General features: G+C 32.6%; 1 protein-coding gene and 1 pseudogene across 1 annotated transcript; one reads left to right on the top strand and one right to left on the bottom strand.

The window, feature by feature from the left end:
* Positions 1 to 14,784: 14,784 nt before the first annotated feature.
* Positions 14,785 to 20,837, top strand: LOC142619214 (LRR receptor-like serine/threonine-protein kinase EFR). Its single transcript, XM_075792284.1, has 3 exons — positions 14,785 to 17,476; positions 19,556 to 20,030; positions 20,437 to 20,837. The coding sequence occupies exons 1-2, from the start codon at positions 14,785 to 14,787 to the stop codon at positions 20,014 to 20,016; spliced, it is 3,153 nt and encodes a 1,050-aa protein (XP_075648399.1). The 3' UTR covers positions 20,017 to 20,030; positions 20,437 to 20,837.
* Positions 20,838 to 42,907: 22,070 nt separating this feature from the next.
* LOC142620041 (SART-1 family protein DOT2-like) lies at positions 42,908 to 51,036 on the bottom strand (annotated as a pseudogene).
* Positions 51,037 to 55,930: the final 4,894 nt, after the last annotated feature.

Genomic DNA, 55,930 nt, shown 5'->3' with positions numbered 1-55,930 from the left:
CCTGCTGTGTTTGGAGCTTGTGGCGTACTTCAAAGGATGGCATTTCAGGCCGCCGGTTGGGTCGGACGAGGTGTTGGGAATGTTGGGTTTTGTGTATTTGAGTTGGATCTCGATTCGGGCGAACTACTTGGCTCCGCCGTTGCAGGCGTTGACGAATGTGTGTATTGTGTTGTTCTTGATTCAGTCGGTTGATCGCGTGGCTTTGATGATTGGGTGTTTTTGGATCAAGTTCCGGAAGCTTAAGCCGGTCGTGACGGTGCGGTACGCGGCGGCAGATGAGGAGAAGGGGAATGTGGGGGCGGTGGAGGAGTATTATCCCATGGTGTTGGTGCAAATCCCAATGTGCAATGAGAGGGAGGTAAGATCATGTAGGTTTCATATCCCCCCTTTTTTTTTTTCTATTGTAATTTTGTGTTGTGATTTTCATTTGGTTAGTATATGTTTAGAGGAGAAAGAAGTAATGTTGCATCAGTAAGGTAAGAGAGAGTGAGTTGATTCAGGTTGAGGGAATGGAAAAAGGTAGAGGAAGATTGAAAGTACTAACATTAATAGAAGTAGTGAAAAATGAGATGTTGATTAAGGAAGTAATAGTGTATGAGTTAGAATAGAATTGAATGATGGATAAGATTACATGTGGCCACCCGACCCAATTTTTATATTTGTGATTCTGATTCTCTGAACTCTTGGAGGGTCAAGGTTGGACTTTTTTTTTTTTTATATAAATAAGAAAGATGTATATTCAAAAAACTAATGCAAAGAAGTACAAAGCATATCAAAGATTACAAAGGAAAAGAAAATGCAACAAATAGAGAGAAAAGAAGCTAATTACAAAGAAATAGAAAGCTTTATGTAAAGAAGCACAAAGCATATCAAAGATTACAGAAGAAAAGAAAAAGCAACAAACAGAGAGAAACGAAACTAATTACAAAGAAATAGAGAGTTAAGAAATAAAGGGAGAGATTCACTAGATGTGAGTCCTCAAGCCTTAGACCAATCAAAAAGGGAATTAGTAAAAAAAGCAGGCAACTGGTCATCGGATCTATCTAAGTCCTCAAAAGTCCGCTAGTTGTGTTTCCTTCAAATACACCACATCAAACACAACATAGCTAAATTCCAAATGCTAGATGAATGCTTCCCCAACTAATTCCACCAACTAAACAAGAAATCTGCAACTGATCTTGAGAGAACTCACGGAATTCCAAAAGTACTAAAGACAAAGTTCCACAAATGATGAGCCTTCCCACAATGTAGCAACAAATAATCCACTGTCTTCCCACAACAACAACACATGTTGCACCGCGGTACCTTAATCTTCCAAATACGTTTCTAGGGAAAAACAATGGAAGAAGAACCACGCAACCTATGATAAAATGAGCGGATATTAAAATCCCCATTCTTTGTCAACTTCCATCTCATATGGTCACCATCATCATTTGAAGGTATATTGGTTGCCAAAAACCAAAAGAAATCATCCACCAACTCTGCCTACCAATCATTAGGACCCCTAATAAAATGAAACTCCCAATCTCTCATGTCCCCTGCCCCTTGCCTTATTAGCAAAGAGTCAAGAGAGACCGCTCTGTTAGTAGCAATATTATCTTAGACCAGAAAAGCCAAATGAAGAGGAAGATCTCCACATTACCGATCTGTCCAAAATTTCACTCTATTCCCCACCCCAACCTTAAACTGGATGTTTTTGCTAAAAGCTTCCCAACCCATCCGAATACTTCTCCACAAACCACACCCGTGAACTTGCCTTCCCAGCTTAGAAGTCCACCCCCCCCCCCTTCCTAATTCTTCCCCAAATTTAGTAGCTACAACCCTCCTCGAAAGTTGAGTCTCCTCCACCCCAAAGCACAAAAGCCATTTTCCTAGTAAGACTTTATTGAAAGTGGTCAGTTTCCTAATTCCTAAATCACCATTTGCAATACGCATACACACCTTATCACAACCCAATAAGTGTGTCTTGGAATCACCCCCCAAAAAATAACTTTGCAACTTCTAATTTGGTTAGCCACATGAGTAGGGATGGTGAAAAGAGATAAAAATAAATAAATAAATAGGAAGGCTAGATAATGTATTCTTAAGCAAAGTCAGCCTATCACTTGTCAACAAATACAGTTTTTTTCACCCTACTAACTTTCGTTCTATTTTTTCCAATATAGGATTCCTAATAGAGGGGGCCTTATGAGATGCCCCCAATGGCATACCAAGATAAGTCATTGGCAAAGACCCAACCCTACAACCCAAAATCTCTGCCAAAGCATGCACATTATTCACTTCACCTATAGTAATCATTTCACTCTAAGACACATTGAGCTTCATCCTGCCATGGCCTAAAAACAAAGAAGTAACAAACGAACATGAAGGAGTTGCTCCACATCTGCATCACAACATAGAATAGTATCATCCGCAAACAGTAGGTGCGAAACACATTCCCCTCCACCCCTCCTACCATCTGCTCTATAGCCACGAAGTAAACCTGCCCCTCCATTCTCTTTAACATCGTACTAAACACCTCCATTATGACCAAAAATAACATTGGAGATAGCGGATCCACATGTCTCAAACCCCTTGAACTACCAAAAAATTCAGCTAGAGACCCATTGACGAACACATAAAACTAAACTGTGGAGATGCAGGTATGAAACCATCTACACCATTTCTCCCCAAAGCCCATTCTCTTCAACAAATATAAAAGAGCCTCCCAATTCACATGGTCATAAGCTTTCTCAATATCTAGCTTACAAATCACTCCCGGAATCTTATTCTTCACCTGACTTTCAACACACTCATTGGCTATAAGGACTGAATCAAGGATTTGTCTGCCTCCCACAAAACTATTCTGAGATTTAGATATCAACTGATCTAACACTACTTTCAAACGATTTGCCAGAACCTTAGCCAAGATCTTAAAAATACTCCCTACCAAGCTAATAGGTTTGAAATCACGAAAATTAGAGACATCATTCTTCTTAGGGATTAAAGCAATAAAAGTAGCATTGAGAGATTTTTCAAACTTACAATGCTAATAGAACTCTTCAAAGACCGCTAAGCTAAAGCATAAGTGAAATGATGGTTTTGGCTTGAAATATATCCCAAACAAGTTTGTAGCCATAATTTGCGGAGGCATCTAGTAGTTGTGATTGACTAGTGTTGGATGTGTAAGAGGGATGAGGAGACTATTGATCATCTACTTATACATGGCCTATGGCTCGAGAGTTGTGGAATATGTTTAAAGGAGAGGGATTAAATGTAGAGCTTTTAAATGTAGCACTAGTGAGAAAGCAGAAGTTGTTTTAGGTTGAGGGAACAAAAAATATTAATAGAAGTAGTAAAAAACAACATATCAATTAAGGAAGTAATACAATGTATGAGTTTGAACAAAATACGATGTTGGAAAATATTACATGTGGCTGACCTTGATCAATTAATTTGAGGATCCATAGCTGAACCAGTTGTTGGTTTTTCGATTCTAAACTCTTGGATGACCAATTGTGGACCTTGTTGCACTAGTAAGCTAAAACATAAGTTAAATATGATTCTGGCTTAAAATTTATCAAAATTCAATGGTTACGAAAAAATTCTTGTATTTGTTAGTGTTAGAATAGATTAGGATACATATATTAGGATATTCCCATGAGGTTGGTGAAGAATGGAGAACCTCGCTTTGATACCATGTTAAATTTGAGAATGTAATTTTCTATATGATTGAATTGTATACAACTGTACTGAGGAGGTCTGCATACATAGGGAGGCCATTTAATAGTAATAATATTCAAGTACAATACGTTGTACTCCACAATAGTACAACTTAGATGGTATACAGTAGGGTAGTAAAGTAGTACAGTTTTGGGCCCACTGATGAGCTTGGGCCTCGTGTACACTAACAGCTACTATTTGCGACTGAGTAGGATGAGCAGCATTCCAGTTTCACGTCCTGGGGCTGAACTAAGATAATGGAACTAAAAGTTCTCCACTTATAAATTGTGACCAACAACAAAAGGTGATTTTAATTAATTTCATCACTGCGAATAAGCTATAATGCTGGCACATCTATGGGAGTCATGTATGATGAAAAGTATTGTGATTCTACCTAAGTCTTATGGAGACCACATGTGAGTTCTACAATAGTTTCCTCTTTGGTGTATTGCATTCCATTTCTCTGTTGAAGCATGTGGCCAAGAGAAATAGAGAAGAAAGACAATGGATTTATACATTTGACTTCTTGTCTCCTTTAGTTTGTACCATGTCTTGCATAGTGCAACATTTTTGTATCCTTGTTAACTATAAGTATACTGCGTCAACTGCCAAGTTTGTCTACCATCTCAAATTATGTTGCACATTCTTTTTTAAAGCGACTCAAGATTAGCATGCATAATTAAGAGATCTTTTGTCTAGGACTGTTGGATGCTACTCAATTTATGTCCATACGACTTGGTTTTGGCTCTTATGTCTTCTTTTTCCATCCTGGTCTACTTAAGGTATAGGCCAGGCCTTTTGCCAAGTCATAAGTCCTCATGTCTTCACTCACTGCTCTCTACCAGTCTGTTATTTGGTCTTTCTCTTGTCCTTTGTGCCTCCAAAGTGAACCAAATACTCGTATTGTGTTTAGAGGTCTTCATCATGTATAACCAAACTGTCTTAGATAGCTTTCTCTTGTCTTATCATGTATAACCGTGGGAAATTGAAAAATCTATGCTCGGGGAATTAGTCCACCATGATTTAATGTAGTTTTTATTTTTATTTTTTTATATTTCCAATTATTCTTGAAACTTCTATGGGCATATACCAAAAATTATGATACTAAACTAAAAAAAAAAGCCTCATCGTACGCACGAAGCACGTGTGATGAGGCTACTTTATTTAAAACATGTTATACCTCTCTCTCTCTCTCTCTCTCTCTCTCTCTCTCTCTGAGAATTGGATTCCATGACATGAATTGAGAAAAAGTTATTTACACTCTATGATATGTTGTCAATACTATACTCAAAACTCCATTCTTTTACAACGCCTTATTAGGTTATTATTATTATTTTCCTAAGTTGGTCAAAAGACGAGAGTAAATTACTGCTCTGTTTGTTTTTCTAGAAAGTGAGTTATTTTCTAAAAAATATTTTTCTATAAAACTATCTAATTTTCTTATGTTTGGTAGTAACTTTAAATGAGTTTAAAAAAAAAAGTTTCTTAATTTCGCTTATTTAGCTTATTGTGGGATAAAATTGTTTTTCAAAAAAATTTAGTGGAAAACAATTTCTAAAAATAAGCCATACTTTTTATGTTGACCAAAGATAGTTTTCTTTTGACTCATTTTTCTAATACTATCATATACTGAAAAACACGAAAAACTATCTTTATACAAGATTTTCCATCGAAACAAACAGAGTGTACGTATATTGAGATACTATACTCCCCATGATAGGAGGGTATCGTTACACTTATGACTTATCTTTAGAGGCAAACTAGTCTAAAGTATCCAACAAGGTTAACTAATCTACATTTTCTCCTATTTTATGGGAGTTTTTTGTCAGGTCAGAGGGGCAATTGGCCCCCTCGCTCCCCCTCAGCTTGACCTCTGTCTAATGGAACTATTAGTTGGTCTTAATTACTAATAAATTGCTATTTTCTTTTAAAAAAATATTAAAAATAATAATAGAGGGGAAGAAAATAAATATTAGGCAAAGAACAAAGTTTGGAAACAAACTTAGTTGTTGCCTAAGACTACAACTTCATTCAATATATTTTTATTGAATGTAAATTTTGATAAATCTATCATTGAATTGAATTTTCTTCTTAGATCCTCCATGTTTGCAAAATTTTCAGAAAATCAAAGATTAATAGTTATATCATCAATCAAAATTTTAAATTTAAGCTTTTGTAAACTAAAATTATGCATAAAAAAAATGAATTTCTAGATTGAATGGTAAATTACATCCGATTGATATAAAATTTGTGTTGGTGCAAACACAATAATAATGGAAATAATACAAAGAGAAAGTGAATAATACTTCTGAATATTATTAATTTAAAGAAAAAAATTACACAACACTATTTAGATTGAGGCGCGACACTCGCTCTCTTTAAGAAGATTTAAGCTCTTGGTTGGCTAAACTTTGTAAGTGGTGCAAACTTTTTCTGACCTTTCACCTCCTCTTTGCGCACGTATCTAGTCCAATATCTGAGTCAATTCATATTAGCTCATTAATCACCACAATTAAAAAAATAAAATAGTATCTCTCCTTTTCAATGTGGGATTAAACATTTTTGCTAATTCCTCATCTTCCATATTCACTTCCACATCTTTACATTTATATTATAATATTTATTCATTTTAATTAATTAATATTAAAATGCTCCAACAATTTGATATGTGTATCAGGAATATAAAGAACTTGCAATACAATGCTTTGATTTTAAAAATATTTATTCATTTTAAGTTTTTTAGTGAGAGTTGTAGCATTAGACTACAACTTGTTCTACAACTTGTTCTTAGGCAAATACTCTCTCTCTCTCTCTCTCTCTCTCTCTCTCTCTCTCTCTCTCTCTCTCTCTCTCTCTCTCTCTCTCTCATATATTAATCTAATGCAAGACTACAACTAGGGGTCCTATCTTTTCCTACATATCTTATTAGTTGTAATAGTATTACTATTAACCAGGCAAGCATCTTTATACGAATTGCGAAAAGTAAAAAAGAGAAAAGAAAAAAGAAAAAAGAAAAAGAAAGAGACGCCAACTGCATTGGTAATTTGGTATGCTTCTCAGTTTTCAAACACCTTGGCATCTTCCTTCAATGTTATCGTGTGAGGTGTGACACTGTCTCTACTCTTGCAATTGCCTGATCAAATCCAGTCTTTCACACTCGCACTAAGCTGAGCATACTAAAGTTGATTATCATTTTATTCGCGAGCTTGACCTTCAAATTCAGCTTGTTACTAGTGCTGATCAACCCACAAATATTTTTACAAAACCTACCATCCCCTCGAATTTTGGAGCTTCAATCCAAACTCATGGGGCTGCTCCCTATTACTTTGTGAGAGAGAAGGGTGGGGGGGCGTTTATAGTGGAGAACAAGATTCAGCCAAGCCAAAAGCATTGTCTGCAACAAGTTATTTGAGCTCAACAGCGAAAGAACCTGTTGCTAAATGACACACCGTTTTGGAAATGATTTTCTCAATTGAATGTCGTTTTTATGTTGAGGCAATAATGATTGTGTCGTTTACAACTTGCTATGTATTGGTTTAATTTTCCTTATAAAATAACCCAAGTTTGAGATAGAAAAAAAAAAAAAAAAAAAATCAAATACCATGATTAGTGAAGTATAAACTAGAATACAAAAGTGAGACATATGATTTGTATTTCTTAGGGACGTGGCAATCTAAGATTCAGCACTAGAGACTGCATTTTCTACCTCTTACTCTATTCCTAATCTACCCAAAACCTTGCTATCCAAATGCCCTAATTGCTTTCATCACAACAACGGCATGACTACCACCATCCACAACTCCAAACCACCATATATAGCTATTGAGGCAACCCAAAAAATAAAACAAAAAACACTGAAGCAAGAGCAAAAACAATGAAAGGAAAGGCAAAAGAAGGGGAAAAAGACAAAATCAGAGAGCCAAAGGGTAAGATCCAAATCATTTTCCTTTCTTTAAGTAATGTACCTTGAACACAAATGACACACTCCCATGTGCGAAGATAGAAACACTACACACAGGTGAGACGACCCAAAAACCAAAAACCAAATACCAAAACCAGCATTGGCAAACCCCATCTCTAGGACCAGGTGAGGCCGTGAGGGGTTGAATGAACAAAAATATATAGGGAAAATATCTTAAAAATTAGAACATTATCTTAAAAATTAGAACATTATCTTAATCTCACTTTTAAACATTATTTCACTAAACTCAAAATAAAAAATAAAAAAAGCCTCATTACACGTGCAAAACGCATGTGATGAGTTTAGTATATTTATATTATATATAAGAGGATTCTCTTCCTTCAATTGGACTATTATGTGGTTCAAAAATACCCTTATTAATGAAGAGTAATTTCATTTAAAAATAGGAACATAAATGTTATATAACAAATTTCATTTTGAATTCAAAAAAAAAAAATCATGAAATTTAGGATTTTTTTCCCTTCACGTTCAAAAAAGAAATTACAATTGCTTCTTATATCTAAAGTTTATCTTTTTTATTTGTTTGAAAAATAAAAAATATTTCTAAATTATAATATATGCAAATTATTAATCTTTAGTCAAAAAAATAGAAGAACCTTTGAATACGTGCTTATATATATAATTCTTTGTTTAAAGTATAATAATAATAATAATAATAATAATAATAACAACAACTAGCCGCTAACCCATGCTATGCATAGGAACCTACTTATTTGTGAGGTAGATTAAAATAATTTTATAAAATCTTAAATTGATTAAGAAAAAATTACACCATTGCATGATTTGCTTTTGTATGATTTCAATTTGTGTGACAATTTGATGAATAAGCTATTCCTTGAACATGCAATAGCTTACAAAAAATTTGTTAGACAATTTATCAGATGATTCATTACTTAGAAATTATTGAAAAAAACAAAATACATATGACTAAACAATAGAGAAATATAAAATAAAGATGAGTTACATTCAAAATTAAAGAATACTTTTAATTTTTGCAAGCTTTTTATCTTGTAAAAAACGGCTAAAGAAAAATAATTTTATTTTAAAAAAATGATAATGATGAGTTTGAGTTTAAGTTGGACTTGTTAGAGAGATAAAGTTTCACTCCTTATTAAGTTTGGACTAAACAAAAATAATTTTATTTAAATAAAATGATAATTTTAATTAAATATTGTGCTGATGTGGAAAATTGTGAGAGTTTCAGAAATTTCGGTTTATAATAATAATAATAATAATAATAATAATAATAATAATAATAATAATAATAATAATAATAATATTATTATTATCATTATTATTATTATTAATGACTTCTCAATAGTAAATGATTCCTTTAATTTTTGTTAAAATGGAATACACTATCATTATATTAAAACTTAATAATTTTAGTTGTATAAATCCTTGCAATAAGTTTTTGTTGAGACTTATATTTTTCTTTTTGTAATTATTATACTCATTAATTATTAACAGTAATGACTCTTTTCAAATTATTTTTTTCTTATTATATATATATATATATATATATATATATATATATATATATATATTAATAGCCAAAAGTCAAAGAAAATCTAATTAGATTTCAATTGGTTTTTCAATTTTGTGTCACGTGTCCCATTTAATTTTTAATTTTTAATTTTGTGTCAAGTAAATTATTGAGTGTAAAAATCGAAGAGTCCAAATTCAATTAGATTCTAAATTGAATCTCAATTGGAGTCAAATTTTCTGCCACATGTCCATTTATTTTTTTTTAATTTTTGTAGCAAATTAATTATTGGGTGAAAAAACTAAAGAGTCTAAATCCAATTAAATTTTATATATATATATATATATATATATATATATATATATATATATATATATATATAATGAGAAACCATTACATATTGTAGAAATGTATGGTTTAAAAAAAAAATGTAAGCTAATACTATGTATAATGTGAATCTCTTCCAAAAAAAAAATTATAATTGTGATTGTTTTTAATTGTAATTGTGCATATGCACAAGGCTACACATTAATATATATTAATAGCCAAAGCTGAAAGAAAATCCAATTAGATTTCAAATTTGAATTGAATTAGAGTTTAATTTTGTGTCATATGTCCCATCTAATCTAAGCTTTTAAATTTTTGTACCAAGTGAGTTAATTTAGTGTAAAAATTGGATTTCAATTAAAGTTTAATTTTGTGTCATGTGTCTCATCTAATCTAAATTTTTGTGTTAAGTGAGTTAATTCAGTGTAAAAAACGAGGAATACAATATAAATAAACCTAGGTAATATATATTCAATATTACACTACTCAATATTTTGTAATTGAATGCGAATTTTAACAAATTAACCATTGGATTATATTATCTTCATGGATTCTCTGTGCTTGTAAAATTTTAAGATGATTAAATATCAATAGTCATGTCATCAATCAATTATTTAAATTTAAATTTTCATAATTTAAAATAACGCATAAAAAATAAACTTATGAATGGTAAATAAAAACTGATTAGCATGAATATTAGAATATTGGTATGCATGTAAAAACATATTGAACATGTAATCCAATGGTAGAATTTTTTAAATATGAATTCAACAAAAAGTTATTGGATGGTGTATATATATATATACACACACTTAAACTTAGAGAAAATTTGATTAGAATCAAAATTATATTTTACCTATGTTAGCTTTTCGTACAAATCAAATTGTTTAGATTTTTTTTTGTTTTTTTTTTAATTTAGATTTTTTTTGTTATTTTTTTTTAAACTAATGAGTATATATTTTTTATACTGTTTCTACTTAGATATTTTGCATATGAAGATCTTAAATGTAACAAACTGTGATTGAACAAAAAAATTCCATGCATTTATTCCCATCATATTTAGGAAATACTATTGAATTAATTTATTCTTTTATTTTGTGTTCTATTTAGTAGAATTTCACGGACAATGATAGTGAATTGATATAGTATATGTAATGTCTAATAGTAATTTTCAAAATTATATATATAACAGCAGTGTAATGAGAAATTTGGCAATAGCATTAAAATTACAAGGAAAAATCATTTTAGTACCTCAAAATTTCCTAGTCAAACTAATGTTCTATATATTTAATAACCCAAATTAACATCAATAGTATAACTACAATTTATTATTCCTGTGCATAAGCACGGGTTACATAATAGTGAAAATTATGGACACAATAGTTTCACAAAAATCACAATAAAGTCTATCTGACAAGTTTTTAAGAGTAATACTACAGCCACAAACTATGTTATAACATTTTTACAAATTATTGATGTAGTCAACTTCTTATTGGTTTTCGTTTAGACATACCATTAATATCACTTTTTCATTTGTCCTATTTTGACTGCCATGACTTAAGGGATATCTTGCTCATTTTAGCACGCAAAACAAGACAGTCAAAATAGGGTATGAACATATGAATTAAGGATAGAGAATGCTGGTGACACATAAAGTGGCATAATTTTGTCACAACTTGTTTACATGGCGAGGTGTGAATAGTAGAGAGGTGATGATGGGTCCATGTGAGAACACTCGTCTACCGGTTACAACTCACCATGTGGACAAGTTGTGTTACTTTATGTAGTACCAGCCACTAGCATTACTCTTAAGGATATGGCATGTACATTCAATGTGGATAGGTAAAAAGCAAAGTAACAAACAGAGCGGAAAAATAGAAAAATCTTTCAATGTCAAACACGATGGAAATTTATCATGCTCCAAAGTTCATCCAATGTGGAAAACCAAGAAAGTGGAAAACTGGGCAGGAAAATTCTAATATAATGTGAAGTGCCAAACACGGTGGAAAAAATTATCTGGTCCAATGTGGAAGTGGAAGTACCATCAATCACAGTCCAAGCATCCAAGTTGGAATGTGAAATGATTAATATCATCAACTAAGAGCCCACTCATTTTCTTCTAATTGATAATCATAAATTGAGTAGTTAATAGACTACTATATTAAAACACTATCTTTTTTTTTTTTTTGGCATTTATTTTTTAAACACTAGAGGCATGTCATTGTGACGATAGCTTGTAATCACCTCACCTGTATCAAATATGGTATAAATGGCCTTAAAACAAAGCTGTGCTGTAAGTTTCAGTTAGATTAATTGTCAGTCTTTTGTCAATCAAATAATGAATTATAAAAAAATAATTAGCATGTAGTAGATAATATGGGTTTTAAATCCTGTTATATTTATCCAAATTTGAAAATTAAAAAAAAAAAAAAAAAAACTGTGGTATAATTTTGTATTTTTCAGGCGTCTGATACTAAATAAGTTACAGTACATAATACTTATAAAACCCTCCAAATCTAGTAGTATTTATGTACTCAAGCCCTCCAAATTTCTGCTTGCAACGTACTCCACTAGTTCTTTCTCTAATCTAACGTCCAGGTCTACAATTGTGCTCTGATTGCAACTTCAAGCCACTATGGAAAATTATCATGCTCCAAAGTCCAAAGTTCATCCAATGTGGAAAACCAAGAAAAGGCAAAGTGCGAAACCGGGCTGGGAAAAAAAAATATTATGCGAAGTGTCAAACACGGTGGAAAGAATTATCTGGTCCAAACAGCCAATGTGGAAGTGGAATTATTAACTGTAAGAGACCAAGAGCCCTCCCGTGAAAGAGCGATACACAGACACCCATTTTCTTCTAATTGACTAATTCAAAGCAAACTGAACCATTTAACACGATTGAAGCCCAAACTAATCATAAATTGAGTAGCTGATAGACTAATGTATTGAAACACTTTATCTTTCTTTTTTTTCGGCATTTATTTTCTAAATACTGGAGCCTGGAGGCATGTTTGTGATGATAGCTTGTAATAACTTGTATCAAATATGGTAAAGGTGGCCTTAAAACAAAGTTGTGTTGTAGTTTCTAGTTAGATTAATTGGTGAAGTTTTTTGTCTATCAAATAATGAATGATAAAAAATAAACATTGTTGTAGTACGTAGTAGATAATATAGGTTTTAAATCCTATTATATTTATCCAAATTTAAAAGAAGAAAAACACAGTGGTTTAATTTTGTATTTTTCATGTGTCCTATAATTAATAGGTTGCAATACACAATACTTACAAAACCCACCAAATCTAGTAGTATTTATGTACTCAAGCCTCCAAACTTCTGGTTGCAACCAACTCCACTAGTATCCAGATTTGCAATTGTGCTCTAGTTGCAACTTCAAGCCACCACGGCTGATTTTGGGTTGCTCCAATTGTTCCCCAAACACCAATCAACACTCACAAGAGTCACAACTCCTGAGAGTGAAGAATGTGATGGTATCAATCCACTCTCATTGTATGTGGCTACGTAGAGACAGAGAAGGTAAAGAGAAATGGGTTTTTGATCTAGGGTTTATCTCAGCTATCTAGCACTTCAAATTGGGAATTTCAATGTGTAAAAATTAGTGGCAAATGATTCTTAAATAGGTGGGCAAGGGTTTGGCAATGTAGAGAAATTTGAAACCAATTTCTCCTGTGACGGTTTTGTTTAAGCAAGGGCGACTCCAAAAAAATTTTCTAGGGGGTTCAACAATAATAGGGCAAGAAATTTCTCATGGGAGTAAATAAAAAATAAAATGATACTTTGTTTTTCTGTACATACAACTTCCATATTATATACAATAATCTAAAATAGTATTCTAAATTTTCAACTGCTTAAACGTCGGATCATTGATGTTCACTCCTTGTACTGATTGCAACATGCTATGGACTCCGATTTTGATGATGGCAATTTCATGAATTTAAAGTTTGCTTCCGTGGATAATATGAGTGTACCAATTAGGACGGTATAAAAAATCGATCAGACTGCACCTAAAGGTCCTAAACTGATCAGTTTATCAAAAAAAAAGGTCCTAAACTGATCAGGTGCAAGTGCAGCAGTTCGGTTTGCAGTTTTGTATTTTAGAAAATCGCCAAAAACTGCACTTATTAAGATATAAATTTTATTTTATGTATTATATATATATATATATATATATATATATATATATATATATATATATATATAAAAGCTTGATTCTTTTTTCTGAACTAGACTTTTATTTGGTTCAGAGATACCCCTAGACCATAATTTAACATGGACAAAACTTAGGGATAACTTCGTAAAAATATACCTTTAACTCCACTTAAAATACCTACAAAATATGATACTTTTTTATTAATTCATGTATTCAAAACAAATTTTTCCAAAATTTAAAAAGAAAAAGAACTTCTCAGCCCACTTGGTATATTTCCTTCAAGACCACGTTCCAAATTTTTTAATTTTTTTACTTTATCAAGACCCACCGATTTCTTTTATTTAATTTTTGGGTTATGTCATAATCTAAAAATTGAGATGACTGAAAAATTATAACACTGGATAAAAAAAAAAAAGTTTTATCTCACACGCAAAACATGTGTGATGAGACTTGTGTGTGTGTGTGTATATATATATGAAAGCGGACCAAACCACAGCGCATCACATGGTCTAAAGCAATGAAGGTTTTGGGCCAACCGCAACGTGTGGTATAGTGCTACAGATGACCCAAAACCACTCTGTGTACCCCCCTTCGTACCAACTAATAGATTTTGTCATCCGGAAAGTGTTTTTATCAAATCGTAGCTAGCAGTCCTATTTCTTTCCTTGTTACGAATAAAAATGGAATAGAACCACTCCACCATCCAAATTATCGAATAAAAATTAAAAATAAAAGAAAAGAAAAGAACCGACCTAGTTATCCAAATTGTCATGCTGATATATGAATAGGGATATATTGGTGATTGCCATTTGTTCTGGTTATCCAAATTGTCACGTTGATATGATTAGCCATTGAAAATGGAAACTAAGCTACTCCACCATCCAACTTGTCATGCTGATATATGAATAGGGATATATTGGTGATTGCCATTTGTTGATGTGTGTGTGTATATATATCCCCTATTATGTTTGCTTGTGTAGCAAATACGTCATGTTTGATCACTTGTTGTGAACTCATCAACCAATATAAATGCACATGCCGTAACTCCAAGGGTGAGTGAGCCAACATTCCACACACAACACCTAATATTTCACCAGCTTCCTATTCCAAATTAACCAAATGCCGCCTCACCAAACGAATTTGTTTACATCATCTTGTTCTATATACCGTCATGCGATTCTTCTCTTTTCCATATGGCTACTTTGCTTGCAACCCACCATTACCACCACTGCTCCAACAAACGAGACTGATCGTTTGGCTTTGCTCAAATTCAAAGAATCAGTAACTCATGATCCATATAAAATATTGAGCTCATGGAATAATTCTATGCACTTCTGTAATTGGCTTGGAATCACATGTGGCCGCAGGCATCAAAGAGTCACTCGCTTGGAGCTACCAAGCTACAAGTTACACGGATCCATATCACCTTATGTTGGAAACCTCACCTTTTTAATGGTCATCGACCTCTATAATAACAGCTTTGATGGTGTAATTCCACAAAAAATTGGTCATTTGTTCCGATTGAAACAACTAAATCTTAGCAGAAACATGTTGGAAGGGGAACTACCATCTAGCTTGTCCAACTGCTCCAACCTTATGGTCATAAAAATTTCTTGGAATAAGCTTAAAGGGAGGATTCCGTCGGAGCTAGGCTATTTGATGAAGCTGGAAGACCTTGTGATTCACGAAAACAATTTGACAGGAGGGATCCCACCATCTCTAGGAAATCTTTCTTCGGTCGCCTATATTGATATTGGGCTCAATAATTTGGGGGGAAATATTCCAGATGCCATAGGCCAATTAAAAAGCTTAATAGGGCTCGGTATTTCGAGCTGTAAATTGTCAGGTACGATCCCTTCCTCTTTTTATAATCTTTCATTTCTCCAAATCGCTTCAATTTCAGGAAACCAACTTAGTGGCACACTACCAGCCAACATGGGCATCAATCTTCCTAACCTCCAACGTCTTCTATTTGGTGGAAATGAGTTCTCCGGGCCAATCCCTACTTCATTATGCAATGCAACTCAACTTCAAATGGTTGATTTCTCTGAGAACAATATTTTGGGATCAGTTCCAACCACTTTGGGTAATCTGTTGGATCTTTACGTTCTAGGTTTGAGTTACAATAATTTAGGAAGGAGCTTGAAATTCTTAACATATTTGACAAACTGTAGCAAACTGGGCATCATGTACTTAAATAGCAACCGATTTGGAGGCGTTTTGCCCAATTCTATAGCCAACTTGTCAAACCAACTCACTCAATTAGATTTGGGAGAAAATGAAATATCTGGAACTATTCCTGCATCATTAGCGAACCTCGACAAATTAATTTTCTTGCGCTTAGAATATAATCACTTCACAGGAATCATTCCAGCTAGTTTCGGGAGATTTCAGAAGCTGCAAGCATTGTTTTTAAGAGGAAACAGTCTTTCTGGAGAAATACCGACCTCTATAGGCAACCTTACTGAGTTGTTCCAACTCTTTTTAAATGAAAACCTATTTGAAGGAACCATACCTCCAAGTATTGTAAATTGCCAACTTTTGCAGTTCTTAGACATTTCATTAAACAAACTTAATGGATCCATATCTCAACATACTGGTCTTTCTTCCCTTCCACTAGTATTCCTCAATTTGTCACATAACTTGCTTACTGGCAAACTTCCATTTGAAGCTGCTAATCTGAAAAATATTAATGAACTGGATGTCTCTAACAATCATTTGTCTGGTGAAATTCCAACATCTATAGGAAATTGTTTGATCTTGGAACATCTTTACTTGCAAGGGAACTCCTTCAAAGGAGCCATACCATCATCTTTGGCTTCTTTGAGAGGTCTTCGACGTCTAGATGTTTCACAAAATAACCTATCAGGACCCATCCCAGAGGGTTTGGAGATGCTTCACTTTTTAGAATTTTTGAATCTTTCATTCAATAATTTTGAGGGTGAGGTACCAACTGAAGGGATTTTCAAAAACACAAGTGTTATATCATTGATTGGAAATACTAATCTTTGTGGTGGTATACCACAATTGCAGTTGCCAAAATGCCCTGTAAAAGTCACTAAACCTAGAAGTTCCATTCGATTCAAACTAGCAATTATAATTATTTCCCTTGTACTATTCTTCATTTTGTTTTCATTCCTTTTTGTTCTTTATTGGATGAAAAAATCAAAAAAGAAATCATGTTCTATGGTTCCAACAATAGACCTCCTTCTAAATGTGTCATACAAAGAACTCTATCAAGCAACTAATGAATTTTCTCCAAATAATTTAATTGGGTCGGGCAGTTTTGGCTCTGTATATAAAGGAGTTCTTGATCAAGAAGAAAGACTAGTTGCTATAAAGGTCCTTAACCTTCAACACAAGGAAGCTTCCAAAAGTTTCATGGCTGAATGCAATGCATTACGAAATATTAGGCATCGAAATCTTGTTAAGATATTAACATGTTGCTCTAGCATGGATTATGGTGGAAATCAATTCAAAGCACTAGTCTTTGAATTCATGACAAATGGGAGCTTAGATATTTGGCTGCATCCCGGGATACCCAACGAAGATCAATCGAGGAACTTAAGCCTTCTTCAAAGACTAAATGTTGCAATTGATGTGGCTTCTGCAATAGATTATCTTCACAACCATTCTGCACAACCTATCATTCATTGTGATTTAAAGCCAAGCAATGTTCTTCTTGACCATGACATGGTTGCTCATGTAAGCGATTTTGGTTTAGCGAGACTCCTCTCAATTACTGATGGTTCTTCTGCAAAGCAAACTAGCTCAATTGGGATAAAGGGGTCAATTGGTTATTCTGCTCCAGGTAATATGTTTCCAATTCTTCTAGCTATACCCTTAAACATATTTATAGCTATTGTTTTATTTTTGGCAATTACGTTACTAGTTACAACTATAAAGGGAGGATATTAAATCTCTCTCCCTCTCTCTCTCTCTCTCTCTCTCTCTCTCACATTTTTTTTTAGTTTTTGGGGGATTTTTTTCATCTTGCATCTCTATTTTAGGTTGATTAATTTTCTTTAGAATTCTACTTTAGATTGATGTGATTTTGTTTTATGTTGTTGATATGATTTAAATTTGTATTTTTAAGTTGTTATTTTTTTTTCTTTTATTTGATTTCATAGATGTTATCCTATTATATTCTAAAGATAGTATATACAATAAATTACAAATATTGCTCCACATGAAGAAGTTTACAAACTATTTGGGAGGTATATATATATATATATATATATATATATATATATATATATATATATATGAAGTGATTTTTTATTTTTAAATAGATTTGCTCCACATGAAGAAGTTTACAAACTATTTGGGAGGTATATATATATATACGCTCTGTTTGTTTCAACATTAACGTTTTCTGGAAAATGGTTTATTTTCCAGAAAGCATTTTCTAGAAAACTATCTCATTTTCCAGTATTTGATAACGACCTTGAAAATGAGCTTGAGAATGTATTCAGGTGTTTGGTATGCAATTTTTTTAAAATATTTTTTGTATAATTTAAAACATGTATATTATGTAAACTAACTAATGTAATCATTATGAATAAAAAATCAAGAATGAATTTGGTTTTTATACTAAAATTTTGAAAATATACAATCAAAATTAATTAGTTATCAAATTTTCATGATCTCTACCACTCATCTTATTCATATATATATAGATAGTAACGTACGTACGTACACACACACATATCAACCATTTGCCTATATATATAAATTTGATAGGAGAATATATTTTCAATAAGTATAAATAACAATAACTTTTAATTATCTACTCTTTTTGTTGGTATACTAATTTTTTATTATGACCAACCACAAGTCTTCAATATTACTCTAAATTATGTATTTACATAATGTACTGCATAATATATCATCACTGCATAGTATTTGCCAACAAAAAAAGTATTTGCCAACAAAAAAAGTATTTACCAACAAATGCAATTTTCCTAAACAATTATCATTCATTATATAACAATATTATTAGTCCACGGTAAATATTGTCCCATGTAAAAGCAATTTAGAGCAATATAGGTACTATGTTTAAAATTTTTATCTTTTACTTCATTCATTCATTCTTCTTCTTTTTTATTTTTTTGCATCTTATGTATGAAAAAGAAGTAACTTCTGCCTGGAGAAATAGTTAGAGAGAGAGATCTATGGGAAGAGGAGAAACTAGAGTTAGTGACAGTGAGGGTGTGAGGAAAGAAAAAGCAAAGGGAAGAGAGAAAAAGTGAGAAAACTTACTATGAGAGAGAGAAGACGCCAAAAAATTATGTTTCCCACAGCTATAGACAAATATAATATTTATGGAAGATGCACCGTGTGAGAGAGAGATTGTTTTCCAAAAAAAATTTTTGGAAAACAACTTATAGAAAATAAGCCTTATTTTTATTAAGGTTTTCTGTTGACGAAAGATAGTTTTCCGTTGACTAGGTTTTTTTTGTGCTACCAAACACTGGAAAATGTGGAAAACTATCTTTACAGAAGGTTTTCCAGTAAAACAAACAGAGCGATAGTTTAAATAGATTTTCTCTCTATCTCTATATATATATATATATATATATATATATATATATATATATATATATATAAATATATATATATATATATATATTTTTTTTTTTTTTTTTTGAGCAAACTATTTGGGAGGTATATAAAGCAACAGAATCACTAATAAATAATAGAGAGAAATGTCGCACTAGAACATGCGCACTTTCCCATGATGGCTTCTGTCTTCATGTTCTTTTTTACATTTAATTTCTTTTTTCTATTTTGACTAATTAAAAGAATTTGTACTTACATTAAATGCCAATTATCATTGTAAACAACTGCAACATTTCCTAACATATCATAATTAAATTGTTAATTGCAGAGTATGGCATGAGTGGTGAGGCATCGATGGAAGGGGATGTGTATAGCTATGGAATATTACTACTAGAGATGTTTCTAGGAAAGAGACCCACTGATGAAATGTTTAAAAATGATTTCAATCTTCACAATTTTGCTAAAATGGGATTGCCGGAAAGAGTTGTTCAAATTGTGGACCCAATCCTTTTACCCAGAGAAGTTGTCGCAACACCAATAGCAATCGTGGCAACTAGAGAAGATAATAATGACAATGAAATTCATGTAGACGAAGATGCTCAAGGTAGTATTGCAAACTTGTCCCAAATGGATGCCAATATGCATAAGTGCTTAGTCTCAATCCTTGAAATTGGACTTGCGTGCTCAATGGAGTCACCAAAAGAAAGAATGAAGATGGAGGAAGTTACCAGAGAACTACACCTGATCAAAAATGCTTATCTTGGTTGTGGCATCCGCAGTGGACAGTGAAATCCTAGTTTGAGGTACCTCTAAATATTTTAAATTTTAATTTGCCTAAAAATAAAGTCACCAGTGACAGTTATCTCATAAAGTGATTGACTCCTATTAATTTTGCATAAACGCAAATGGGTGATTATAGGTTTACATTGTACTATCAATGTAAACCATACACTGTAGACTAAACAAATGTGTACAATGTAAATTTACAATACTAGTACAATATAAACTAAGAATTTTCCTTATAAATTAGATTTTGGACTAAAAATTTTCACCTTTTTAGACCCACATCCTAATGAAAGGTTCCTACATATTTGTTATTTCAAATGGTCTCATGCAGATGCAATAGCAGTTCTTGTGTCTACATTCATGGTTTATCCTTATGTAGTCTAGGAAATAAGGAATATAACAAACCTTTTATTTGGACTGCAGAGCATGAAACTATCAAAAGAGATCATCGAAACCTTTTCCATATCCCTGTTGAGCATTGGCTTGCTAGTTCAATCTTCTTTGTCGAAACGTTCAGGATATGATTTACTCAAGGTATTTTCTTCGTCTGGATATGGCAGTCTTATTTGTGTATTTATATAAGTGATATCACTACTTTTTGACAATAAAAGTATATTGAACACTTCTGCTACAGGTTTTAGTACGGTGTGTATATTTTCAGCTTAAATAAATAATAAATAAAAAGAATAGTGTGTTTGTATGGGTTTTGTGTTCTATTGATAATTGATCTAGTTGCTGAAAGCCTTCTGTATTAAGAATATCAAGAACGATGTTGTTACTTGTTATTAGAATTTTTGTATCAAATACATGTCGTGTATCAAAGTTTCCCCAAACATATTTTTTTTTTTTTTTTTTTTTTTCATTTCTAATCTCTAAATAGAGCTTATAAATAAGGAAAAAGTTTAATTACAAAATTGGTTGTAGCTTATGTTGGGCTTTGTGGAGCCTAGTTGTGTTTGATCCGGATGACGACCCAATCCAAAATAATATTGCGTGGTTTTTAATGGAAAATTTTCTAAGGTTTAGTCTATGGAGAGGAGGCTTGAGAGATTTTTGGCCCATTTTGGAGCCCATTGTGAATCCTATGCGTAAGATGTAGAAACCGTTATTTTGGTGATTAGGGTTTATTGTTGTAGTTTTTTGAGAGACTGAAAATCTGTACTACTGCACTTTGTATTTTTTCCTGATAATAGTGAAATCACTGCAACCTCGTGGACGTAGGCAAATTGCCGAACCACGTAAATATTGTCTTGTGCATGTGATTATTTTTTCTTTGGCATGTGTTTTCTGTATTTTTGTTTCTCACAGGTTTGGGAATTTTGTGCTAATTCCCTACAGCTTAATGCTACAATTTTACTCAATATCTTTTTATTAGAGGTAAATTTTCAAAAATCCACCATCAGATTACATCTTCTTCTTATATACTCCATACTTGCAAAATTTCTAGAAAATGTAAGATCAATAGTTATATCATCAATAATGTGTTTAAATTACAAGATTTTGCAGTATAAAATCATGCATAAAATGTAAGCTTATAAATCATATAGTAAATAATATCCAATTGATACAAATTTGATAAGTGTATTAAGAGCATAAAGAATATACAATCCAATAGTTAGATTTTCAAAATATATAGTAATGTTTATTTTATTGATTAAGGTTGTAGCTTTAGGCTATGTTAAAGTACATTTTTTTTACACCTAATTTTATTTAAGTACCACCTATTTATTTTCAAACACTACTAATAAGTTATTGGGCTTTCAGAAATATTTTTTGCCCTATTATTATGTTAAACAGAAATATTTCATATCTTATTATCTAAATGGGGTCATGATATAAACTATCACAAAAAAGCTCAAAAACTAATATCTTATGTAATTTCATTATCATTATTTTACTAAGCCCAGAACTAGCCCTACAAGCCCAATGCACACATCCCATCCTTTTTTCTTTTTCTTTTTTTAACCCAAGGCTACTAATGCTTGGCAATATTTCAAAAGCCCAATTCTCATTGGTAATATATTAAAAGTCCAATTCTCATTGGCAATATTAAAAGCTCAAGCTAGCTACTTGACACTATTTTGTAAAAAACCTAAAGTTATCAATACTTGGCAAAATACTGTATTATAAGTATTTCACTTAAAATCCAATGATTGATAATGTTTTTGAAGGAAAAATTCTGGTTTTGCATCTCATGCAAAACTCATAGCGGAAGCGACGAACAAGGGTCTATTTCATTCATGATTGATAACGTTCACAATGTAAATTTCAGAATTTAAGAACAAGATGGCGTACCTTGGTGTGGAGAAATTCAAAACAAAGATTAGAAGCACTTGGGAACACTTTTAATCTTCACTCCAATTCCACTTTACGCCCAAGATGTGTGGTCTCTCAATCAGTTTTCAAGGGAGAATGAAAGTGTGTCTTACACTCTCTCACACACCGTTTCTTTTTCTTTTCTAATCTCTTCTAATTAAAAATTCTGTATGTTTCTCCCTTTATAACTAACTGATTATCTAATTGGGTTGGCCTATTGGGCCTTTCCAATTGGGCTTTTCCAATTGGGCTTTAGTGTGTGGCTTGGAGTGGGACCAAAAGGGACCAATAAGACACTAGCTCCAATGGGCCTTGGGCTTTTCCGTCAACTCTTGACAAGTCCAAAGTTACCATTAATTATATTTAATACCACTATATAAATATAATTGCACTCTAGGCCTTATTAATTAATTATATCCCAAGACTTTATTAAACACGTAACCCCTTCATAAAATATTCGTAGTAACACAAAGTCATAAACGTAGACTGCCACTTTGTAAATTACTACATCTTATCCTTGAGTACCCGGTTTAATTCTTTAAAGTTATTCATTATATATTTATGAAATCCAATTTCACAAATATATACTTTAGTAATTTCTTACTAAAGTGGTTAGGCCTAACTCTCTGAATAACTGAAACCATTAAACTTATCTCAAGGGAATATTTTATGTCTCCATCAAGAGACTATGAATTCCATATTAAGAATATATGTTCCATCAACACTAAATGTGGCTGCCCAACATACTGAGGTTTTGACCGTCACTTCAGGTCTCACTCCTGATATATCAAAGCAACCTACACTTCATGATCAGGTCCATTATTCTCTCAGGATTAAAAGTTCATGCAAATAGAAGTCGTGAGATATATTATTCATTTGACAGTCGTTAGGAGAATAATAAACCTCACAGCGGTCCAGTTCAATATGTTTTAACTCTTAAAACATATCAACATATCAACTAGAAGTTTCCACTTCCATGATCAAGACAAATCATCTTAGTTGACACGTTATAGTCTTCGCAGATGAAATGCCCAATTTCATCACCGACTATGAACTATAAATTCTGAGTTTACAAAGAACTTGTGATTTACATCTTCTGTGACTTTTCACATAAATCACATACAATGCATCTCATGGACTATATGATAATGTCCCATATTCATGTTACCATTATTTTAGATAATAATAAAATAACTTTATCAAACACAATATTAAGTCATACATCATGTCATACAATACACAATGTTATACATAATATCATACATAGCATCATACAATAGGATTTAAGGGCACTAATCCTAACAGTTTTAAGTTCTTAAACCTATCACTTCAATATTACAAGCCTATGAAATCTATCTTATAAAACCCTTGGTAACCATTTATGTTATGTGATGCTATTCATTTTTCCAAAACCCATGACAAACATATATCAAGCCCAAGGAGAATTATGAATTTGTGTTACTAATATAAAAACCCATGGAAAGTTATGATTTATCTTAAACTCATAATATTTATTTATTTCATACCTCATTATAAACCCATGGAAACTATTTATGTTACATAACACTATTCATTTTTCCAAAACCCATGGTAAACATATATCAAGCCCATGGAGAATTATGAATTTGTGTTACTAATATAAAAGTCTATGGAAAGTTATGATTATTTATTTTAGACCTATGACATTTATTTATTTCAACCATAATATAAACTCGTGGAATTTATATAATAAGAACCAGTGGTCACTATTTATATCACAACATTCATAATATTTATTTCCAAAACTCATGGTAATTATTCACCTTCCAAGCTCACTATGATTATCTATAGAAAAACCCATGAGAATATCACATTATTCCATTATAGTGGTTGTTACCATATTTTATTTGAAACCCATGGATATTGCCTCTATCTAAAACCCATGGTAAATATTATTCTCAAGAAATATTGGAGGTCATTATTTAAAAGCCCCAAAGAAAATATGATTTACAATAATAATCCATGGCAAAAGTTATGAGAAACTATTCAAATTTTAGTTAAAGCCCATGGAAATTAATACCCAAACCCTATCATAAATATTTATTAAAGCTCGTGAATACATTTCATTTTTACTAAAAACTAAAGCCCATGTGGAATAAAAATCCATGGCAATATATAGTATCTTTGTCCATTTTGAAGGACTCACAATGAAAAAGCAAAAGGATAGGCCCAAGTGGAGAGAACCAATAAGTCATAGGCCCACCAAAGTACTCAGCCCTCATGGTCAAGCACAACATGAAGTCTCAGCCAAAACAGCATGTGTGTGCAAACTGACCCAACTGGAGAACTACATTCAGTTCTGCTTCCGCTGGAGGTCACCTCAAGAAGCAACTAAGCTCCCAAACCAAATTAGGAGCTAGCCACCTGTCTCAGCAACCTCTCTACCACTACCAATCATGATCTAAACAACATTTAAGGCTGGGCTGACACCTAAAAGCAAATGGGCAATAAATAACCTTCCTCTCCAAGTTTTGGTCACAACTCAAGAAAGCCATAACCAAGACTTCCAAGCTCATGAAAATTCTCAACTAACTAGTTTATTTTATTACTAAAAATGTATGTAATTAATTCATGAACCAAGCCCATAAATCCTAAAGGGAGAAAATTTGGGAACATGTGGTTTGGAGGGCATAAAGGGATCTTCAGCGAAACCCTCTGAAGTGAACTTAAACTTTACACCTGATTACTTTCTATGGTCCAAATTTCAGTTGCAACACTAGGATTTCTCCTAAATACCCGCCTTAATCCCATTGGTTGAATACAATCTCAGAATTCTTAGCATTTAATGCAAAATTACCCAAAATACTCACCATGTGTCATATTACCCAAAGAAGCAAAGCAGCCCCCAAAGCAAATATCTCATTTATGGCCAAATCCTAGGATAATTAAGTTTGCTATTCTGCCCCTGATGTCCTATGTTTTTGGAATTTTGTTAATTAATATCTTCCTAAACACCACTATAAAAGGGTAAGCACACTAGCCCACAAAACACACACCAACCTCTCTGAAATTTCTGATTTTCTTGGCACTTTGCTTGTGGTTTAGCTCTCCTCAAGCTCATAAATCATTCCCCTTAGCCCACACTCACTTAGCTTTAGACATTCCCTTTCTTTTTCTGTATATTAACAAACAATAAATGCTTTCTAATTAGTCACAAACAACTTTTTTCCCATTAAAGACTTAGCCTCTGCAGTAACTCCATCACACCACCACAAGCTTAAATGCCCATTCACTCAAAATAGCATACACTACCCCATTCATCCCCTACACATATATATTCCCCAAGAATCTTAGTTCAACTTTTGCTACACTAAGCTGGAATCTCTTTCTCCCTTCATTCCATCCTATTTTTTCCTCTTTTATTTGTAATTATGAAGTATTTAATCCTTGTTTATTGTTATTATGATGAAAGCCATAATGTTTTGGATACTATGGAAGTTTTTCCTTATGTTGACTTAATAATAAATAGAAAAACATATGATTTTTACTATGTAAACACACTTATTAACCTGTCAGACGTCTACTGTTAGAGGTCTGTCATATTCACTGTTGAACCATTTTTTCTCTTGTGTACTTGTTATAACGGGCCCACTTTTATACTAACCAACTATGGAAGAAATGCATAATTTTTACTATGCAAATACATTTATTGATTTTCCAAACATTTGTCGTTAGACATTTTTCTTATTTACCGTTGGACTATTATTTAAGCACTCGTTGTGATGGGTCATCCATTGTGATGGGTCATCCTTTGTGCTAGCTTATCTTTGCAAGAGGTATTTTGGGGCCTTATTATAATATTTTTTGGATGCAATCCAGACTTTGAGCAAAATGAGCCTTTTACACTTCACTGATAGCCTTTGGGCCATATTCTAAGCCTAAAGTCGAGTCTCGGTCTTGACTCCCCTAACATCATGTGGGCAACAAAAAAAAAACGCCCCCAATAGGCTACAACCAATTTTATAACTAAACTTTATCCTATAAATAGTTTCTTTTTTTCTTTTTAAAATAATTTGATAGTTTACTATACAAAATAGGAGAATAATTATTTGAACTCTAGTTTTCCTCATGCAAGGTAGCAATATAAATATACGACTCTGGGAACTCTAAACATAGTCATTAAGACATTTGAACGAAGTGAAAAGAAGAAAATGGAAAAAGAAAATTGAAAGGAACATTTTAGACCATGATAGATTAATTAAATCAACTTTGCACATTAATCAATTGTATGATCAATCCAATTTTGGTTGATTTACCATAGTAAAATATATTACCAAATAACCAATAAAACAATAAAGATTGACATGGGAATTTCGATAACAATGTGAAAAATCATAGGATGCTTCCAAAGGAAAGAAAATAAAAAGGGCCTCAAGTTTTTTTTTTTTTTTTTTTAAGAGTTTCAATCTATGGCGTCCGCTCCTGAAAAATAGCCTCAAGTAAATATCCTATATTGTGTGTGCTACATTAATCAATGCACTAATTTTTTAAAATTTAATTGGAATTTTAAGATACTATAATTAAAAAAATGGATCTAAAATTTACCCCAAAATAAAAAATTATAAAAAAAAACTTTATTCTAATTTATTTTCTTATCAAAACATAAGTAAACTTTATATACTAGGAAACCTCCAACATTATGTTGGTTAGAGATTTAACCTACACATAGTGGTGTGCATCAAACCTTCCAATTCAATAAAACTGACCCAACCCAAAGCCTCAAGTTGGTTTTCATGGGTTGATGGATTTAGTTGGGTTGAAATTTTATTTTGAACCTTGGGTCAAGTTGGGTTCAGATTGATGGCATTTTTAACTCATGTAATCTAACTCAACCCACCATATATATAAGTTTATTTTATTACCTTTTTTTAAAAAAAATTAGTTTAATTGATTTTGGTATTTTGAGAATTAGTTTTGATGAACTTAAAAATTTGGAATATAATTTAAATATATTATATGAATCGTAATGCTTTATTCAAAAATGTATAAATAATGTTGTTCCTATGAACATAAATTAATAATAAATTGCATCTAATCATTCATAGAATAATTATTTATATAATCATATTTCACTAAGATCATATTTCAACATAAAATTAGAGAATAAATTAAAAGAAATCACCTTGTTGATTCTTAACTTATTTCATAACGTGAGAAATAATTTTTTTACCATTAATTCCATCAATTTAAAGGTAGTGGAGTTAAGGTGCGGACTAGATCATTCTTTTGAGAAGATAAATCCCGTCTACGAAATTTTCCAATGTAATAGACTAATAATTTTGCATGCCACCCTGTGGGAAGGGCTGTAAACAAGCCGAGTTTTGTCGAGTAGTGTATGTTTTAGCTTGGCTCGTCAGAAAAAGTCAAAAGCTCAAGCTTGGCTTGAGCTCATAATAAGTCTAAAAATAGTGTTTGTGCTTGAGCTCGTGAGAAAGCTAAAATGCTTGAGCTTGGCTTGGCTTGGCTTGACTTAATTAATTGGTCAAGCTAAGCTCAAGCTTAATATCAAGTTCAAACTCGAGTTTAGGTCAAGCTTTTGAGCTTGAGATCCAAAAAAAATTACATTTTCAAATGCTTATATTTCTAAAATTACGAAAAAAAAATAGTATACTCACTTTATTATGCATCTAGCTCTACTTATGACTAGCCATTATTCATATTAGCTTGTAACCTATGCTTACGCACGAAAACATTGAATAATCAAAATAATGAAGTATTTTTTCAACGTTGTAATCTGTATTTTCTTATATGTTAAAAATATTTATTATTATTATTAATATTATACTATGAAACTCTAAGGTTAGCAATGATTTTGAAAGGGAAATTGACTTAATGAAATTGTTTGTTTATTAATTGGGATTTTTTGAAAAATTAAATAACATTCAAAATTAATATGTGAGTTATAATATTTTAAATATCTTTTGCGTAATTTAAACATATTTTCTTGCTTGCTTTCTAAGTGATAATTACTTGCTTTTAATTTTTGTGTAAATTCATAATGTTTTTTATATTTTATTTATTGGAAAACTTCATAATGAGGTAATGAGATTATTTGCTTATTAATTGGGATTTAAAAAAATATATACAAAATAGAAATTCTACTATAACCTAATCTAAGTGTATATATGTGTGAAGCTTCCTTTTGGAGACTTGAACCCCGACCTTTGCCCTCCACACTCCACAAACACTTATACTTATGGAGTGACCATCGTACCAAGGGTGTGTGGTGGTAGATTTAGAAAAAAAAATTGAAAATCAACATATATTGTAAATATATTTTTGTGCAATTTAAATGTATTTATTTGCTTGATTTCTAATTAATAATTATTTACTTTTAATTTTGCGTAAACTTCATAATGTTAATAAAGAAACTTTTCAAATTCTATATAAGGAAAATCTTTGCTATTATGAATAAGGAAGAGGATTCAAATTTTAAATGACACTTTTTTTCATAAAAAATGATGACAAACCTTGTAACACACTATAACGAAAAATATTACACCATAGGAAATGTAGAGAGCAATGAGCTCAACTAGTCAGTTGGGGGGTTGCAATGTAATTTTCTACAATTAATACTGGACTCTAGTCACGTATTAGTTTAGTACATAAGACACTGTTGCCAAATTCAAATATTTTACTCTCTATCCTAAACATTTTTTTTTTTTTTAAATAGCTAAACATTTTTAGTAATGTTGATGGCCATGACTCTTTCTTTTTTTTCTTTTTTTCGAGTTTGCGTAATAATAAACTTATTTTGAGCATGTAAACTTTCGCCAACATATAAAAGTAAAATTCAAAAGAAAAAAAAAATCCAATATGGACCTAAATTGAATGGGAAAACGAATTTAAGCCTAACTCAAATTCATTAGAGCAATCTTAATAATGCATATATGCCTTCAGGTCTTTGCCAGCAAATGCAATATTTTTGTAGTGCTGCCACTTGTAAATCGTCTGATATCAATACTATTTCTACGGATTATAATTTAAAAAATTGACAACCCTCAGTTTTTTTTTTCTCTCTCTTTGCCGGTCTCAGTTTGTTTATTTCCATAACTAATGTTGTGGGAGGAACGAATCTTTCCCCAATCAAGTCTTGTTCGCTTTGAGAATGGGCCGAGACCCGAGGAGCCGATGCCACCCTCACGAATTTGTTCGATCCCACATCGGGGAGAAACGCCTCCCACCCATGCCTTATAAGCACTTGGCCTAAGGAAGATAAGGCATGAGTGGGGCGCATCTTTCTTCGATGTGGGAGCAAGTCTCAAAAATTGCTCACGTCGCTTGCAAAGAACAAAGCCGTGTGAGTCCTCGGCCCCAGAGCAAACAAACTGCTTGCGGGCTTGGATTCGTTCCTCCCCCACAAATGTTATAGTCACAAACTATTTTACAATATTTTTATAGACTATTGATGTGGTAAATTTTATTGGTACTCATTTGGACCCACCAATAACATTACTTTTTTACCTATCAATAACTTCACACCACATTAACAGTTTGTATATATATATATATATATATATATATATATATATATATATATAATAGTTTGTCTTAAGCATTATCCTAGGTTTTTTAGATAGTGAAACAATTTTTTCACTTGACTCCTCAATTTCTACAGTGTTCTTTGATAGGCCAAGAATGTATTGACCCCTTGGGTAAATTAACTAATTAATTAGCCAAGTAAATTAATTGAGTCAATTAATCATGCAATACGCGTGGTAATACAAACTAATCACCAACTAAGTTAAATACAGCAGAAAATAAATTTGACATAGGTGATTTGTTTATGAATGGGGAAAGCCACTAAGGCAAAACCTTAGGTGAATTTAAGGTCAATACTCCCGAGAATCCACTATTATCAAAACAAGCGATTACAAGTAAAGGAATCCTAGTGCCTTATACCAACCTATAGTTGAACCCTTACCCCAATACCCAATTGGACTTGTAATGTAGTGACAATCTCTCCTTTTAATGCACGGCTCCAATTACGTGACTAACCAATCGATGCGTGGATCCTAGTACGTTGCTTACACACTAACTTGAGAAAGATATTGACTGCAAAGTTTTTCAGTTCATCCACACGATGAAGACCAAGAAGCTCCTTGGTTACAAAACCCTACGGCGTACAAATGAAGCAACTTCTTCAAGAGAAAGATGAACTATGTCATCTTTGCATCAAGTTACATCACCTTAGACGGCCCTTAAAATAATCCTTATATATGTCTAGGGTTGTGAGAATAGAAACCCTACAAAAATAGCTTGGATATGCATGAAAAACAGATCTGGAAATCTGATTTTCATAATCCTCAATAGATAGGCTATCTGTTGAGTTACTGTCGAGTTTCGGGCTAAAAACTCCTTTTAAACCTTGATAGATTCAATCTGTCGAGATATCGTCGAGCTTTAAAATACAGCACTTCTTCACTTGTTTCTTGAATAGATTTGGATGGCTTTAACTCTTGACTTGAACACAAAGTTGCTTGAAGACTTAAACCATCCTAGATCTACCCAATTACAAGTAAAGTGCATTTTGTCAAAGGATTAGTCAATTCTAAATGACATATGTACATAACAATTTTCACATATGTCCTAACATTCTTAAATTGCAACAAAATTAAGAAATTCAATAGCACATGTGGCACAAAATTAGGCCACAATTGAAATTCTATTTTAGATTTTCTCTTAGTTTTGGCTTTAAATATACTATTGTGTAGCCTTGTACATATGCATGGGTACAATTAAAAACAATTACAATTAGACGGTTCAAATTATAAATAGTCAATTATAGTGGTGCTAGTAATATTAGCTTAGGTTATTAAACATATAGAACATCGACCAGGACATTTGAAGGTACTAAAATATTTTTTCCTTGCAATTTTCATGATATTGGTTACGTCAAGTTTCTCACAATTACATTTATGAATAATCACAATTAGATATATAAAAATTTTGGCCGGATATACACATTAGTTTCAAGTTTTTATTAGAGAATATACTCTTACGATCATGGCAAAAGCCATATTATGTGCCTTTGTTGTTTTGATAATACATATTTTGACAATATATTATTTCTTTCATACCAATCAAGTGAAAAACTACCAACAACTATAAGAAACAACTAATTTCTAGTAGGAATCCCGATAAAGTGATACAAGATTTATAAAGTGAATACAATTTATAAACAAAAATAACCAACTACAAACAAAAGCAAAAACTAAACTTTAAAGTTACATTTATTTGGATCTAATAGATGAGAAATACCACCCAATAAGAATCATAGACGTGATCATGCAAATTGCATCCAATAGCAATAAAAATGTCTTGATTAGTTGAGTAGTTGATCATAGATGTATTGAGTAAAGTTAGATGCTTCGCCACATTTCTTGAAATCTCCCACATCACAACTCCTTAATAAGTATGGAAACTACTTGAAAGATGTTGTAGCAATACATTAAACATATCTTTTCAACACATGGGATTAAAGAAAGATAAATCCAAATGATTCGTCTATCATAGAATTCAGTGCATTAATCGTTGGAGTACTTAACGATCTCACCTACATAGTTTGCAACCAAAACAAATTGATATTCCACAATTCTTTGTATCTAAAGAGAAAAATATGAGCAGAGCCACCTTAGATTGCTACTAATCATTCTTACTAAAATAGAGTCGACAGGGAATATAGAGTCCAAAAAGATTTTTTAGTCATCTCTAGATGTCCAATTGGAATTGAATCAGTTGTTTTGTTTTCTTCTTAATATGTTTATATAACAAACTGAGATAATGTAAGACATTGCTGGAAAAATTTAAAATGGGAAAGGCATTCTAGCACAACACCAAAATAAAGCTATTTCAAAAGTTACCGTTATGTTCTTAATCATGTTTTATTTTCTTCATTTATGTTCTTATACCAATAACATAATTTTTGGCAACTTGGATTGGTTCTTGTATCTGCAAGAACCAACACCACCACTTTTTCATCACCAAAAACATAAATTTTCTTACCTTGCCAAACATAATACACAAATCCAAATGCATATTGACGCTAGAAAACAAACAAATTCAAAGAGAAAAAAACTAAATCCAATTGGGAAGACGATTTTACTTCAAAAACGCTACAAAAATAATAAAAGTGCAAGTACAATATTTTGTAGTGCCTATTATGTTGATAAGTTGTAATTCTGAAAACAAAATAAAAGGCAAAACCAGGATTTTCTATAGAAAAACAGGAAAAGGCAAACTTGTTAGGAACGTTGATCAAATTATGCTGGTAAACATTATTTACTTTGTCATTTGTATCAATACTTCCAATTCTATCACATTAATTTACACTTTCCTTCATTACTGGGTACCTCTAAATTTTACATCCAAAAACAAAGAAAATTGCACACACAAATAAAGAGACAAATGAGAGAGAAGCGAAAATAATAATTATGGAAGTATACAAAGTATTACCACTGTAGAATTCAAGGACTCTCTAGGAATTGTCTTTTTTGCTTCTAAGAACCCTCCACCATGGGACTGTCTTCTCCACCCAACTCCAATTGATATCTAGAAATATTTTTGAAAAAGCAAAGCTTAATATAACCTTGAATTTAATTAAGACAGTCGAAGCTCTCTGTGATGGACCTAAATTGTGAAAATTATCCTGAATGAACAAAAAAAAAGGAAGTCCCTAAAATTTCCTATATGAGCCAATCTTTAAAATCTCTAAATTCTAAAATTATCCCAACACCAAAAGAAACCCCCAATTCCCATTTGCAAACAAAACCAAAAAAAGAAAAAAGAAAAAGAAAAAAAGGACTTTGGTGTGACTTACAATTGGAAACTTGGAGACAACAACACTTACTTTCCTTTAAGAGAAGTTTAACTCAGATGAATTGCAAACTGAGCCTACTTCTTAACAGCAACATTAACATATTGGTAACACAGCATACATCCCAAGTATGAAAGGAATATAATAGGACCATTTTCTTAGCAAGAATATGTCACACAACAGAAAAATTATAAAAAGAGCAAACTTCCTAAAGAGTGCCTTTCGATTATATCAAAAGGCCAATCTTAGGAGCAAAAGCGCCAACATGAAGTACCACTATATATCTTTTGTTGTGGGAAATAAAATAAAACCCTTCAATTTCACAACCCCTCACAAACCCAAAAACCGTTTCACATGCAAACCCCAAAAAATGGAAAAAAAAAAAAAAAAAAAAAAAAAAAAAAAAAAACCCCGCAATCAGATATGAAATAAAGATACTAACTTGTTCTCAAGCCAAAAAAGTGTAACCACCCCGTTTGATGGCTATTCAATAACCCGTTTCACATGCATTGAAGGTTTAAGAAACCATAATACTCCATTTCTTCAAACTAAAATGGATACAATCGAAGAGTTAGAGAAAGAGCAACCTTTTTGGATGAACTCATTGCTCTGGGTCTAAGCTAATACTATTGTCGGGGAAGAGAATGGCTCCAATGGGAGTGTGGGTCTTGTTCCAAGGATAAAGACCTCTTTCTTTCGTTTAATAGTTGTGGTTCTTTGATTTTTTTAGGGATAGAGGCAACTGAACTGGGGCATGAAGAAATGGAGAAAGGAAGGGTCATGCAATTGAGAAGGGGAAGAGCTGAGAAAGAAGAGAGAGATAGTCTTTAAAGTTTGAGTAAAAATTACTAAACCTGTTAAATTAAATACGTTCAAATTTGAACCAAGAACAATTAACCTCCTATGATTTATTGTAAATATATTATAAAAATGTTGTAACCATAACACCTTTCTTAATATTATTATGCGGTCCCCACATAGCACCGAAATTAAGGAATAATTGAAGATAGGTGGCAGAGACAAATGGCACAAAATTGGAACTCTAATTTGGAGTTCTAATTTGAGTTTCTCACCTATTATTATTACTAGTCGCGGACCTGCGCGTTGCGTGTGGTAATTTTATTTTTATGATCGTGTTATTATTTGAAATATTTTTGCATGTATTATTACTTAAGCTGCATTATATATGTATAAATAATATATTGTAGGATTTGTGATGATAGAAGGTATTGTCTTGGAGTTAGATGTGGAAAGGATACAACTATACTTGGCCTTGTAGTCAGTCCAGAGCTAATCGACCATCTTCCCAAGTTAGAAAAATTTAATCAACTTAAAATTAGATAGAAAAGATTTTATATATTTGAAGTTAGCGTCATGCTAGGTGAAAACTTTAGAGGACTGTAATTAAGTTGTTGCAAGTCTTTTTAATAAATATTAATAATAAAAAAAGACCTATTCCTTTAAAGATAGAGATTACTATTATAAATAGGATGAGGAAATTTTATTGCATTATGTTTTTTGGAAACATAATTTCTACCAAACTCGGTTGGCTAATTTGTACATTTCCAAGTCACTTGAGCACATTTTACATGTTACATGTAATTCTTCATTCCCATATGGGTAAGGGCATTCACGATCCCAATGACCCACTCCATTTTTCTTACATGCTTGGTTTTTTGGGATGCAAAATGTGTTTGTTCCAAAAATTGTATGTCGAAGGATTTGTCGATAGTTTTGCAGCAATTGTTTTCCATTTGGTTGGTTTAGAATTGATAATAGTAGTTGCATTCCTTAATCATTTGATTCGCATAATAACGCAATTGCCAGTCTATACTTTTCATTTTTGTCTCCTTCTATGTTTGCTTGAAGAAGGATTTCTCTTCCCACTCTAGTTTGATCTTGTACAAAATATTTGTGAGCTCCGACCCAAAATAGTGCTTGTTTGTTTCTAGCCCTAAAGCATTGATGAATGAGTTTTTCTTCATCGCTTCTCAGGAATAAGGGATTTTGGAGTAGTCCAGTTAGATTGATGTGGTGAAGAACTTTTTTCCTTTTGGTTAGCCGATTGAATCGCTTGCAACTGTTTTTAAAAACGAAAACACATATTAAGAAACTAATGTGTTAGAAAAAATCAGCCGGTGACAAAACATGACAATAATCATATAGTAAGAATTATAGATGAACATTATTATCATCACAATTGCAATATTTGACTAATGAAGTTATAATTTTTTTTCCTTTTAGAAATATAACATAACAATGACTATAGAATTGCGCACTACTTTATAGTAAAAAGTTAATAAAAAATGAAATTGAAACTTGGGATATATGGATCAACATTGTAATGAAAAAGGGAATATATATATATCCGCATCACGCTGATTATGTAACATTATTCATGTCATGACTTTGGAATACACCATCTGTCTAACGCAAGAAAGTTTAATGTGAAGGGCCATAGCCATAAAGAAAAACTCTACATCTCTTCGGCCCCTAGGGAGTGTATAAACAATTTTTTTTTAATTGCAATATTTGATTGATGAAGCTATAAATTTTTTTTCTTTTAGAAATTTAACAATGACAATAGAATTGTGCACTACTTTATAGTAAAAAGTTAATAAAAAGAGAAATTTGAAACTTGGGATATATGGATCAACATTGTAATGAAAAAGAAAAAAAAAAATATATATATATATATATATATATATATATATATCCGCATCACGCTGATTATGAAAAACTCTACATCTGTTCGGCCCCTAAGGAGTGTATAAACATTTTTTTTAATTGCAATATTTGATTGATGAAGCTATAATTTTTTTTTTTTGTTTTAGAAATTAAATGATGACTATAGAATTGCGCACTACTTCATGGTAAAAAGTTAATAAAAAGAGAAAATTGAAACTCGGGATATATGGATCAACATTAATTTAATGAAAAAGAAAAAAAAAATATATATATATATATATATATATATCCGCATCACACTAACTACGCCATAAAGAAAAATTTTGTATTTGTTCGACCCCTAGGGAGTGTATAAACTTTTTTTTTTTTTTAATTGCAATGTTTGATTGGTGAAGCTATAATTTTTTTTTTAGAAATATAACAATGACTATAGAATTGCGCACTACTTCACAGTAAAAACTTAATAAAAAGAGAAAACATAGGATTTCAATATTTTGTGCCACAATTTGGATGTGATTGATTGTGATTAGTAGAGAGAAGTGGGGAGTTCATGAGAAAGTAACAAACATAAGATTTGAATTTAAATTTGTGTACCTGATTTGATGTTGCCTAAAAATTTTGGTGATTGTCTTCCAACATTGGAAAATATTTTGAGCAATAAATCTGTTGGTAATTCATGTTGCATGCTCATTTTTGTGATTGTGGAGAGTGTATTTTTATGCTATTTTTGGTGTGCATTTTTTTGTTGTTTTGTTTTGTAATTTATAGTGTTTTGATTGTTGTATGGATGAGTGATTGTTGAATTTATTTGCAATTATTTTTAATTAATCGTTTTGTTTTTTTTTTTTTTTTGAATAGAAGCCTTTCATATACCCTTCTCTATAAATCTTTAATCCTGTAAATTATGTTTGACTGTTCAATGTTCATTTGTTTTTTTTTTTTGGCATATATATATATATATATATATATATATATATATATTTATATTGTGTGTGTGTGTGTGTACAGAAGATGAAGGTGTAAAGGTAGAAGCTAAATTAGGGGCTCCCTCAACTATGACGCATTCCAATCCATTAGCATAGCCTTCTCATTTTATTTATAATGAAAAGTTACAAATACTTGAAGAAACAATCCAGCTTTTGAACTGAACACCCTACACAACCAAAAGATAATATAAAATTATTCAAGCATACCAAAAGATAATATAAAAATATTTTAGCATAGCCTTTTCATATTATTTATAATTGAGTGTTAGACATACTTGAAGAAACATTCCAGCTTTATTTACAATGGAATTTCCCAGCAAAGCAACTCATTCAACAGTGTCCTATTTTTTTTTTTGGTTATTTTCTTTGGTTGCACAAACTGTTCGGGCAACAGTGGAATTTTCGAGCAAAGCAAATCATTAAACAATTAAGCAATACACTACAGAAAAGTAGAAGTAATATGTTCTAACTCTGTGTAACTGTATCAAGTTCTAACCGCTTGCATATTTGTTTTTTATCCAGATAGTCTGCCTACCTCTGCCTCCATAGTGGTAATAGTTCTAGATCAATCTATGACACTTGTGGACCAAGGAGGCACATGGCTGATGTACTTCGGTTATTTATTGCGTGTTACAAAATAGAATCTGCAAAATCATATCCTAAAAGGCATATGGGATACTATGGAAAGTGATGATGTGGCTCTTGCATCACAGTTTGTCACAAGAGACAATGGTTCGGATGAAATTTTACAAGTATAAATGTTGTATTGGGAAATTTTCTTCAACTGCTACAATATAGCTTGATTTTGCACTACATGATTGCCACACTATTTTTGGCTTATCCCTACCTAGAACTTCCCCACACGTTAACCAAACCAATTTGAACCAAATCAACAAATTAAGTTACAACCCAACTCTAGTTAATAAAACCAACATACAGTTTCTTAAAGCGGCTATACAATTAGCTGTTAACAATAAACCATAATTCATTCCAAAAAAGCTACCTACCAAAGTAGGAAAATGGTGTGCAACATATTTTTACATATACAAAATTACTTTAATGTCTTTGTAAATACATTATCATAAAAGCAAATATCTTTTGGGACATGGTCCAAGCATTACAATCCAGTCAAACATGCTAAGCACCCAACAAATATGGGAATTGATGGAATCCACATATGATGAAAAATAGAGATGCAAACTTATCAGTTGTCTAGGCATTCATTTTATTTGAGATTTCATCAATTAATTTTCTAATGCCAGCAACCTTACAAACCATTCTTTTCAGGCATGTTGTTCTGTCCTTCAGAGTTGGGTTTCCAAAAAGTTTATGATTGTATTGTAATAAGCCTAGTCATTGCTTTTGAAGCACTTATTGCTTATTGTTTTCTTATCTCCAAGCCTAATGTTGCATTGAATTGTGAAATTCCAAAAGAATTTCAAAATATGAGCACCTGATGATGCAAAGAAGGCCTTTTTTTTTTTTTGTAAAGTTTTTTCTTCAATTTTTTTTTCTCAATCAGTAGATGCCAATTCTTAGGATAGAGTCATAAAATAATTGGCCAAAGTCAACTATGTTGAACTTCATATTTGTGGATTACAATACGGGGACATGTAAGAAAATTATTAGAAGTAGGAAACCTGTCATTTTCATTACAGTGTACGTTCATGATCTAAGCATTATTTTGAAAGGAAGCAAGAACGAAGAATCCCACCCACACCAACACCAAGGCCAAGCCGCATATATATATCAATAATAATATTATACAGAAATCTTTTCAATAAACATTGAAATGGACCTACAACTTTTGCTATTAAGCTATACAGGAAATTGGATTTGGTGTCACTCTCTTGGGATATGAATGTGACCCTTGCTGCTTTGAAGTTTTCTCCTAAACATACGGTTTCAAAGTTCTACAAGTAATTCTGGTTGTTTTTATTACTACAATAATCATTTCACTTTTCATAACGATACAGTAAATAAAAACCATCATACCAATAGAGGTCAAGCAACGGCTCTTGAGTTCCCTATCACTTTTTGGTCAGGCCCACCGTGCTTTGGCTCTTTTGGCAGCCTTGTTGAATATGTGCGATTGGGAGTTCTCTATTGTTGAAACAGAATAAGAAATGGTCATCTAAAAGCTCTACTAAGTTTCCAGTTTTTGTTGTGAAGTCTGAAAACGGTACTATCAATAGGATGGAAGATCTACTAAATTTGGACCTCACTCTGTTTACTGACAAAATTATTGCTGAGTACATTTGGTACATGTTCTTTCTAATTTATGTGTAACCAACTCCTGGTTCAGCTCACTCCATGTGAGCAGTCATTTAAATATAAAATAATCTGAGATAATTTTGAAACAGGATTATGCAGTAATAGTCGCTTTGATTTCATTATATAAAAATAAGTCTATGTTCGTATGCTTCTTCAATAGTAAATCACATAGTAAAACCGAATAAGAATCTCATAATGCTAAAGTTTGTGTTACTGCTCATTCACCAGAAAGTGTTGCCATTCTAGAATTATGTCATTGGCTGAAATGATACAAGCAGGCCTATGATGCAACATAAAAATACCCAACCTCATTTGAATTGCGGAATATTAAACCTAATTCAAGAATAAGTAAGAGAAGGATGCAAAGGTTTTAGGAACTTCTTGTTCATCTCTTGTTTGTTAGGCAGGACGGCAGAGGTGGTCCTTTGGTGCATGACATCCATAGACTACACTCCAAGAGGCATGGATCAATGACAAAAGTCCTAATAGGAAAAGTCCAAGTTGAGCACAAAGGGGTACTAAGCAAGTGCAGCAACTTAGATTACTAAGCATCAGAATTAGATAGTGACTGGACAGTCTTAACCAACCAATGACCGCAATAAAATCAAGAAAAAAGAGGAACAAAATTAAGACATTGAATGTTGTTGCAAATGCTTCATTGCCGACCAAGGAGTTCTAAATTCTAATGACCAGAATCGGGTACATGTTTCATGTGTTGAAGAGCCCCTGCTCAATGTTATGTCACACACACAAGCTACCTATGCCATGAAGAAAGAAATTAAAGATAGAAGGAAACAATCAGCCAGTTATTAGTCTCCCAAAACAAAATCACAACATTTTAATAAGCAGTTTGTATTAGCTGAACTTTAGACCCAAGAGAAATTCTCCTTTATTTGGTCATACAGATTATTATTATTATTATTATTATTATTATTATTATTATTATTTTTTGGACTTTAAATTTATCTTCTCCCCCACTACTTTTGTGGGTTGGCCAAGGTACTCAAGTGAAAATCAAGGAAGGTATCAAGTAGAACAGACAAAGTAGCTAATATCTGATATAAGAATTATAAATGTCCTATTATCATCATTAGAGACAATTATATCTCCCAATGTAAGATTTCCATTATAGATAAGCTCAACTACCACCATGCTTCAAATTTTAGGTACATTAGATCTGTTATGCAGTAAAATTATGCAGAAAACTTACTACAAAAATTGAAACACCCAAAAAAATTTGCTTTGATCCTAGCACTATTAAGCAATATAAACAGATCCTTTTATTTTTGAAACGACATTCAGGCAATCTCACAAACATATCAATGGCATGCCAAGGATGCTTGTCTAATATAAACACAAACACAAACAAACGAAAAAAAAGGGTCTCATATTAATATAAATAGAGCATAAAAGTTTTGCACCCAAAAAAAATAATTGAGATGTGGAGATACCTCAACCAAAGCAGGGAGGTTCTGTCAGTATTTATACACCGTGTGGAAAGGAATAAAGGGAGGAAGGAAATTAGATAGGCAGTCATTACCGCGAAACGGTAGAACAGGAAGGTGAGTAGCTTTCAAACTCTCTGTTTTCTCACGCAATACTTAAAGGCTTCAACGTTTTTTTTCCCCCTCCCTTTGAGCTTCCCTCTACGTTACAATCTTCAAACTCTCTCTTTGCTCACGTTAACGCTTCCCCTTTTCTTTTCTTTTTTTCTTTCTTCCAAACCGGCTTGAACGTTTTATATTTTTAATTTCTTTTTCCTTTAAGCTGAACTGAAAAGGCTTTGGGTTGGGCTTGATAGTGGAACTAAATAAATAAGAGGTGGGCTAGATTAATTATACAAATTTATTATAGGGTGATAGTGGAAGTAAATAAATAAGTAGTGGGCTGCATTTATAAGGTTGAGATTTATAGGGCTGAAAATTGTAAAAACCATTTTAAAATTGAAGGGAAAATTATATTTTTTTTAAAGAAAATGACGTGACATCTGATATGGCATAGTGTGTGAGTTGCAACATTAAACTCTACACTTCAGCTTTTAGTAATATATAGAATAGATTATTATTATTATTATTATTATTATTATTAAAAAGTTACATAATTAAATTCATTCATTCATCATTCATTGTCTATAACTTCAGCAAATATTCAAAATACAATTTTTACATTCATGTTAAATGGTGAAGAACTAGAAAAATACTTATTTGTAACTATTGTGAATGAGAAAATACTTACATTTTTCATAAATTTACTTTAAATGATTGATAGGAAGGATCATATGTAGCCCACTTAATTAACTAATTTATTTTTAACTTAATTGTAGCCTAAAGCAGTTCTTGGTCAATTTAGAGGGAATGAAAAAATTGAAAAAATTAAGAAAATTAGTAGTCCCATGTTGGCCATGTCATTATTAATATATATGCAATAAATATATTCATATAAACTTATAAATGAGTCTATACTTGAATTATTTTGTATCAAGCCTAATAACTCACGAACTTGTTCGTAAAAAAAAAATTTTGCTTGGGCTCGGTCTCGGCTTGTTTATTAAATGAGCCTAAAGTGAGGTGGGATCACAACTCTCTCATCAATAGATTTCAGGAATGCTTTCATCCTTACTTTCCAGTAGACATAGTTGTTCCCATCAAAGTGAGGTGGGATTGCAAGAGAGTGACCGTGTTCCATGACAACAAGGGTCAATGATCAACTCTTAGATCAAAATATCTAAAAATACAAGAGCTAACCTGCTCTGATACCACTTATACGTTTTTAGACCCTTTAACACAAGTTGTTTAACCTAGTTATTTAGTCAAGTGATTACTTAAATAAATTATTCAATTCAAGGTTAACACAATAAAATCATATCATGTAAATAATGCAAAAATATAAAAAACACAACAATATGATAACCTAGGAAAACCTAACGGGTAAAAAACTTGAGAAGGACTTAACCTAACTATCCTCAAGGTAAAACAGATCCACTATGAAAGAATTGAAGTTTTTACAATAGAACTTAGACCACTAACATCCTATTACTACCTCGAGTAGAAAACTTACTACTACGACCACGTGACAGTTTCGAGTCCACAGACTACTTCTTTCCTTACTCTGCTGCAACCACAAGTTCTCCTACTTGTGACTTTCAGACTCCACTCAAAGGTTTCAAATCTTCTTTAAAATTCTTTAAGCAACAACTAAAGAGATCAAGTTTTTGACGCGAATCTGAATCTTGATCTTGATAACTCTATGTGTATGTATGAAGGTAAACACATCTAGATCTCACAAAAGATTCAACACACAACTCTCTAAAGACCTCTAAAACGTAGCTAGGGTTTTTCCTTCTATACTTGAAGTAAAACATAAAACCCTACACGTCAAACGGGCTTGGACTAAATTGGAATTTTTGCAGAAAAATAAATCTACACGTGTTTCGATCGATCAAGTCTAATTTTGATCGATCGAGCCTTGCAGATTTTGTCCTATATTTTTTGCAATCACTCGATTCCAATTTTACAATTAAACACACTTTGAGTAAGCTTAAACCTAAACTCTATGTTTTGATCATGGTTTGCCAACATATTACAAATTGAAGTTCTAATACCTTAGTTTCTAAAGTCTTAGAACCTAACATTGTGCTATACAACCAAGTGGTCCATAGACTCCGTAGTCCGTACCCATAGCATGTCCGGGGCTGAGTTCAAAATCAAGATCATTTAGCAACTATATCCAAGTCATTAGAAATGGAGAGCATCTCCTAAGAGACACGAGCATATACAACTATCAGCGCTCATGTTAATATACAAAAAAATTCCCACTTATAGGTATCTCTCAAAGTCTCAAGTGTGAAGAATTTGGGCTCAGGCCAAGGAATTAATCAATAATATGGATTTTTCACATCTGACTTGAGCTTTTGACGGTAAAATCCAGTTGATTCAGCATGTTGTTTAACACACACACAGAATGCAACCCTGCTCAAGTAAAGTGTAGTATAAACAAAGAGCAAAATTTCTGTGAACAATAGCTCTTTTCAGTAATAAGAAAAAAAAAAGGTTTATTTACAGTCTATAGCACAAAACCAGATCAGCTATTTGCCTAACACACTCTGATGCCGCATTTATAGTGGCAGGAAACCAACTCATGTCATTTGATGACAGGCACCCTCTTTAGAATAAGAACACTAGCTCAGCTTCTAAATTCCACCCAAAAATACCTTCAAGGTTTAGGCTTCTTTGGTGCTGAATTTGTTGGCTCAGCTTTACGCTTTATCCCCAAGAAGTGCTCAACCTAGAAGATGGACAGAAAATTGTACTTTGTAATCAGTGCAGGCAATACGGAAAGACAGAATAAAATTAAGGATGCATAAACCTCAGATGGAATGCTATTGAGCAGAACGCATGATTCTTAACCTCTTTCTTTTCCATAGGAAAATCAGCAGTGTTGAAAAGGATGCAAACGCATACCTCTAGTGACCTATTCTCTAACTTTTAGAAATGTGAAGAGGTATTTTTAGCTTGTAATATTCATGAATCTACAAGTTGTCAGAATTGATATTAGAAAACTAAGAATTTTGTCCCAAAGAAAAAGGCATAAAACCAAGTATTCCCTTCTTTTTTTTAGTTGGTAAGTTACAACCACACCCAGTAGATCTTAAAAGTTAAACCTCAACCAAATCCTCCAGCTTGCTCTTACATTGGAAGAAGGTGCCATTTGAGCTAGAGCTAGGGCTTATTAGCAGCATTCTCCTGTTGTACACTGGGCATCTCTTGATTTTTATTTTTATTTTTTCCCCATGAAGCAAGTCTCGTGAAATCATTTACTAAAGAAAACTATAACCACGACCACTAAAACTGTACTAACATATGAAACTTAGAAGGCTGGGTACATACTTTTTTATTTATGGATATAATAAAATCAAGGATAATATCACAAAAAAGTATTAAGATGTTACTGATCTTTCTATCACCAAGCATTGGTGTCAACCCCCAGGGAAGTCCTTCTCAACAGTTGCAAAACCACTTCTAGGATCACTCGTTTGCCTGGTAATAAAATACACACAAAAAAGAAAGAATAAATAAACCAAGTAAACAGAGGTTAAAAATTAAAAAATGTTATTTAGACCATACAGCTACAGACTACTCATGCTTCACTAATTCAAAGCTTTGATTAAGAAGTAAGCTTTGATTAAGAAGGTATTCATACACCTAGAATCGCATTTTACTTCTACTACAGCAAGCATATAAAGGTTTTGACAATAAATAGATTGAAAAAGCATCAAATAATACTAAATCAAGTGGAGAGACAATAGATCACCCACTTCTTCACAGTGACATAGCCAGAGAATTGGGGTCATTGATGGTTGATCTATCCGAGGTTTTATGGGTTAAACTTAAAACAGTTGTTCATTTGTCAGCATGTTGGAAGAGACAATTTGGAAGACCTTGTAGTGATGAAATTTGGAAAGTAGTTCCCTTTTGTATCATATGGTACATTTGGAGCGAGAGGAACATGAAGAATTTTGAGGGGTGTGGACTTCCTTGACGAAGTTGAAGTTTCCATTTTTTTAGGTTCTCACTATAATTGGACATCACAGAGTTAGCCTTTGTTTTGGGGTGTTTCTCCTGTATAATTTCTGTGTAGTATGATTGTGCCCTTATTTTTTTTTTTTTTAATAAGTAGGATTGTACCCTTAATTCACTTTCCTTTTCTGATAATTTACTTATGAAAACATCTATTCTTCTCTCTTTTTTTTTTTGATAAGTAATAAAGCTTTATTGAAATAAAAAAGAGAGAACCCCCCAAGTACACAGGGAGTATACCGGGGGGGGGGGGGGGAGAAACAAGAAAACATCTATTCTTCTCATTGGAGTTCATCTTTAAAAAGTAATATAAAAAATAAAAATAAAAATCCCTTGGTTTTTTATAAATAAAAGAAGAAAAATCCCTCTTTAAGTGGAATATGAGGACCCCCACATCCAATCTGCCCCAGATGTCATGTTACACCATATACTAGAGAATGTTATCGTAATGTAACTGACATCTGTGTGCGTGTGCGTGTGCGTGTGCGTGTGTGCGTGTGTGAGAGAGAGAGAGAGGGGCCATTTGAGCTAAAGAAAAATATGAAATGATTGGATGGTTAAGTGAAGCACTTACAATTCGCCCAAACTCATCTGTCTGCTCAATGCGAATCTCATATCTATAATCGATCAAAGAGGATGAACAAGGCTCCTTTGATTCATCATCACCAACAATACCCACGAGTTTGCTCTTTGTCTTATCCATGTTTCTTCCACCCCATTCAATGCTTTCCTTAAGTGTTCCTCGCTCTTTAAGCAGCTTCAGTGCACCTGATAACCCTTTTCCAACAGCAACTTCATGGGTAGTTTCATCTGGCACTATCTCCTCCTTGTCCTTGTCAGCAGGGTGCTCATCTTTACTGACATCTTTAACTTTGGTCCATCCACCAGTCTCATCTTTTATTTCTTCATCAAAAGCTTTTGGCTCTTCATCTTCTTGCATAAAAACATCTTCATTTTCACGCTTACGGGCTTCTGCAAAAGCACAAAAGTACAAGTTATTTCTATCATCAACCATTGGAAGAATACCTGCAGCAAACTAAGTGATGTAGGATCTTTAAGAATTCAGCACTACAATAGATTTCTTGATGAGCCATTGAAGGGTTCTTGATAAGGATTGACGCTGAAGGGTTTTAGGTTATAAAAAAAAAACTTAATGGCTGTTTGGGGCAGAATCAGGGGATAAAATAGAAAACAAGATAAATAAAATATTAGACAATCACACCTAGGTCTTCCTAAGTAATTACACTTAGGGAGAAGGCAATCACACCCTCAAAACTTAAAATAAGCTACTAGAATATTATTAGAATCAACCTCTATGAATATTATTGACTACAATAAAGCCTTAATATAGGCTATTGTTATATCCTTTCCTAGAATGACTAAAATTAACAATAACAAACAACAATGGACTTAATAACTACTCAACCAAATAGGAAAATGACTCAAAACATAAAATGAGACTCAATTCAACTTTAGAATGACTAAGCAAGCTCCCAAGAAAGCTCTCCATCATCTGAAACATCCCAAATAAATGCTTCAGCACTAGGATCAGCTTTCCCTCGCCTCTTATAGGTCTTCAAAGAGGGCTGCCACTCACGTTTGCCATCACTAAGACATGAAATAGTATTTTAATTGGGAGAAGATCTGGCATTTCCAGGTGGTGTAGAAGGTGCTGGTTCAAATTCACATTATAATATAATATATCAACTGTGCTATATATGCCCAAAACTTAGCAAACTAGGAAAAGAAAAAATGTATTAGATTGCTCAGGGGCCAAAAAGAACAAAAAGATCAAGATTTGGGTACAATGGAAGCTAAAGGAAATTGATAGGAACAAGAGCAGGACAACTTTCAAAGAAAAATGGTCATGATTTAACTTGAATTTTGACCAGATAAAATGATGGATATCAACAAACTGTAAGATGGTGAATGGCCAGACAGTAAAGCAGTCAAAAAAATTACATATGTAGAAATCTCAATTCAAGCAGGAAGGCAGTAAGGCAGCTCAAGTTTCAATTTTATTCAAACACGTGAACAAACATAAAAGAAAAATACCTTCATCAAGCTGGAGACCCCAGACAAACTCCTCCATCTCTGTAAAGACAACCCTGTTTTCTTGCGACTCTCCAGTTGTGGGGTTTTGATCTTCTGTAGTTTGACTGCTGCGGGCAGTAGTGGCAAGAAGTGCAACTGCTTGAGGACCAGATGCCGCCTCCTCTTGCTTTTTAAGAGCTAATTTCCTTGTTCTTTCTAAGGATTTATAAAGATCATCATTGTCATCAGCAAAAACAGGATTTTCATCTTCCTCCAATTTAACGAGAAGAGTTTGTTCCATCCGCAATGATTTTGATGCCTCATCAGCTTTAGCATAAGCTGACTGGAATGCATTGTTTCTCAATTCAGCCTCAGCTCTTTCTTGCTCCTCTCTGATGGCTTGTCTCCTTGCATCATTCCGAGAGCCAAGATCCCCAACTCCCAGCCCTGAAGAGAGAGCTTCTGCTTCAAGTGCATCCAAATCCAGCTTCTCTTTCTTCCTCAAAGATTTCTTCTTGGGCTTTTTAAATTGAAGCATTTCTTCTTGAGTATAGTAATCTGATGTGATCTTCCCAATTGCATTTAGATCTTCAAAGTGATTGTTTGTGGAAGTGCCCCCTAACCTTTTATGAAGCTGGCAATGAGGAGAGGAAAATCCTTCATAAGCAAGGGGAAAAAAACTAGTGAAGTAATTAAAATGAATTTAAAAACCAAAAGAAGCATAAACTCATTATACATGGGAAATCCTAACACTGCAGATTCAGTACAATAACAGAACAGAAAATAGGAAGAATGGGACTACAACTTGCATAAATAGGAAGTCACAAAAAAAATAAAAAATAAAAAAATAATTCCATTACTGTGCAGTATGCAAAGAGTTCCTCATTTTCAAACACAACCAATCTTCTCCTTTATCTTCCGGGTTTAATAAGAATTACCTCTTGGAGTTTTTTCTCTGCTTCGCTGGAGAAACGTCCTCTTTCATCCAGAGCTAACCCCTGTAAAGAAGAATAAATAAGTACAAAGTTCCATGATCAATCCCCATGCACAACATTCCTTGTAATAAACTGAATAAAAAAGGAAAAGCAACTGGTCAGACTAAAATTTAAAATACAGTGAATGGACAAAACCAAAAATCAAACCTCATCTGCAGTGGGGTCATCATACTGTGGCAGAATTTTCTTCTCTGCACCGGGATCATCATTAAATCTAAAGCATCAGGATGCATGATATGTCAAATCATTTTTTCATATACTTATGGTATAATTATGAGATAATAACAAATTATAGAAGTTTCCATCTTACTTATCATCATAGATCCCCGTTTTCTTCTTTGCAGCCTTGTAAGCCTCATCTCGCTGCTTTTGTTTTCCAAGTTCAACATTCTCAAGCATATCAATCTCTGTCACACCAGACCAAAAACCCCTGTTATATACATGAGTCAACTCATCTTAGAGGGCCCTGAAAAACGAAAAGTAACACCAAATAGTTTACCTTCATTGATGTCACCATCTGCAAGTATATTCTGATCTTTTAACATTAAAACAACTGCGCCACCTTCCACTACTTTGTCAATGCCATAAAGAACTTTAACTCCTGCCAGATTATCTATAAAGTATTCAAAATAAAAATCATATCAGCATTGATCAGTGATGAAGGAATCCATCACACAAAACCATTGGCTTACAGATCAGGTTCCAGAAGAACACACTAGTGGGGCATAAATTATGAACAGGTGCAAACTCAAAAGAATAATTAACTACAGTCCTCGCACGCACACAGGAAATTTCATTAGGAAATTTTTATTTTTGATAAAAATGATATATATACGAAAGTCTGCTCTATGCATGAATAACATAGAGCAAACCCAGAAAATACAATAAGAAGAAAACAGAGAAAAAACATAAAAGAAAACCAATCAGCAGAATAATTACAAAAGAGAAAGGGAGCTAAGAAAAGAAGGGAGAGAATCACTAGACGCGAGTCCCCAAGCTAGGAAATTTCATGACTCCTCCATAGAACTTGAATGAGTCCAGTATTTGAATCAGTCCGATCTGAGCACTCAAAATTCAATATGTTTCAGAATGGACTGACCCAAAATCATGTGACATAACATCAATTTGATTTTATAAAACAAATCAAAAGGAGTAAGAACCCTTACGAGCAGTACCCTGGCTTGGTTCCTCATCCTCACTGTCTCCTTGACCTACATTGTCCTGAGAAATTTACACCATGAGATAAATAAAAGATCCCACACGAAATAAATAGTATTGTGAAAAAGAATACAAAGAAACACTATTGAAACAAAACCTGTTCTTCAAAAATTTTTGAGAGCTGCAATGCTTTTTCCTTTTCAGCCTTCCTTTTCTCCTCAAGCTTGCGACTCCAACCAACCCATGACAAAACCTCAGAAACACCTTCAGAATTTTTGTTCAATCTCTCTTCTCTCTTCCTGAGCAAAAAAGTTAACATATTCACATAACACAAAATGGATTTTCTCAGTTCACCACCAGCGTAGAATGCAAAAAACCTAGGAAAGAGATAAATACAATGCAAATGTAAATCAGTTTACAAACTAATCATCATTCAGCTAGTTTAGACACAAAATCCAAGGGAATTCTGGAAAGACAAGTAACTTAAATAACAACACAAACAGTGCCAAGTACAAAGTAGCTACTGAAAATCAGGATAGCAGGAAAATATGGTCAAGACGGTTTCGTGGATTAAGGTAGGAATTGCTTAACCCATCAAGAGTGCATGCCCTTAGATAACCCAACAACTAGTTCTAGCCGATGGGGTCAGAGAGGTTCCCTACGTTATCAAAAGAAAAAAGGGTAGGAATTGCAAGAGTTAAAATTTCAAACACCAATTGTTTGATTTAATATGTCAACATGCAACAAAGAAGGCATAAATAAAGATTTACTTACTTCAAGATACGCTCCTCCAGTTCTGACGCTGACAAGTGTGCTCCACCTAATGGTATTTTCTTCAATCTCAGCATGATGAGATAACCTCCCTTGCTTGGAAGCATCCCTATCCCTACTATCTTCATAGTCCAGCTTAGAATTATCATCCTTGCTCCAATCATATTCCTCGGGAGTTTTCCTGCTCACTCTATCTCTCAAGCTCTCTAAATCTTGATCTGCCTCCCGCTCCTTCTCCCTATTCCGATCCATATGTTTTTCTCTTTCCTTTTCCCTTTCCTTTGCTCTTTCTTTATCTCTATCCCGATCCCTATTCTTGTCCTTTACACTCTCCTTGTCCTTTACACTCTCCTTGTCCCGTCCTCGATCACTATCCTTCTCTACATCTCTCTCCCTCTCCCTCTCACAGTCTTTCCCTCGATCTTTTCTATCTTTATCCCTATCACGCTCTTTCTCTCTATATTTTTCCCGATCATACTCTTTATCCTTCACCTTACTATCCTTACTCCTATCCTTCTCTCTCTCATCTCTATCTTCTTTCCTCCTATCCCTGCTCCCGCTTTCTTTCTCCCTTTCCTTTAAAACATCATCACTACCTCTCTTCAACCATTCTCGGTCTTTACTCCTATGTTCTTTATCTTCCCCTCAACTACTCTTCTTCCTATCCTTGCTCCAGTGCTTACTCAATTTATCAGTCCCATTTTGTTCCAACTCATCCCAATGTTCTCTCATTGGAGAACAGTCAACATCCCTATCTTCCCAGTATTCATCCTTCGACTCAGACCATTCCATGTCCATCACAACTTAAAAAATAAAAAATAAAAAAACCCAGAATCAGAATAACATAATTTTTTTGTTTTTTTAACATTATAGGCATTGCCAAGCAAAAATATGAACTCAATAGCATTAAATTTATGCTTTTGAGTACAAAATCAAACATACAGTGAACAATTAATAAAAAAATTAAAACTAAATATCATTTTTATTCATATACTTTGTTTTATTTAGTTCTAAACAACAAGAACAAGATACTCTTCAAACCCTAACTGCAAAGGACTCAAAATTAAACAGAAATAAATTACTTATTGAACAAGATAGTAATAAATGGGTTCAAATAGAAATAATCATGCAAAAATTTAAAGAAGTAAATTACTGGAACGCAAAAAGTTAAGAAGGGAAAACTCACCATGACTGAGTGAGAGTGAGAGTGAGAGAGAGAGAGAGAGGGAGAGATACCAAGAGGGTTGGGGTTTTATTAGAGATGAAAATGAGTGAGCATGACGATGGAGATGGAAAACAGGGGGAGTTGTATATATTACAGAGGAGGAGGAAAAAAGAGCTACCAGGACGCTGGTTTTGTATTTGCCAGACTGTTGTAATGCCGATACAATAAAAAAAAATTGGTGAAAAGAGCCCGTTTATTTATTGTTATTATTTTTTTAAGGCAAGTATCTGTTTTGGAAAATATATATGAATCTACCGACGTTTGCAAAATAATTAAGAATTTATCACTTTTTTTTTTTTTAACTTGAATTATTGTATATCTCAAGTTCAATGGAAAATTTTTTATAAAACTTGAGTTTTATAAAAACTAGCATGGCAAATTTGAAGGTTATTTTTACAAAGAACTTGAGTTTTTGGAATGTGAGTTACATGACAAAATGTAGCTCAAATTTACAGAATCGAGTTTTAAGAATGTGATAAATTGTTAAATATTTCGCAAACAGTAGCATATTACTAAATATTTTGCCAAACAATGACATATGGCCATTTTTTTTTAACAGAATTGTACAATGTATGCATCAAATCCACCAATTAGATAAAAGTACTGACCAATCACTACACAGCCTGATGTCCCGGGTTGGTTTTCGGGGGTTGATGAGCTTTGTTGGATTGAAATTTTATTTTGAGCTTTAAATTGGGTTAAGTTTGAGTTGATAGTTTGTTCGAGTTGAAATTTTATTTTGTTGTTGTTGTTTTAATTTTTAGTTTTAATTTATTTTGGTATTAAAACTAGTTTAGTTGAATTTGAAACTTTCAATATAATTTAGTTTGTGGATCTTAACTTATAAAAAAAGTATAGTATTATGTGGATTGTAATCATTTATTTAAAAATAATTAATTAATTAATTAATGAAAGTTTAACTTTTTATAAGAAATAAAATATGTAAACACAATCCATCAACTCAATCCATTTGGGTTAGGTTAGGTTGGTTTTTAAACATGTGATAGGTTGGGTTGGAAATTTATTTACACAACAAACTCAGGTTAGATTGAAAAACTTCTCCAACCTTTTTTTTTGTAAACAAACTGATGATGCAAGGAAAATCAGTAAACTGGATGTTTCGAGCTTCAAAAGACTAATGACTACTTAGAAAGCCTAAAGAAAAGAACACACGATCAAAGATGACCGGGGTGAACCAGCCAAGAACCCTCCAAAGCCAAAGTTAGTTTCTTTCTTTTATTCTAAAGTTCCAACTTTTTAGGAGTTGCTTTGTACTTACCTTCATCTGGTCTGAATAGGTGTTTATATAGAGTGTTCTTGAAACAGTTATTTGATTTGTAACATTTCCTGTATTTGAGAAGGTCAGAGGGTTCAAGGATAACTTCCACAACCGCTATGGGAGTTATATTTCATCTTCATCTTCTATAACTGTCATTAGAAGTTAAGTACTCAATTAGAAGATACAGTGATGAACTAGGGTCTTACTTGTGCCTTGGGATAATGACACATGGTTCGATTTACTAGTTTGTATGGATAAATTTTCCTAGAGTTTTCCAAGTGTTGGGGGGTCGTCCATGAGCTTTCCTCACGGATGACCCTCACGCCCATGGACGGCCGTCCTATTATGGACAACCTTCTTACATTGGGACAACTTTTCTTCACAGACGACTCTTATGGACTAATTGGAGTTGGTTTAATTTTTAGTTCACCATCACAAACCAATTAAGAAAGGTAAGTGTATAAAATCATAGCTTTCCCTTTTTTAATCTATGATTAAGTAGCATTGAGATACCTTTACTCAACTTGGGCTAATTTACCTATATAATAAAGGAACTGAATTTATTTTAATAATAAATATTTGTGTTTGAGTGATATTGTTGTTGCATCATATGAAATTATTTTGAAAGTAATTTATTGTAAATGTTTTACTCATTAAATTTTTCTTTTTTCTTTTTGGATGAAGTTAAAGATGCTTTGATGCTATATTAAATAAATTGGAGGTGAGTGTGAAAGGAGAAGCATAAAAGAAATAACACATAATGTGATTCAACTTGACAACCTATGTCCACAAAAGAAAATCCCTTGAAAACTACATCTTGATGTATGAGCAAAGTACAAATCCTATGTTACAATAAACCTATTAGGGATATTTATATCAGGCTAAACCATACACTAACCATATATTAATTATAGTTAACAAGCTTGCAATACAAGTACAAGACTTGGGCCTAGAATATTAGGCTTGAATATCTCTAATTACCCCCCCCCCCCTCCACCCCACACTTCAAACTCAAGGGAGAAGCTGGATGGAGCTTTAAGTTTGGTTTAAGCTAGAGAAGGTCCCTTGAAAATGTCATGAAGATGAAATTGAAGAAGCTACAAAAATGCCTTGAATAAGCCACAAATGAAGCCTTGAGAAAGCTTGAAGAATGACTTTAGGAGAGATTAGATTGATTAGATTTGGAGCAGGCGTTGATATTGTATTTTTGTTCACCCTCACCTTGCATGTCAAAATTTTGATTTAAACTGAAAAAATGGCAAAAATTATAATTATGATCCCAAGATTGAATGAGTGCTGAATTCAATGTAATTTGTCATAATCAAATGTCAAATGTGCAAATTTTGTGTGTCAAGATTCAAAATGACTAAAATGCCCTTTGATAATCAAACTTTGATTGAGTTGACCGATGGTCAAAAGAAGTAAAAAATTCACTCCACCACCAAAATTCATCATTTCGCATCAAAATTAAATATTTTCAATCACTTGTCCTATAAATGACCAAGTTTAACCTTGATTTGACCAAATATCCAACTTTTTGATCGTCATGAATTTGAACTCATATTGTAAGTAATTGATTTCCCTTCAAAAGGACAAATAATGGGGCCATGTCAAATTCAAAATGAGCATAATATCGCAAAAAATAAGAAGAAGTGTCCAACACTTAGTCATTTTTTAGACTAGTGTAATAAAACTTTATTCTAATTTAAACTCGATTGAATTATAACTAAACAACCTTGGTTTGACCCAAATAAGGAGTTGTCAAAAATGTCTCATTGTGAATTTCAATTTGCTATACTTGATTGCCGAAAATTCCCTTAAAAATTAAAGAATTTGATAAAATACCAAAATAAGATTTTTGTACTTCAAATTGAATTTCACACTACCTTTCAAGGCATCAAATTTACCAAATATGAAAATTGGAGCCATGAAGTAAGCATCTTTAGAAAGTAAACATTGCAATCTTTCCAATGGTACTTCACTTGAGCCAAACAAAGGTCGGAAATGCCAAGAACTTTGATTACAAAAATAGGACAAAATTATGTAAACTCACAAAAAATTGGTTTTGATACTCACTTTGCCTCCAAATTCTTAATTCCTCTCCAAAGTGTTGTCTCCGTAACATACATAAATATTCTTTTTCCTTTTCCAAACTGCCTTGTAAAACGAAAATAATTAGTTTGGTAAATTTTTTTAAAAAAAAATTATTAGTATTAATAAGACAAAATTATACTTTTGACCCTCAATTGTTTTCGTTTGGTTTCTTTAATTTAGGGTTTTTGATAAAGGTTCATTTTGTCTATGTCTATGAATATGACTACTAAGAGAGAGTTTAAACCATAAGAACCAATTTATTTTTATCATTGCTTAGCTTCCTGATTAATAATAGAAATGAAAGAAAGGACCACTTTGAAAATGGAATCAAATTTGATGGACTTAAATAAAAAATTCTCAAGTACTAGGGATCAAAAATGAAATTTAATCTATTAGAAATGATGGTTCTACACTCTAGAGTTTACTTCACAAACCATTGAAGTATTGACGTGTCTAAATAGGCACATGCACGTCACATTCACATGACCCTGTTTTTTTTTTTTTATCAACACATTCACATGACCTGCTTCCTACAACTACAAATGATAAGATAAACAAAACAATGACAACATATATATAATAGAGCTGCAAGCAAAGACAAAGGCAAAGGCAAAGGCAAAGCAAAACCTCCCCGCTAAAATTGGTGTACTTGTCTAAATTTAGCTTAAGACCTTAAAATTTGCTTCGTCCCCCTCCTACGCATCAAACACTCACATCATTCCACATTCTTTACTCCAGCAAAAAAAAAAAAAAAAATGCATGGAAATGTGTTTATAGGCAGCAAAATATTAAAGTTTCTTAAATATAGATGATGAGAGAATGGTGCGTTTAGATTCTTTAGAAGAGTTGTAGAATGTATGTATGCAGTGTAGGAAAAGAGCATGTTTAAGGCTTTGCTAGGTCCTCTTTATATGGAAGCAAGTATGAAACTGAAATGGAATTTGTTGAAGGTAAAATCAGAAAATAAGGAAAAGTTGGAAAGGTTTTTTAGCCAAAAAAGGGGTAATTTCTTTAGTGAGTTTTAGTTTTTAGCCAAAAGAGGAAATTCTAAAATTTAAGGTTATTGGAATAGCAATTCTATCATAGCTGTTTTAAGACAGTTGTTGCTTGGAGCTAAAGTAGATGAGATTGACTTGCTGATGTCATACTGCTGACAAAATATTTAGCATATTTTTTAAGGATTTGGCTTGAAATCGTAAGATCTCTTTTATGCGATTTTGCTATTTTTGGAAGGGCAAATGAGATTTTGCATTAAAATGGTAAAATCCCTTTTGAGGATGTCTTGTTATTTTGGGTATAGTATCTTGGGTATAGCATCTAGTTGTTGGGATTGAACAATAAAGGTTGATGATGCCACTTTGGGACATGTGTCAGGTGCTGAACATTACTGGTGGTTTGTTGGCTAAGTTTCATGTTTTGGAAATTATATGTTTAGTCCATGGTTACATTACAATATAATTTTAGTAAGTAATAAACTAATTGGTTGATATTTAATGAAGCTTTAGAGATATAGTGACAGTCTTTTTACATTGTGACAAAATCTTGGAGAGCAATAAGAGCATTTAAAGCTGAAATCAGGCAGTTAGAACAAAATACTTGGGTTGATCTTGCATTTAATGTTGATTACAGTAGCTGACTTAAATATTAAATATATTTCTTATATATG

The sequence above is a fragment of the Castanea sativa genome, chromosome 12, assembly GCF_040712315.1.
Source record: "Castanea sativa cultivar Marrone di Chiusa Pesio chromosome 12, ASM4071231v1".
In the NCBI taxonomy this organism is placed as follows: Eukaryota; Viridiplantae; Streptophyta; class Magnoliopsida; order Fagales; family Fagaceae; genus Castanea; species Castanea sativa.
The sequence above is the reverse complement of the archived record's forward strand: the minus strand, read 5'-3'. Positions and strand labels throughout refer to the sequence as shown.

What these genes read in the sequence shown, in the direction of transcription:
- LOC142619214 (XM_075792284.1), top strand. Translation starts at nt 14,785, where the DNA reads ATGCCGCCTCACCAAACGAATTTGTTTACATCATCTTGTTCTATATAC. An exon ending in AATTGGTTATTCTGCTCCAG is followed by an intron (nt 17,477 to 19,555) that starts GTAATATGTTTC and finishes TGTTAATTGCAG; the next exon opens with AGTATGGCATGAGTGGTGAG.